Here is a 72,089-nt window from a genome sequence, read left to right as displayed (position 1 = left end):
CGTATGAAGGAATGATTACTGATGTCATTCTTTGGACTACCTTCTCTATGTTGTTCATTCGTTGCTCTGATTGTGAAGTTTCTTCCATATTGCTAACTCTTCTGACATTTGAGTTATTTATGGTATAAAATTGTTGAGCATTCGTAGCCATACTCTCGATCAAACTAGTTGCCTGCGAGATTGTCTTTTCAGTAAGTGAACCACCAACAACTGCATCAATCAAATTTCGTCGCTCTGGAAGTAATCCTTCATAGAAATATTGAATGATTAATGTTGGTGATATGTTGTGATGAGGTCAAGTCGCCACCAATTTCTCGTACCTATCCCAATATTCATAAAGAGACTCCACAGTAATTTGAAGAATACCACTTATCTCTTTACGAACAGATGTTGCCTTAAAAGCAGGAAAATACTTCTCTAAAGATAGATTTTTCATTTCAGTCCATGTTGTAATACTCCATGTGGAAAGGTAATATAACCATTATTCCGCTGAATCTATTAAAGAGAATATGAAAGCTTGTAGCACTTCCGTACCACTGTCTTCGGTACTTTGCCTAAGACTTGTCATCTTGTGTTGAAATTTTTGAAGACGGCGATTCGGATCTTCACCTGGAAGTCCTTTGAACTTTGGTATATGATGAAGTAGATTCGACTTCAGCTCCACCAGGTTAGTGATTGTAATACACAGTGGTTGGGAATCTATGCATGGAGATGTCAACTCTCGCAGCTTCTTCTCCTGAGGCGGAGGAGGTGGGTTTGCACCCTCTACCATCTCCTCTGAAACTTCTTGTTGCGTTTGCTGACGTGCTTGTAGTATTGTTCCTCTACGAGTTTGAATATCGCACCTTTGATAATCCCAATCTTTCGGTGCCAGAGATCAAGTACCTGAAACCAAAATTCTAGAAAACGAAAATTAAAAAACTAAAAAGAAAATCTAAAAATAAGAATAAAACTAATAACAATAACAAATAAAGCTACCGACTGCTCTCCAGCAGCGGCGCCAAAATTTGATGGCTGTCGTAAGTGCAATCAAATTAATAATCTTATTTCCACACAATTAACTGGTAATATAATGGAAGCAAGGATCGTTCCCACGAAGAGCAGTGGATTTTAGTTGTCAAAGTGTCACAAAGGGGGGTTTGTTTTAGATTTGAATAAAGTAAATAAAAACAATTGAAAATATTAAATTGTAAGCAATAGGGAGAGAGATGATCGAGGAATCCTTATTCGTTAATAAACTATCAATGAATTAATATATTCATCTATTCGTCATTAATCATAAACTATCACCAACCATAGAATAACAAGTACGCTTAACTATTCCCAAAAATCCTGAAAATCACTGGATAACAGGTACGCTTAGTTACCGTATTCTATTCGTCTGAACCACATTGAGGTACACTTACAAGATGTAATTCAATCGAATGCTTTAGTTTTTGTGAATTTAGGTTGATCATAGTAGTTAGACTCAGTACGCTCGGTCTACTTGCTAAGGCCGTGCTTACACGTGATCACTTTACAGAATCCCTCGGCAAGGTTTCATGTTTTCTACTTGTGTAAGAAATTATTCAACAATTACGGATATCCTAGCCCTTACTAGCAATAGATTAAATCAACAAATATATTCAGTTGGCCACCTAAACAATCTATCAACTAATCATAAGTATTTTCAATAGTAAACACAAACGATAATCATATGAAGAAATAAAAATAGATTCATATATTAAACCAAATCAAGTTTACAACTTTGACTTAATCCTCAATAAATAGGTGTTTATCTACTCATGGATGTAGAAGCATCCATGATATATATATATAAGAAAAGTTTAGAGATATCGTTACGATTAAAGAACCGCTCTGAAACCCTAACTTTTGCTCCATGTGTAGTTTCTTCCCCCAAAACCTTACAATTTCGTGACCTATTGATGATCTTTAATTCATGACCTAATACCTATTTATATAGGTTTACATTGCTTGGCCTTCAAGTATCTAGTTCTGTTCAAGAACCCGACCCGAAACTATAAAATAAAGACCTCAACCGTGAGTTTTGGCCTTCATGGTATGCATACCCGTACGCATACCTGCAAAGTATGGGAACTAAGTATGCGCACCCGTACGCATGCCTCAAAATCCAGCAGAAATTCACGGAACTAAGTATGGTACCCGTACGCATACCTCAAAATCTTCGGTATTCGATCAAGAGCTTGTTTTGCCCACAACTTCTTCATCCAAACTCGGAATGATCTCATTCTTTTTGAATTCTTTTCCTCTTTCAATTATCTTCAATATGATGATGAGAAATCCTTAATTTGAATGAGATAAGCTTGGTATTTGGCCCGTATCTTGATTTTGAGCGTTTTGCTCCTTTTCGTTCCACTTCTTCCGCTTCTCTTGGACTTGGGCACTTGGAATACTTCTCTTCCTAGCTATTTTTAGTACTTTATAGATCTTTTTTGGATGATTCACCTAATAGAGGCAGATAAGAGAAAACAAGAGTAATAATACGAAAATATGCAAGAATAATAGCTAAAACAAGTATGGAATGGACACTAAAATCATATGAATTATGCACTTATCATTAGACTTCACGGCGTTCATCAATTGAAGACGAAGAACTACTAAGGAGAGATTGTGGAACTTCATCAACAAAAGGTACAAGGAGACTAAAACTCATCTATCACTTGGAAAGTCTATTTCTACTCTATCTCCTATATTGAGACAAAAGTCGTAAAACTATATAGTATTCGACTATGCACATTTGAGATTTCGAGCTGAGTTTCACTCGCTCACATATTTCTCGAAATATGTGTTGGTAAGCTTTCGCTTCAACCAAGTTCATCTTATATGCTTGACGAATGTCAAAAGATGATCATGTGAAAATTGTTGAGTAACATCTTACATGGTTTATGTGATACAATCATTTGATGTAGACTTGGAATGTTTCGTTATGATTATTTCAATAACTTGAAAAGTGCTTTGATGCTAATAGTTCGTGAAAACATCTATTGTCATCCTCTAAGAAAGTTTCAATGATTGAAATAGAGTTTAGAACACTTAACCATCATTGGATTGTGAACATAGTATGCATTCTTGCATGTATGTGATCCATAACCGGAACTATAGTATGCATAAATGTATTCCTACCTGTTAGTTGTGAAATTCCGAGTACCTAAGTAACATACCCGTACGCGTACTGGCGAAGGTATTGGTCCGGAAATTTCTGCTGTGTTTGGAAGTATGCGTACCCGTTTGCATACTGGAGAACCCAAACTCAGACCGGCTACTTTAAGTATACGTCCCATTTTCGTACCTGGGTGGTTAAAGTTTTAAAATCAGGTTGTTCATGAACTAATACATTTATATAATAAGGAATGCATTCTTTGCAAACGATGGCTATATTATTCAAGAATTGATTCGAGTGAATCAAATCGATTTTGCTTCAATTATGTTCTTGTATACTTCTATGAGAATATAGCAATTGAACAACTCTTTTGTTAGAGCATAGCTCGGTTGAACCCGCCAAGCGTTGGTATGTCAAGTTTGGTTGTCATATTTTAGTGAATCAAAACTCAATTTAAGAGTTGTTTGATTATGTACTAGAGACAACTTCGTATAGGTTAGGCTAGAAAGATTAGGATAATGAGACATACAAGTATTACTCGAAGACCTGAAGAATGTGAAGACGTAACAAGCTACATCGACGACATCATCCTTCCTATTGAGGTTAGTAATATTTTGAATTGAACTGTTTCATTCCTAAACGTATCTTTCAAGTCGTGTTATATTGAAAACATAACTGCGAAGCTGTGAATGATTATACTCTAGTAGACATAGTGTTAATGAATTAGAATACGAAGTATAACGCTTATCTTTTGAACTTCGCATATAAGACATCGACATAATCGTATGAATGCTATTGTGATTATGTGTATGGGTATGGGTGAAGATTTTGTCATAGGAAACAATGTTTACATTCGTTTAAAGGAAGTACTTCATGAACTTGTTTTATGAATCGAAAGGGAAATCGCTAGGCTTATTGGTATTGTTATTCATTGCATATCTATGGATTACCAATATGTGTGAGTTAGTAGAACCGATCATAACTTGTTATGTATCTTGGTAAAACTAGTCACAATGCCTGACTTATGTATTGGTATGACTTTTATTAGTGTAAGCGATCCTAAGTAATCACCTAAGATGGTATGATCGATATTTGTAATTGGTGTAACCGATCCTAGTAATTGGTGTGTCCGATCACAAAAGAGTGTGTAATCAATCCTTGTAATTGGTGCAACCGATCCTGGTAACTGGTGTGACCGATCACAAGTAATACCATGAGAATATGGGAACCGGTCCTGGAAATTGATGTAACCGATCCTGGTAACTGATGTAACCGGTCCCAGTAACCATATTAAGGTAGAACCGTAAACCCATGATTAATGTATTGATATTTGATCAATCACATAGTTCTCGGAAATCAGATGAACCAGTTCTAAACTTCTTTGGAAGTGTGGTATAATCGATTCCAAGATTGTAAATATTATTAGAGCACTGCTTGGTCGAACCTGCATGCATTACTATCTCAAGCATGTTTGTCAATGTTAGTGATTAAAACTATAAGTCTTGATTTCTAGCCTATTTATAGATGTCTCGGACTAGGACATAGATAGTGTAGTTGACCTTAGATTTCACAGAGTTTATCATTTGAAGACGAAGAACTACTAAGGGGAGCTTGTGGAACTTCTTCGACAAAAGGTATGTGGAGACTTGAACTCATATATCACTTGAAAAGTCTATTTCTACTATCTCCTATATTGAGACATAAGTCGTGTTAAGATATAGTTTTCTCTATACACATTTGAGATTTCGAGCTGAGTATATCTCGCTTACATATTTCTCGAAATATGTGTTGGTAATCTATCGCTTCGACCAAGTTCATCTTATATCATGAGAAAATTACCGAGTAACATCTTACATGGTTTGTGTGATACAATCATTTGATGTAGGCTTGGAATGTTTCGATAATGATTATTTCAATATCTTGAAAATTGCTTTGATGCTAATAGTGTGTAAAAACGGCTATTGTCATTATAGAAGAATGTTTCAATGATTGAAATAAAGAGTTGAGAATGTAACCATGTTTGGATATAAGAATATATAGTGTGTTCGCACATTAGTGTATAAATCCATAAACCGGGAGCCAAGTGTATGCATATGTGTGTATACGAAATTAGTGAAGGAGACAGGTTAAGTATGCGTGCCCGTACACATACTGACGGAAGTTTTCGAACCGAAAATTTCTGCTGAGTTTGGTTTTGACAAACTCTTAACTAGTCACCTTAAGTATGCGTACCCGTACGCATACTGGCGGAAGTTTTCGAACCGAAAATTTCTGCTGAGTTTGGAAACTAAACAAACTCAAATCCGATTGCTTAAGTATGCATACCCGTACGCATACTTAAGCTGGTTACTTTGTCAAATCGTTCAGTTCATGGACTTAAACATTTAAATTATAAGGAATGCAATCTTTGCTAACCGTGGCTATAATGTTCATGATTGATTCAAGTGAATCAAACCGATTTGGTTTCAATTGTGTTTTCTATAGCAATTGAACAACTCTTTAACTAGTTTCATTTGAACTAGTTATGGCTGAGATGAATAAGGTTGATATGAGAGTAATCATATGGATAACCTCGGTTAACTATTTTTGAACCAACATGGTGTACACGTTTAGGTACGGTTACATAAACCTAAATGAGGGTACATTTCATTTGTGTGTAACAAGCTAAGTTCGATCTAACATCGAAAGATATTAGCTTGGTTGAATCAGGTTTTTCATCTAATGGTGAATATTGAATGCTTTGTTACCAAGGTAACTTGGATTGCAAACCTTGATTTGAAAACTATATAAAGGAGAACTCTAGCAACTGGGAAACCTAATCCTCACACCTCCTGTGTGTTACTAGTTGCATAACTAGAGTCAATTCTACTTTAACCTTAGGTTTTTTCTCAAGATCCTGTAGGTTAATGACTTGAAGAATTTATTGGGATTGTGAAGCCAGACCGGTACTACTTTCTTGTAGTTGTGTGATCTGATCTTGCTGTTTCTATCGTATAGAATACAATTGAAATAATTAGATCGAGATTTTATATCTCCGATAGGCAAGATAGAAAACTAATCACAAACATCTTCGTCTCATCGTTTTTGATTCCACAATAACTTGTTTCGCTAGTCGATTAAGTTTATTGTGAGGTGATTGATAATTCTAGGCTGTTCTTCGGGAATGTAAGTCTGGGTTACCAATTGGTTCATGTTAATCTTGATTTATCAAACGACGGAACAAAAACTCTTGGATATTTATGTGGGAGACAGATTTATTCAATCCTATAGACTTTTCTATGTGAGACAGATTTGTCTATCAATTCTTCGACTTTGGTCGTAGCAACTCTTGGTTGTGGGTGAGATCAACTAAGGGAATCAAGTGCCTAGTATCCGCTGGGATCAGAGACGTAAGGAGCGCAACTGTACCTTGAATCAGTGTGAGATTGATTAGGCTTCAACTACAGTCCAGTCCGAAGTTAATTGGTATTAGGCTAGTGTCTGTAGCGGCTTAATACAATGTGGTGTTCAATCTGGACTAGGTCCGGGTGTTTTTCTGCATTTGCGGTTTCCTCGTTAACAAAATTCTGGTGTCTGTGTTATTTCCTTTCCGCATTATATTTTGTTATATAATTGAAATATCACAGGTTGTGCGTTAAGATCAATCAATTAGAATATCCAACCTTGGGTTGTTGATTTACATTGATTGACACTTGAACATTGGTATTTGGTACTGTTTGTGGATGAAAACTGTTTCTGCTGATTTTGGTAATTTTGGGTGTGTGGATGAGAAACGAATCTAAACTCTAAACAATGCACTGCACGGGAGTAATTTTGATTCGAGAGATAAATCTGTACAATCCTGGCCTAAACCAAGATGTGGACGTTCCAGGCTTGCTTCGGTCACAAAGTGAAAGAGAAGGGTTGGTCTTAGGGAGGGAGGCGAAGAGAGTGTTGAGACCAGAATGGTTAATTCTGAAGATGTGGCTTGTTTTATGACTTGTATCAGAAAGTGGAACTAGCTTGCAGAGTGAAAAGCTATCAGTTCTTGGTGATTTCTGGATACTATGTTGTTGCCGACCAAAAACTTGTTGTTTGGTGGAAATAGGTGAAGCCTATTTATACAAGTCATATTGAAACATACCCTGGTCTCGTAGGAAGTGGGAACGATTGGGTGATGGAATAGTGGAGTAACGTATAACCGCCAAAAACCCATGCTTCCATGATGAAGGAAGTGGATCCGTTTACACCCGTTACTTCTTGTCGCCACTAATTGTCCCACTTCATGACACTTTCTTATAACGGGCGTATTGCACGCTGCACGCTGTAAACCGCCAGACCAATACCCTGATGAGTATTCCCCAGTTTGTGACATGTTTGATGTCTCGAGTGTTTTCGTGGAAAACATGTAGCACTTTTCTACGTGCGGCAAGTCAAAGTCAAGAGTCTTGTCGCAGGAAAATAGCATGTGATGCTATTAGGCACGTCTTGGCTGGTCGCCTAAAACTTTCCATAAGTCCATCAGTTCGGTGGCAAACTTGGATGGCTGAGATTGCATCTCATGAGGAAAGGTAGCCGTTGATTATGGATACCTTCTGTTGGCGCCTGGTAATGGCACAATGGCGTTTTGGTATATGCCAGTGGCGCAACGGCATGACTGGTATAGCTCGTGCATGCCAGTGGTACGGTGGTATAAGTGGCGCCTGGCGTAGCCATGGCCACGAGATTTAAGCGGCTGGTTGCCTAAAACTTGCCACAAGTCTGTCAGTTCGGTGGAGAATTTGGATGGCTGAGATTTCATCTCATGAGGAAGGATGGCCATTGATTATGGCCATATCTTGTTGTATAGCAAAGTGGCGTCTGGCGTAACCATGACATAGCGGCATGCCAGTGGCGTAACCGTGGCAGCTGTTTTGGCATATTGATGTTAGACCCAAATATGGCTCTGGCAATATTGGCCATGTTGGTAAGTTAAATTTAAGGCCTTAGGAGAATCACTTAACCTAGTTGGCGTGGCGACTTTAGATAAACTAGGGTTTGGTGTATCGAAACCTTAATTAGCATGTGCGCTACGGCACGGTGGCGTGGCTGAGATAGCTGGCGCATGACAGTGGCACGATGATGCAAGTAGCGGCTGGCGTAGCCATGGCCACTAGATTTTGGCACATTGGTGTTAGACCCGAAATGTGGCGTGGCAACATTGGCCATGTTGCCACATCAATCCAAATGCTATGGCGAACGTTACTTGGCTTGGTTGGCGTGGCAACTTTGCCTAAATTAGGGTTTGGCATGCCGAAACCCTAATTAGTGTGTGTGGCATGCGGACGCAGCATGGCGACACTTTTGTGCAAACGGTGTCATGGCTGTGCCAAAGGAACTATAACAAGGCCATGGTATGGAAACGGCCACAGGAGTAAGGATTGTCGTGGGTGGCTATGATATGGCGCCATTACTAGGGCTTCCTGGATCCCACACGGCTCGTAGCATGTTTTGGAATGTTGTCGCAAAGTGGCATGTTGGCATGCCGCCTATCTCATTAGCGCAACATGGCACGTTTGGCATATTGGCGCGGTTTTTGGAAAGCCAATTTTGCTTCGTGACTATCTGGCGCAGTTTCCCCTTTTTAACACTGTGGAAAATTTAGAGCAACCTGATTGGTCAGAAAAGAGGGCCGGCTAAGCACGGGCGTGGCTATACTTCTGGTGTGAGTGTGCCGGCTTTAGAGCGACCTGATTGGTCAATGGGAAATGTGGGCGACAAGTATGGTCCCAGCCACAACTTATGTGCGTGTGACGAGTTTAAGGCGACCTGATTGGTCGAGGAAAATAGGGTCGGTTTAGGATGGGGCGTGGACGTTGGCAAATGGCGCCGGCTGGATTAAGGCATGGCCACGCCTCTCTTTGTTGATGTTCCTATCCTGCGGCTCCTTGTTTTCTGATTCTGGGAAAGATTTTGCACCTACTAATCCATGGCAGATTAATCACCTAGTTTGCCTAGGCTTAATTTCGACAAGCAAGGTGTGATGTACTGCGCAAGGCGCAAAACCCTAACTTTTGCAAGTTAGTCGGGGTAATTGGTTGAATTCTATGTGTTGACGCAGAGTTCTTTTAAGTTCATTGCCAGAGAGCAGCATGCTTTCTTATTGAATACCTTATGCAAAGACCTCATCCTTGATACTTGGAAATTCGTGCTACTCTGCTGCGAGTGAGCACAAATCGTCATGCCATATCAACATTAAGGTTTCAGCCGGGGAACATAGCATAGAAAGCATTCAAATAAACTTATATTAAGTGAATATAGGCAAGGTGCCAAAATTTACAGAATATCTGGGATTTTTGCTACATGCATCATTCTGGGTAAATTTCATGAGAAAATATTGAGTTGATCAGTAAGTGTGCCAGTGAAGAGGTTGAACACTCATCACTTTTACATGGATTTGTCTCTTTGCAGAGTGACGGCCTATTAAATGCAGGGTTTTACAATTTTAGCCCTGAACTAAAAGCCACCATCAACATTAAGTCCCGCGCTTAGCACGTAACAGTGGCATTGTTGCGGGGTAAGCATGATATGGTGACAGACAAGAGTAAAATCGAAAGGGCAATACGTGAAGAGATTGTGAGGGAAATTCGACTAACCTTTGGCGGAAGGCACGAGGAATCCGTAATCCTTGTATTGGCGACTCTGCATAATTCTGGCTTGGCCATAGGGTATTGGCGTTGGCGCTGGAATTCTGTTTACTGATCGGCAGAAATGGCGCTGCGACTTGGTCCGCGAATTGGTGGATGGCGCTTGGCTTTAGTTCATGGAATGATGGAAAATGGCTTCAGTCCGCGGAATGGTGGAAACTGGCTTCAGTCTGTGGAATGGTGGAAACTGGCTTCAGTCAAACAATGAGGATGTAGCCGGCTAGGTCGCAGAATGGGCAGAGATAACGCATCTTTGATCATGGAGGCTGGAGTCATGGCGCTGCTTGCTAGGTTGTTGGGTTGGCGGAGATGGCGCTGCTTTGAGCGGTGAAGGTGGCGCTCCTTTGGCTATCTGACCGTTTTCTCCCGACCCTCATTAGGGTTCCAACGAGAGACTTCATATGGTTGAGGCTGATTTTTCGGTCACCGTGTAAACTCATTGTGTTTGCTCAGCATCCGTTTCTCTTTAGGGTTTCTACAGTATATATGCTGGTGCAATTAGGTTGTCCTTCTTAGTTCAAGACAATGACTTTCTCTGTTGAATTCATATTTCCTTCATCATGTCGAGCAGAAGCGAATCATCTTCGAGTCAGCTAGATTCTTCAGTCAAACGCAGGCGGGTTGCATCTAGAGTATGTCTCTAACCATCTCTTAATTTTCGAAATGATGAATCTTCTTTTCCCATAACATTCCTTCTCTCTTCTTTTCTCAGTGTAGACAAATACCTGATTCTGGTGACAACTCCCCCGTCCGGATCATCAGAGTTAAGAAGATCATGCCGGTACGTTTTTATTGACCAATAGATATTTGTTTGTTACCACCAGTGAGTGAGAAAGAGAGAGTTTCTTTTGTGCACAGATATTTATCTGGAACATGTGTGACCATTGTCGATAATGATGCTCTGACAACCCCCCTTCCTTCGAGTCCGAGCACACCAACCGCTGCAGATCTGGAAAATGCTGATTTGGGTATCTTTTGCCATGAATATCCCAATGCAGGTTTGTCATTCGAAATCCGCATGAAGTGTTTATCTTCTAGCTACCGAAAAGTTGGTAGATTCCTAGTGCGAAAGGAATTTGTGACTCTGTACACGAAAATATGGAGAAGATATGGTCATATTGCCACCAGGAACGTGGTGCAACATTGCTTGTCTGCATTGGTTACCACAGTGAACTGTCTCCTGCCCATGATTGTTGAAATGGTCACGGAATCAACTATTGAAAAGTGGGAAAACATGGTGTATACCTGTGAATCCCTTGAGTTCAACGTAAGTTGGCTGCGACATCGCCTTGACATTGTGAAGGTTGATAGAGTCGGTATCCTTGCCAACGTCGTTCCTGCCACAAAAGCCATTTTGGAAGAGGAGAAGGCTCTGACCGTGGAATCCCAAAATGTGGAAAAGGCAATCCAGGACTTGAAGAATATGACTAAAAGATATCAAATCAGGTTGAAGATGATGCTTTCAAGGAACTACAATCTATTGGATGGGCTTTTCTGAGTTATGTAGTTGCGAGACACCTGGTTTTTCTTCTGGGTCTCGAATGTTTTTTTTTTGTATTGGTTTTGGAGAAATAAGAGATTTTTCATTAATATACTACGATGAAATTTGATAACTAGGATGTGAAGGCAAACACGAAAAGATCTAACAATCTGTGTTTGGTACGATCCAACCTATAAGAAATGAGTCTGCGAAAAGGTAAAGCAAAACCAAAAATAGACTCAGTTAACGTTCCACAAGATTTTTGGTAAAACTCTCTATGGGTTTAATTTTAGCAAATGTTTAGAAGGGGCTTCTTCCACAATTTCTACTTGCTCTTCTGAAAATATGTCCTTATGTTATCAAGAAGAAGTTAAGTTAAGCCCTGTATTCACAATCAATGATTCAGACTCTGAGTTACTTCATAATGATAGAGAAGATATTGATTATGTGAATATAAAAATATCTCAGCTAAATGAACTAAGTAAAGAATTTCTCTCATGTGCAACCGAACTCACTCTTGCACTAAAAAGGGAAGGAAAGCTTCTTGAAGACTTATGTCATATGAAAGCTGAAAATGATCAACTCAATCTTGATCTTACCACCCTGAAAGCTTATCTAGACTCTTTCAAGATTGTATCCTCCTCAAAGATTCAATCTCTAGAAGCAAAGCTAAAAAAAGCATTGATCAAGAAAAGAGGACTAAGATCTTGAGAAAAACAACTACAGACGAATACAATGCCTTAAAGATCTCATATGATTCTGAGATAAAGACAGTTACAGAACATGTCAATAGGCTGAAAGATGAAATGCACTCATTAATGTCAGAAACTCAGTTGGATACATCTTCGGATGAACCAAATAATTCTAGTTTGATCCTTACTGCAAAAAGAAAGAAGAATGACTTTAAAAAATCTCGAAAGAAAGTTTCATCTTCTAAAAGTGAATTTCTCAGAGAATTCCAATATAAACAACTCACATCCGAGTTTTCAACATCATCATAAGCATCATCACAGACGATGCTTTCGTTGTGGAATCAAAGGTCATGTTGTTAAAGATTATCAACGACTATCTTGTTCAAACTCTGACAAAACCGGTTCTGGTCAAGGATGTAATTTGAAATCCTTTTCAAGAAAAATCTTACATAAGACGGATCTTCTTAGATCAAAGAACTCAGCCAAAGATATTCATCACAAAAAGAAAGAAGATCTAAAGACCATAAACTCTTGGAAGTGGATACAAAATAAGACTATGGAGCTAAACAGAAAGGAGTATGAAAAATTCTCAAGTTCATCAACACATAAGGTAATACCTAAATACCTTGATGATAGTCATTTCTATGATAAGTTTGGGCTGTCCACCAAAAAGAGTAAGATCCTTAAGAACACATAAGGTAATATGTTTCAACTATATACTTAGTATCTTGGGTGAATACACTGTCTCATGAAGTGCTCAAATAATTGTTTGATGAGTTCAATGTATATTGCTGAATAGTTCAAAAAACTTGAAAGATCTATGAAAATATTTATAGAAAGGCACTTTCTTAAGACCCTAATCATGTTAAAATGTCGGTTTTTCATATTAAAGGATTTCCATAATCGATGACCAAGTTTTTTTGAAATTATCGCTATATAAAAATTCGGTAATCTTTAAGAAAAATTCTTGTATTCTTCTGGAACAAAGAATTATGTATAATACAGATTATCATGCAAAACTTTCTGCAAGGGTTTCGGAAAGATGGGCTGAAAAGATAACATGTAATCCTTTTGGACTACATAATTTCAATGGAAACGGAACCACCTCTTGCATCAATGTGAAACACTCACCCTGTATGATCGATTACGAAAAGGAGTTTCACAAGATGGCACGAACTTGTGCTGAAACTAAGTTGGAGGTATTAATGTTGAAACGTACTCTTGAAAAATATTTACTTGTTCAAGCTCAGCTTCTCAAACAACAAGATTTGCTCTCCAAAAGAGTAAACGAAGAAGAACCCAACTTCCACAAGATTGAGGAATTATTCTTCAATCAAGGATCTCTTCAAGGAATTCAGAGAATTATTCCTATCAAGCGAAAGAGATCGCAAGATCATGAAGGGTTCTGATTTTAACAAAATAGACATCAGTTTTTGATTTCTTTCAATTATTGTGTAAGGTCTATTGCTGAATAAAACTATCTATTTTCTATGAATAAAATTATTATTTTATAATTTTTTTGTGATAGTTTTTCGATTACATAGCATATGCTTGAATGCTTTATTTTATTGCTATGTGTTATGGGATGTTTGATTTCAGTTCTTTTAACCTTAATATTCGATCTCATATGATGTGTGAACCCTTATGGTTTGTGTGGCTTTTTGATTTAGCGGGATTAAGTTCTATCCCATGTTGGTAGGATTTATCAAAGGATCATAAGGTGTTCCGATTGAAACTCATATGTGAAAAAGTCACAATATGTTGAATCTTTGTGTTTAACATAAAAGCATTATGTTTCGGGGTTTTCAACTTTTGCTATGCATTAGTTAAAACCGTTTCAACCTTTCTCTGGTAAAGGTTGCTTTTGTTGTTGTTCTTTTGTTCTTGTGAGAGGATGAAAACACAATGGGGGAGAGTTCTAACTTGAACTTGCGTTTAATGATATATCTTTCTGGGGAGAAGAGGATGCGAAATTTGAGGTAACGAATTTTCGTTAATCGTTTTCCTGTTTAAGAAAAGCTTGAGTTTATTGCATATATATTTTGCCTTTGCTTAACAAAATTAGGTACAATTGATGTTGATTCCATTATGTGTGTGTGTGATTCAATTATTTTCGGTTAAGAAAAACTGGTTTGGTATCTTTCTTTATTTAGTATCAATTGTTTTATACTTAACGAAATCTCGGTGCAATTGCGGTGCTTTCATGTCTATATTTATTTCAATTGCTTCCGGTTAAGAAAAATAATTGTGCAAGTCAATTTATTTGGTTTTTATGTATTGTTTATGGCTTAAAAAAATACGGGATCATTTGTTTAGTCCAATTCGGTTCCTGATAAGAGAAACTAAGTTAATTCTGATCTTAGTTAGACTTATCAAAAGTAAAGGATTCAGTTATTCAAGTCTAATCGAATGCCTTGACAAGAAATGCTAGTTAACTAACCTAGTACTTGTCTTGTTTAAAAGTGAAAGGTCTAAGTTATTATCTGAATAATTAGTGTCTGATGAGAAAAATAAAGTTAATTCTGATCTTTATTTTGGTCTTATCGAAATAATCGATTGTATTTATGCAATCGGTTTAGCAAGGGAACTAAGTTTCTTAATCAATTTGTTAAACTATTAGGGAAAATTACTTCGGGAAATTGTTTCCTTGATAACATATGAAAACCAAATTACTTGTAGTTTCGGTTTTGATATTGGTTATCTAAAGTGGTATGTGAAACCTTCGTGCTTAACTCTTATAGGTTGTACAACTCTTTTAGATTGTAAGATGCTTTCGGTTTTGGTATTTGCTCGTACCTTTGTCATTTTGTGACAAAAAGTGGGAGAAATATATGGAGTAAACAAGTGATTTGTAATCACTAAGGAAAGGACAATTGTGTTTAAACGTTATATCTAACGAAAGAGTAAAGCATTGACTAAGGGGGAGAAACATATCATATGATGATTGTAGTTATTTGGACTACAAAAGAGAAATAACAAAGATGTGCGGACTGAAAATCTACCTATCTTACCCTTAGAGGGAGTATTAACTTTGTTATTTAAATATCTTCAGCGGCATTTATGGATTGAATATATACAAGGTATTGTGCCGTTGAAACTTGGAATCAAGCGTATGTATAATGAATTTTTGTAATTTGTTTATCCATATGATTGTAAGAGTTTTGTCACTAAAATTGACAAAGGGGGAGATTGTTAGAGCATATCTCGGTTGAACCCACCAAGCGTTGGTATGTCAAGTTTGGTTGTCATATTTTAGTGAATCAAATCTCAATTTAAGAGTCGCTTGATTATGTTTTAGAGACAACTTCATATAGGTTAGGCTAGAAAGATTAGGATAATGAGACATACAAGTATTACTCGAAGACTTGAAGAATGTGAAGAAGTAACAAGCTACATCGACGACATTATCCTTCCTCTTGAGGTTAGTAATATTTTGACTTGAACTGTTTCATTCCCAACGTATCTTTCAAGTCGTACTATATTGAAAACATAACTGCGAAGCTGTGAATGATTATACTCTAGTAGACATAGTGTTAAGGAATTAGAATACGAAGTATAACGCTTATCTTTTGAACTTCGTATATAAGACAACGACATAATCGTATGAATGTTATTGTGATTATGTGTATGGGTATGGGTGAAAATTTCGTCCTAGGAAACAATGTTTACATTCGTTTAAAGGAAGTACATTCATGAACTTGTTTTATGAATCAAAAGGGAAATCACTAGGCTTATTGTTATTGTTATTCATTGCATATCTATGGATTACCAATATGTGTGAGTTAGTATAACCGATCATAACTTGTTATGTATCTTGATAAAACTAGTCACAATGCCTGACTTATGTATTGGTATGACTTTTATTAGTGTAACCGATCCTAAAGTAATCACCTAAGATGGTATGATTGATATTTGTAATTGGTATAACTGATCCTAGTAATTGGGTGACCGATCACAAAAGAGTGTGTAATCGATCCTTGTAATTGGTGTAACCGGTCCTAGTAATTGGTGTAACCGAACCTGGCAACTGGTGTGACCAATCACAAGTAATACCATGAAAATATGGTAACCGGTCCCGGTAATTGATGTAACCGATCCCGGTAATTGATGTAACCGATCCTGGTAACTGATGTAACCGGTCCCAGTAACGATATTAAGGTAGAAACGATCCTTGTGTTTGGTAGAACCGTAAACCCATGATTAGTGTATTTATATTTGATCAATCACATAGTTCTTGGAAATCAGATGAACCAGTTCTAAACTTGTTTGGAAGTGTGGTATAATCGGTTCCAAGATTGTAAATATGAAAAAGGATTTACAAAGAAATAAGATGTCGACATACTTTGAACATGTTCAGTAACTCTTATCTTTTTTTGTTCAAAGATATTCCTTAATAACTAAAGGAGATCCCGGACAAAAATAAGTTGAGAATCTTTTAATTAAGGTTGTTAATTTTATATGCTTTTAATTACCAGCAATTAAAATGCATATCTCTGGTGGAGCCGTCTATTCGGAGAGGAAAGTACCCTAATTATGTGAAATCTCTTACGACCGCTCGTTTAAAGACTTCCGTGGGATCAAGAAGCTCTACGAGTACCATTGGTGGGAAACTATATAATTGCAGTATTATTAGTTTTAGATTTGATTTGATTGACTAACGGTTGTTGAACTTTGATTGCACCTAGTTTGTTTATTCTTGAGAATCTTCTCTTCTGATATAAGATTCACTCAAACTAGATCGAAGTGTCGACGGGATCTTTAGAACTGTTTGTAGATCTAAAGACATCTTGTGATAATCCATTATTAACAGACTCCGTTCTGTGCATGATTGATCTTAAGAGATTCAAGTTGTGGTGTGCAGGTGTTTATTGAAGATTTAAGAAGATTTGAAGACAAAGAAGATTTCTTATTTGGGTTCATAATCTTTGGTGTGCACAAAACTTGATCGGCTGGGATCCAACTATAATCGGTTTATCTTTGATAGATTGGATTGATTAGTTGCGTAGATCGGCATCAATATTTAGTATCTTGGTAGATCCTATTATTGATTGCATAGTCTAAACACAATTACTTTGGTAGTTGTTAATTAGATTGATCTAGAACCCGAAAAAAGAGTTTATTGGATTAAACAGAAGAGCCTTTGTCTAGATCATATCACTGAGATTGAATAGAGTTGTTGCCGAACAAATTTGTTGTTCCTTTACTGTTTGGAATACGAACCAAAGGAATTGTTCCAGTGCGTGCACTTATTGAATGTCGGAAGCGCAAGGATACTGAAGAAACTAGGTGAACTATAGGTTTAGTTGCTTGGTCTCAACTATACGAAGTTGGTGTGATTTTATATAGCGGCTTAATTCTGAGAGTATTCAATTCTGGACTAGGTCCCGGGGTTTTTCAGCATTTGCGGTTTCCTCGTTAACAAAATCTTGCTGTGTCATTTACTTTTTGTTTTCCGCAATTATAATTGTTATTATTATAATTTAAAGTAAATTACACAAACGTTAACTTCGTATTACTTGATAGTGATCCTATAGAGTTTGGTTAAGTCTGAACTTGATATAAATCTCTCATCTCTTTTCCATCATCTAAAACTGTATATAACTGGGAAGCACGCCTAGATGAACAGTTGGATGAACTTTCTGATGAAAGTGATACAGAAGAGGGACAAGATGTTGATGAGGAAGTCTCACAGTACATCAAGAATATCGATCATCTCCTAAAAAAAGAAAAGTCAACATCCTGCTTGGCTGAATTTCTGACTCTTCCCTGTCTTGAAAATAGGCAAGTGAGAAAACTCTTTAAGGGATATGAATGTGGTTATAGTTTTCTATAATATATTCTTAAAGATCGAGAGGAAGATTTGTGTTCAAAATGTGATGAACTTCGTCAAAATCTCTTTATGTTGAAAAAAAGACTTGCAGAAACCGAAGCAATATATGACTCTCAACAAAATTGTTTAAATGATAGAGAAAAGGTTTTTCTCACCCGAGAGAAACAATTGGAGACTAATCTTAGTGCTTCTCTTGAGAAGGTTAAATCTTTGGAAGAGAACTTGAAAAAATTCAATTCTAGCTCTACAAAATTGTCTTCTATGTTAGGAGCATGTAAAGAACATCGTAATACACGTGGTCTGGGCTATAAAGGTATAGACGCTCCAAGTACTGGTAAGATAAACTTTGTTCTTACTAATAACCGTCTTCAAGCTGAAGATTTCACCGGCAGTAAAAGTGAAAAACTCTCTCCAGCAGCAGATGTCTCGAGAAACCAAGAATCTCATCCCTTTAGGACTGGTCAGTTGAGAATGGTTAAAAACATTCCTGTCAACTACTATTATTGAGGAAAGAAAGGTCACATTGAAATAAGATGTCATCTTCGTTTATGGAATGACAAACTTCATAACATTCTTGTCTGGATGTCTAAAAAAGTAATCAAACCCGCTTCTCAGTGTACTGTTAGAAATTCATCTCACGATCAAGAAAAGTGTTGTGATGGGCCAATTCCTGATTATGAATATAACACAACTTCTACTTACAACTATAAAAAGAACAATGTTATATGGATGACTGATAACTCTGAAAGGTTTGTAAAGACAAAAAGGTTTCGAAGGAAGAATAAAACTTCAAACTCCTTTATTTTCTTCAAATATGATATTGCTCCTAAAATAAGTGTTCCCGATTATATTCACATCAATAATCGTGTTTCGGAACTCAAGACCAGTATCAACAGTCTCAAGCGCGAGATCAAGAAAGCGAAAAAAGCAGCTGGTTCAGGTAACTCCTGTCATTCTCTTGTTAATTCTTTTGAAGTTTCACATAAGGCTTCTATTTTGTGTCAAGAAAGTGAAAAAGAAAATATCAATACCTTTGATGAGCTTCATGTTCATCATATTACAACTTGATCATTTCCTCGTGTGTATCCTATGTAAGACCATGAGATGATACACATAACTCTCAAGAAGATGCTTATTTCTTGACAAATGGTACGTGTTGTACCTTTTTGTTTTGATCTTGATCCTCCTTTCTGAGCCTTGCTCCGGACAGTTGTCGTGCCTTGTCCGTCTGATGTTATGTTTAAAGCTTTAGTTTGTTCTTCCTCAATGACAGTTGATTTCCAAATTTGTGTTGCACTCCTTGTGAACCAAAGCTTCATGTCATGAGTTCAAAACTTGTTTTTGTTCTGACAAAACATGTTCCTAAACGTTTGCTCATCTGATTCCCTGGTTTTCGATTTATGGGTCATAACCATGAATTTTGTGCACCCGACCCGTTACCAGACAGTTACAAGTAACCCTAGGGTTTCCTTGTAAAAATCACTTAAATATATATATGAAGGATTTCTTTTGATATATACTTGTTCGGTAACGTCAAGACTCTCTTGGATTTTTTTTGGTGTGCACAATGGAAGGATGCAATGAGGAAGACAAGTTTGATGATGGTAAAGTTTTTGAACTTCACGAAGAATCCATCTCCATAATTTGCTTTCAAGCAATTGATCATGAAAAAGATATTCCAGTTCAAATGTCTCTTCAATTGGATGGAAATCTTCTTCAATATTTTGAGGTCGTTTGTGAACAACTTGAAATTGCATCAAAGAACCTTGCGTTTCTGTAAAACGAGCTAAATAAAGCATCTGATGAACTCGCCCTTGTCTGTTATTTGGTTGCTGATCGTGTCTAAGTTTTTTAGTTGTTTTGTTCTTTTGATTATTGTCTAGGAAACTTCTTATGAGAATTTATTCTTGTGTTTTTTAAGAAGGGTAACTAGGGTTTGGAATAGCCATTATTGTGAGTACACATAGCATTGCCAACGTTTTCATCTTGCAATATTTTTAGATTTATTTATTTAAATTCTAAGTTATTTGGAAGATGATTTTTGCAGTATTAATCTTTATGGATTTATATGTTGCAAATTGTTATGGGATATGTTGTTTACATCCATGAACATTGACTGTCCCATATATGCTCAAAAGTTAACTCTATTGTATGTTGGTATGAAAATATTGATAAAAGATAGAATGAACTTTTGACTACAAAAGTTAAGCCTATTATGTCTTTATGCAAATATTGATGGAACATGATGAACTTTTGTTTATAAAGATTAAGTCTATTATATGTCATTGTGCAAATAGTGATGAAAAATAGAATGAATCTTTGATTATTCCGCAGTATTGGTCTTTCCCCTGATCCACATCTTTGTGTATGTACTGTGCGGCTCCATAAGTTTTCTTATGTGAGCATTTTCGATTAAATTAATCATGGGTTCTCTTGTGGTTAATTTAATTGAGTTTTTGGATACAAATTCATGTTTCATGTGATTTGTTAATGTCCAAAAAAATCCTTCTTTTCTTGTAAAAGCAAGGTCGTTCTTGTTGTTCTTTCGGGAATGGCATTTTATGGGGGAGAGTTCTTAATTGAACTTGTGCTTAATTGCCAAATCTTTGTGTGGAGTGCGGCTGTGGAATATTGTAGGAGTTTTCTTGTATCTTTATAAAATCCTTGATGAATATACTAAGTTTCGACTATGTGAAATCATCGAAACAAGTTGGTATGTTGTTCTCTTTTGGTCATGAAGTATCTCTATGAAAATTTCATGAGGATCCCACTAGTTTTCGTACCTTTCCCAATTTATATTGACAAAAAAGGGGGAGAATTAATGTGTAGTTCACACTACAAATACATATGGTTTACGGATCATTATGTAAGGGGGAGTAGTTTTCAATATGAGATGAAGTATTGACTGAGGGGGAGTGATACATATCACCATAATATTGTTGTCAAAGTTGTGATACAATTGGACTTTGATGCTATGTAATAATACTATGACATTGTATAACAATGATTGAGAGCAACTGTTTTCTCATTGGTATAGCTACGGATCTTCAACAACTGATGCTGAGTTGAACACATTTAAAATCATTAGAGTACTTGGAAGTGACGAAGATTTTGAGTAATGTTGAAGAACCAAGGAGATCAAGCATTTGGATGAGAAGTTACAAAGTTTATTTATTTTGTAATCCATACATATTGATAGTTTTGTCACTAAAATTGACAAAGGGGGAGATTGTTAGAGCACTGCTCGGTCGAACTCGCAAGCATTGTTATCTCAAGCTTGTTTGTCAATGTTGGATACAATTTGTTTTCCAGAACTATCCCATGTTATTGTTATTGTCGCTGGCATTGATATTTGCAGTTGGAGCATTTCCATACTTCAGTTTTCAAACAAGGGAGATTTATGCAAAATACTGATGTTCTTGTTGCAACCCGGGAGTAAAAAAAAAACAAAAAACCATATCCAGCAATCATAAGAAGCCGCTACTTCCATAACAACAATTGGTTTTGAGTAGTGGCCCTTATACCGGCCTTTCCAAGCATAAGGACATCCATGCCATATTCAATGCATCCAATCAAGGCTACCTAGCATTTCGGGAAAGCTACTCTTCGCATTATCATATAGTAGTTATTCGACACATCTTGCATTGGTTGTCGTAGAAAATATGGACAAAAATGGTTGACTACAGATTCCCAAAGCATACTGAGCGTATGTTGTTGAGTTTTCCATACGGGTGTACTCGTCACAGGCATCCGCTGGCATACCATAACCTAGAATGTTTAGGGATCCAGTGACCTTTTATTCAGGACTACGTTGTCGTACATTTCTTACATCAAATTAATAGTTGATTTTAAGATTTACCCGATAAAGCTTTCCAATAAGCCTAATAACCAAGTGCTACCGCATAAGGAAGGGACATTGAAAATTTTCATCGGAGTCTGTTGATAAGATAATCACACATCATTTGTTGATGTCATTCCTCTCGGAATAACCATGTATATCTTCTTTCCAGCATTGTTCTTGGTTCTGGAGCTCGCGATATTTACCACGTGTATAATTGTATCATGTTGTTGGTGATCATTCTCTTATCGTCTGAATCTTCATCCAATTGGTCCAACTGTTTCATCCGTGCTTATTGTCGTCGGAGAAAAATTATCATATCTAAGTATGTTTTCTCATTTTTCAAATTAGGATCCATAAAGGAAAAGAAAATCTTGATAGAACCAACTGAAAACTAGTAATGAATTGAAGAAATTAGACGAACTTTTGTCAAAATAGAAAATAGATAAAAATTGTATGTATTTATTGGTGGATGAGATGAGATTCATATAGATAGGATGGACGTATAGCCGGTGCATAATAGTTAAACAATATAGACTTTATCATCTAGAATTGGGAGGATTGGCTCTAGCTGATCCCAGGCTCGGCTCAGTTTGAATTGAGGCTCGTATCAACTGCGGGCGGTCGACTCGAGCACCATGGATAAAATATTTTGCAATTGTCCAAAATTGCGTTTACCCATCCATATGGACCATGAAATACATAATTTTACTGGTGTCTCCACTGAACTTGCTCTTACCATATCTTGTCTGATAATTTGAATGCTGCTACGCGATACCAATTATAATAACCCCATGAATTTTAAGTTGGCACCCCTTCCTAAATTATTGTTTGATAACCATTTCATTTCTAATGGATGTGAGTTAAGTTACGTTTTCACGGGCACTTTCATTTGGTTGTGCGTTTGAAGCATTAAATCAATCTACCTCATAGATCGCTGTGATTTTGCTCTTCTTTCAAATGGACTAAAACATATTATTTTCCCCTAGTGATTTGATTTTGTTTGGTTCAATTTGATATCCATTATTGAGAATTATTAGAGATTCTAAACTAAATTATTGGTCCTAGCCAGAATCAAAAGTACCTAGCTGCTAGACCGCCTGTTGAGGTCCTTATAGAACCAGTTTATGGAATCTTTTTGGTGACATTTTTGTCTCTTATTTTAATCTGAGCAACATTCTATTTGCTGGTTTACCGTCAATTACCCAAAGGACTGCTAGGATGCTGTTCATTGGTACATGCATCCCAGTTGGTGGAACCCCAATCCAGTAGGAATGATTTATTCCATTGAAATCGAGTAAGAGACTAAGAGGTTCAGCTCATGGCTTCGTAGAACACGTATACATAGAAAATTGCATTGTACATTTATTTTCTAAAGAGTGGTTCAGTAAGAGTCATATACAAGTACTCCATAGACTAGACCTTGCCCCATAAAAATTTAGAATTTGTAAGGTCCAAGTTAATTAGATATTTTACCTTTTGAAAGATACGGTACATGATGAATATGCTGATATCTTTCTTTCACGATCAGGAGAAAAATATATAATCCAGTAATTAATTGACTATCACTTAAGAGTGACAGTGTACTTGTTAATTCAAGTTTAATTAACTGCAACCGCTAATCTCTCTTAATTTATTGATTAACTAATCACTACACAATACTTATCATGCTTTAATTAAACAAAGCAAGAAACGTGTATCACGCCAATGTGCTATGGTTTCCCGTATTCGGAATCTTAACAACAACAGACACTAATACGGCAATATTTGGCGGAGCCTTCCATAGGCCTCATAAGTAGTTCATTGTTAATGTCGAACAAAATTAAGGGTGCACACGGTACGGTTCGGCTCGGTTCTTGACGAGACTGAGTACCTGTACCTCCCTAGCCTCGGTTCCAAAATTTTGGACCGGTACCTGTACCTTGTACCTCGGTTCCGGTTTCATTCGGTACCAGGTACGGTACCGGTTTCAATTGGTTCTTTTCCAGACAAAAATATGTCTTTTTCTCTGACAATCTAAGTACATGTTTTTTACCTGTTTTTCAATATATTAAGTAATAACTCATACTTATAACAAAGCAACAATTAATAAGTAGCTATATTACTAGCAAACGAAACAAACAAAGTCTTGAAAACCTGAGTAGCAGTAGGCAGTAGCAGTGTAGCACACAAACTGACAATCTCACAATCACACACACTAAAGTCTGGGAAATCCGAAAAACAACAATTAGCAGTAGGCAGTAGCCACAGACACACACACTAAGTCTTGAAAATGAGAAAATCTGAAAAAAGAACAACTAGCAGTGCAGCTAGTGATGCAGTAGTCTTGAATCTTGAACTTCTAATCCATATCAGCATCACTTGTGGTGTCATCAGCGTTGATAGGACCAAGTAACGCTGCCAAACAAATAATAGTAGTTAGGAACTCAATATCATCTCAGCTTGCATCACAACTCATTTAACCCATCAACATACATAACAACTCTTCATTAGACTCAATTCATTAATCAGCTAAACATCCTAGAATGATCAACATCCAGAAGACCAAACTTCAATTCATAATTAAGATGAGAACTACAAAACCACCACCAAAACAAATTAACACCCTAATTTCTAACACCCTAATTTCTCAAATTAACTACACACATCAAGATACACATTACCAGATCAATAACAAAACATGAACCCTGAATTAAGACAAGTACTAGCTTGTTATTAGCAATTCAGCTAAACTTTCAATCCAAAGATTTTGCAGCTCATACTCAAAATCAAGATAACATCTGGATCTTCTCAACATCATTCAACTGATCAATTCTCATCCAAAAAAATCCAAAAACAAAACCCTAACCCTAAAATCACAAATTCAGTAACATAAAACAGAGCATAGCATCACAATTCAATGAAACACACATCAATTAGATAAGATCTCAATCTTTCAAACATTAAACAACAAAACTAAAGCAAAACCCAGATTTTATTTAACACCCTAATTTCATGAACAAAAGTAATGAAAAATCAAAAGAAAAGATTAAGAAGATAGAATTCTTACCAAATCCAAGCCAAATCAATCAACTCTTGCAAATCTGATGAACAAGTCTTAATTACAAATCTGAAAAACCAAAAGATTAAAGGTAGAATTATTAGATTCAGATTCTCAGAAGATTCAGAATTATTACAAATCTCAATTACAAAACCCTAGGTTCAGTTCGCTTACCCTTTGAATCAACACTTGAGATTCAAAGTAGGTTCAGTTCGCTTACAAATCTTAATTACTTACCGTTTGAATCAACACTTACCCTTTGAATCAACACTTGTAATGGAGAAGAGAAGATTGTCGCTCGTCTCTGTTAATCAACATTTGTAATGGAGAAGATATTCGCTCGTCCCTTCTCAGACAGAGAGGAGACGGAAAAAAAAAGAAGAAGAAAATGAGAAGAGAAACGGAAACCCTATAATGTTCGCTTATATACCCCCTCTAATCTAACGACTAATACTGATCCCTTATCCCCTAAATCTAACGGCTCTAATCATTCGGCACATTCGGTCCGGTACGGCACGGTACTTGTACAAGACCTTGTACCTGTACCCCCAGACCTCGGTTCCTATTTTTTGGACCGGTACCTGTACCTTGTACCTCGGTTCGGTCCAAAACCAGGTACGGTTCCACCGGTTCCGGTTCAGTCCATCGGTCCGGCTCGATTCCTGTGCACCCTTAAACAAAATTATTAACCCATGAAAAATCTTTCCTGGGACTGATATCAAGATTCGTACTGACAGACATCATTAATTCATGATATTCACAATATCAAGATTCGTACTGATTTCCCAAACAAAATTGTTTGGGAATGATTTTCCCATTTGTGCCCGCAGTAAAAGGGTTCTACTAATTGAGCCCATTTAAGTTTCCCGTTCCAACTTAAGCCTGCATCCAACTGTAATTTTAATATATACAACATAAAGCAAACAATAAAGAGAAAGCAGCATTCGGAGGTAACAGCTACCAGCAACTACATGTGAGGAGAGTAAGCTCAATTGTACAAACACTGGGAACATGATACATTCATTCAAGACTTACTAATTAACCAAATGTAGGGACGGACGGACATCATTCAAGATCTTTCTTAACTTGTGTGAAATATTTAAAAAATGTGTGTGTGTTTTTTTTCTATTCAGGCTTCAGCTAGACAAAAGAAAATGTGGTGGTGAATCACCTGTTTCCTCTTTGGTGAATTTAGATTTTTGTCTGCTACCAGATTTCATAGTTGATTATTAGTTTACACAAAAATATACGAAAAGGATATACGTCCCACTAAAAAGAAAACCACAGAAATAACCAAACTAACCCCATTAATCATAATCATACTATATGGTGGGGTTGAGTAGTGTCAACATCATTCATTAAAAAGCTTAATTAGTGACTACTGAGTAGTAGAAGGTTCTTGGATCAGTCTTGGTGTATGCATGTATACCTAAGGTGCCACTTTAAAATCAATTTAGATATTGTCTCCCAAGTATGAATATGTCCACGCATTAAGGGAAGTTTTAGACTCTTGAGCATAACATTTTTTTAAAAAATAAATAAAAGAGAAAAAAGCAGATTGATTCCCCTTACTTATATAATCCATCTTTAGATTAGAGGAAGATATGTATACAAGTAATACTTTTCAATTACCAGAGGATTTCATTAAGAATTTCCTTGCAATTAACCTTGACTAAAGTCGACTTCTTAATCTAGAAAAAGAAGCTAACTTTACAGCCCTAAAATCACAATCCACTGGGAAGAAAAAAGAGATACTAATAGTACCCTATCTCTAATACAAACCTTAGATTACACTCAACTCAAATATGATTGAGCATTTTCTTATTGTCTTTTACTCCCTCCGTTATTTTTTAATAGGCCAATTTTTTTTTCTAAGAAATTAAGGAAATTAAGAGAACTAATTATTAAAAGTGGTCATCTAGACACTTGTCAATAAAAGAAGTGAATTGAAATGGTTCCCATGATACTTGTCAGCCAAAGAAATAAGTGAAATGGTCCACATAACACTTGTCATCAAAAGAAGTTAAAAGAAAAGTGGTCCCAGAAAATTAAAATAACATTTAACTTTCCGAATTAGGAATCTGGTTTATTTTTTTGAAATATTTATTTATAGAAAATGTCATATTAAAAAATAACGAGGAGTACTTTTTATACAAATCTTGAATACATTAATCTATCTAAATGAAGGAAATGGAGATTGGGAAGCAAAGAATCATTTTTACAAGAACTCTCGTGTTCATATTCATCCAAAATTTATATTAAAATAAATTTAAGTAGCTAAAATTTGACACTTAAAGATTTTTCTTTTAATGTACAAGAATATGGTTATGCAGCTAGTACTGTAAATCCCATAAGAATGGTTCCTCAAGCCGGAAGGTAAACTCAGCTCCAGCTGGCATCCATGATGTTGAGCGAGAAAACCGGTCAATTAGCGTCGAAGAATCAGAAACATGATCCTCGTTAAATAAGTCCGGTAAGTCGAACAATGTGTCGTCATCCTCCAGAAATTGAGAAATGGAGGATGATTCTTGTGTATCATTTGATAACGTTGTAGTAGTCGGGGACGAGTGAGAAAATTGTATTGGATCGTCTTGGTTTGGCTTTGCTTCATCGGCTGCTGCTTCATTTATTGGCTCAAACAACAACGCTGCTTTCAGAGCAGCGTCTTGGATATCCTTAGGCAACGCACTTTTGGCTCGAGGAAGTTCTGAAGCTAACTCTGGGAAATTGAGAACTGCTGATTTTCCTTTAATGGCTAAAGCAGCAACATCGTGAGCTCGAGCTGCCATTTCCGGTGTACGAAATGTGCCGAGCCAAATTCTTGACTTCTTTCTCGGTTCACGAATCTCAGATACCCATTTCCCCCAACTTCTCATTCTCACACCTCTATAACTTGGGTGTTTGCTACTCCCATTTGCAGTACTATTGTCAGTTTGAATAGCTGCTTTCTTGGTGATCTTCCTGGACTGGTTTTTCGTATGTGCGTCAAACTTGGTTGATTTAACCTTTTTGGCCTCGACGAATCTCATCGAAGTCTCTGTAGTGGTGGTGATGGTGGTGGTAGAGGAGGAGGAATGTTGATGTCCTTCCATGGTTTTTTTGAAAGGGAGAAGACCTGGAAGAGAAGGTTTGTGATGATGAGTAGGTAGGAGAGATTGTGCGAGTGAAAGATTAAATAGGACAAGCTTTTATAGTTCTTTAGTAAACCAGAATATAATAAAACCAAAAAAAATATGAAAAGAATTATAAAGAAATAAAGTGGACCTTGGAGAAAAAATAAATTAATAATTACTAAAGTGATTCACCAGTAATAGATTGTTATTTTATTTTTAATATTTGTTGAGTAGCTAAAGCAAGACTGTGAGTAATGATGTAATCCGGTAGTGTATTAGTTAGTTCTTAATACGGTAAGCAGTCTAAATCAAGACTATCAACCATGAGGATTCATAATCACAAAAAAAGGCTTACCTTTTTCTATTTTTATGATATTATTATTATTAAACTTAACCATGATTGGATATAGCACAATATGCAAATATGCGTTCGGAGGTGTGCGTACTGGTTGGTTAGTTGAAAGTCCGAGAACATAGTATGCATACCCATATGCGTACCGGCGTAAGTTCAAGTCCGGGAATTCAACTGAGTTTGGAGGTATGCATACCCGTTCGCATACTGGCGAACCCAAACCAAGTCCGGCCACTTAGGTATGCGTACCCATTTGCATACTTGAGTAGGTTATGTTCTAAAATCGGTTTGTTCATGAACTAATACATTTATATATAATAAGGAATGCAATTTTTTGCAAACCGTGGCTATAATGTTTATGAATTTATTCGAGTAAATCAAAATCCAATTGTGTCTTGTTTACTTATATGAGAATATAAACAATTGAACAACTCTAGAACTAGTTTCATTTGAGTCATTTGAAATAGTTGTGTTAATATGAACAAGGTTGATATGAAAGTGTTCATATGGATAACTTCTGTTAACTATTGTTGAGCCAACAAGGTGTACACGTTTAGGTACGGTTACCCATATTTAAATGAAGTCACTTTTCATTTGTGTGTAACAAGCTAATTTCGATATAACGGTTGAAAGATATTAGCTTGAGCCTAATCACGTTTACATATAACGGTGAATATTGAATACTTTGTTACCAAGGTAACATTGATTGCAAACCCTAATTTGAAGACTATATAAGGGAGAACTTTAGCAACTGGGAAACCTAATCCTCACACCTCCTGTGTGATACTAGTTGCGACTAGAGTGGATTTTCCTTTAACTTAGGTTTTTCTAAAACCATTATAGGTTAACGATTTAAAGACTTCATTGGGATTGTGAAGCCAGACCCAACTATTTTCTCTGTAGTTGTGTGTTCTGATCTTGTTGTATTATATCGTATTGAATACTATCTCCTCTAAGATTTGTTCGAGATTTAATCTCCGATAGGCAAGATGAAAAGTAGTGACAAACATCTTCGTCTCATCGTTTGTGATTCCACAATATCTTGTTTCGCTACTATAAGGCAGATAGAAATTCTGGCATCAACAGCTTGGAGAATACCCATATGTGTCTGGATTTTAGAAGCTTGGAACACAGTAGGAGTGCCAAGATATTTTTCTCCTAAGTCCCTGCTTTGGATTTCTAAAATATTGGCCAAAAGAGCTTTTCTATGCTCAATAATCTTCCAACTAAATAAAATACCAGATTTTTCAAAGTTTATTTCTAGCCCGGAAGCCAGGTAGTACTTTTGAAGATAGTCTTTAATGGCTTGAAAATTTTGAAAACTATCTTTTGAAAAAAGGAGAGAATCATGAGCAAACAAAAGATGTGTCATTTCAGGAGCATCTTTACAAACTTTGATACCTTCTAAAATCCCCTTCTTTTGAATACTATCAATGTAAGAGGATAAAGCTTCAGAGAAAATGATGTAAACATAAGTAGAGAGAGAATCTCCATGTCTCAGCCCTCTTTCAGGTTGGAAGAACCCAGTTGGGCTACCATTAAGAAGGACAAAGTAGGAGACAGTAGAAACACACTAGTTTATGAGTTTAACCCAGTGGTTAGGGAGACCCATTTTAGTTAAAACCTTTTCTAGAAAATCCTATTCAAGCTTATCATAAGCCTTGGACATATCAAGTTTGATGACAGCTATGCCTTCAACTTTGTCATTGTGATTGACATCATATATGGCCTCATTGGCGAGCAGAATATTATCAGAAATACTCCTCTTAGGAATAAAGGCACTTTGATTTTGGGAAATTATATTGTTCATAAAGAGTTTAAGTCTATTAGCCATGGTTTTAGAAATAATTTTGTAAATAAAGTTACAGATCCCTATTGGTATGTATTGAGAAACAAGACCTTAGCAATATGCCCAGTTCTGAAGCAGGTTTGTGTCATATAAATGACAGCATCTCCCCCAGTATCCCAGTGTTTTTGGTAAAAAAAAGACTTGTGAAGCCATCAGGTCCAGGAGCTTTTTTTTCCACCATTTGGAAAACAACATTCTTAATTTCCTCTGGAGAAAGAGGCATATTTAAGACTGTGTTATCCTCAGCAGAGAACTTAATAGGGAGATCAACAAGAATTTCATCCTGGAACTGCTGAGGATGGGAAGAATAGAGGTTATTGAAATAGTCTATGAAATAAGTTCCAATACTATCTCTATCAGTTACAATAGTATTCAAGGAATTCTTAATCTAGCTAATGGCGTTTCTTTTCCTCCTAAAGAGAGTTACTCTATGGAAATAGAGTGAATTTCTGTCACCTTCCATGAGCCAAACCTCCCTAGATTTATCTTCCAAATATAAATCTTCTAAGTTGTAAAGGTACTCAAGTCTGGTTTTGAGTCTAGAAGTATTACTGGTATCAGTAGGGTTAGAGATTTGGAGCTCAACTAAATCTTTCCTAATGGTAGATATATTAGTTTGAATATTACCAAAAGAAGACTTATTCCAATCTCTTAGACCTTTCTTAGTACTTAACAATTTAGCTTTAAGTTGTAAGAAGGGGAACCTCAATCCTCTCTTAGACCACATTGACAGACCAAGAATTAACAATAATGTCTCTGCAAGTAGGATCCTCAATCCACATAGCCATAAAATTGAAAAGGTCTAGGTATACAAATATCCTCATAATTAAAACCTATATGGATTGGGCAATGATCAAATGAGTCCCTGGGGAGATCGTTAACACAAAGTTTAGGACAAAGATCTTCAACAGTTTGGTTTATAAGACATCTATCTATTCTTTCAAGAATTAAATCAGGACCTTGTTGCATATTCACATAGCAGAAGTTTCTAAGGTTAAACACATAGCAGAAGTTTCTAGTCTTTCAAGACCAAGTAAACCTAGGTCCATAAAAACCAGGATCATGCAAGTTAAACACATAACAGAAGTTTCTAAGGTTTTCAAAATCAGGATCGTCAACTTCTAGGCCACCATGTTTGTCTTCAGTCCCTAAGAGAGCATTAAAATCTCTTATAAAGAAAACAGGTTCATCTAAGGGAGCATTAGATAGCTGGCATTGTTGTTCCCAGAAAGCTTGTCTCAAACTACTATTAGGTTCACCATACATAAAATGAATATGACAAGTCTTAAAGTGAATGATGTCAGTAAATGTAACATAGATACCCCTCATAAAACAATGTTGAGATAAATTTCCTTCTTCCAAGCAAGGGCAAGGCCACCACTTCTACCAACACCAGGGATATTGAAGGTACAAGGGAATCCCATGTTTTTTAATTTTCTAGTAACCATATCTTTGTTCATTTTGGTTTCAGAGAGAAAAGTTATGTCAGGGTTGACATTCCTACATAGCAGACTAAGTTCCTTATTAGCAGATTTTTTTCCAAAACCTCTAATGTTCCAAGCAATCAGATTGATGTTATTGACAGGGAATTGGTTTATAGTATTATTAGAAGTATCAACTAAAGGTTTTGGGTGATGTTGATTTACCTGAGTGGTAGAGTCAGACCCACCACCAAGAGAAGCATTGGTATCATCACCACTATGAGAAGCATTTTGTAAAGAATCGAGACTAGAAGTAGCAGCATTGAGATGAGAATTATTGCGGACACCATTGTTGTTTGGGGAATTGTCAGCAGGTATTGAGCAGGTTGGAAGAACCCAGTTGAGCAGGAATTATCAGCAGGTATTGAGCAGGTATTGGGGAATTGTCACCATTGTAGCTCCCATAATAATTAATCACAGGTTGGGTATTGAGAGAAAAGGTAGAAAGATCGATAGCAGGTAAATCCCCCAATTTGGTAATTGGAGGACACAATTGAGCATAATCAGGTTCAGTGGTATCATGTTCTTCAGGAATAACCACTATACTTGCCAAACTAGAATTAGCTCTTGTACGTTTCCTCAAATCAGCCCTGAGGTTAATCTTTCTTTTGAGATTTGCTAAAGCATCATGCTCAGTTGAATTAAGAGCTCCTTTAGTGATAATGAGGTTGTTATTTGGGACAGTAACAGTCTTGAACCTTCTTGAAGAGTTGGTAGCACGAATCAGACCACTAGGAGTTGGCTCAGAACCAGAAATAGAAGCTTCAACAGTAACATTTTAAGTAGTAACCTGTTTAAAAATGATTGGTAAATCATTATCCAGCTAAGTCGATTGTTGTTGAACAGGACCAACATCAAAGATCTTCAGAGTAGTGGATCTGTTTACAAAGTGACCCATCTGAAAAGTGTTTGATAAACCTATATGAGTAGTATTTTTCATTCTCTGATCAATATCCTTAGCTTTTATTTTGTTGCACATTGTGATAGTAGGTGATTCAATTTGAGTTTCTGGCATGGTCTCAGTTTGTTGCATGATGGTATCTGTCATAGCAGTAGAGGAAGAATCTACTTGCTTGTTTACCGTTGGAGGTGGCATCATTAGCCTTGAGACAGCGGGGAGAACGTACTTGCTGCTAGAGGCTGCAATTTCTTTAATTTTTTTCTGCTTCAATTTCCAAGCTGGACAGTTTTGATCTTTATGATCAAGAACACGGCATGAAGTGCAGAAGTACCTTGGAACTTTGATATATCTATATTCAATCAGAAATGGTTGAGTTCTGCCACTGGTAAAGAGGGGAATGCCTACTGGTAATGCTTTCTGCACTGGAATTCTGAGACACACCTTGACATTCTTCGTTAGTGGATGTTTACCAAAAGGATCTTGAGCTTCAATGAGTTCACCCATTTTGAGAGTAAGTTTCTGAAGATCTTCAAATTCTGTACATTCATTTGGAATGGTGCATAATATAAACCACATCATCTCTTCATCCAAATGGAGTTGATGATTTGTTGGCCATCCTTCAGTTGGAACCACTTTTAGCACCATTAGATAACCGCAAACAAACCAAGGTCTTTGAGAATTGATTCTGTTGAAATCATCTTCAGCTAAGAAATGGATAAGAACTTTGTTTCTCAATCCGCTAAAAGTTGTGACAGTAGGAGGTTGAGCTAAAGGCCAATTATTGCATATGTAGAAACGGATTGAGGATGTAGGAACCAATGTTTCACAGCATAAGTATCCTACCATACACCATTTCCAATTACTATCAGATTCATCTAGAACAACCTTTTGTCAATGAACACTGGTTCAGCAAGTGAGGATGGTAAAGTTAATTTCTCAGCCATTTGAGCAGACAGGGTTTGAATATCTTGGTCTAATTTTTGAGGGTTTTCTGAAGAGTTTGAGAAATCCATCAGGTAAGATAATTGGATATATATGAATATAGTTTGATTGAGATCAGTGTTGCAGATAACTACTATAAATTACAGTTATAGAGAAAGGATTCTCTTGTTTGTACTGTACTGATATTGATCACAGACAATGTGGATGGAGAAAAGGAAAGAGTGTTTTGTTTGTTTATATGTTTGAACCTTAAAAAAGGAATGAGAAGGCTGTTGACTAAAATTTGAACAGTTTTCAGGAGAAAATTGGTGTAAGGTAGTTGTTGTGATACTGCAAAGACTGTATTAGGGAGGTGATTTATCATTCAAGATGTCACTTTCGTATCCATGCTTTATGGGCACCTTCAGATTTGAGATATTCACGTGAGTTTGGTTAAAAGGGAGCCAAGTAAGGACAAACCCACTAATACATTTTAGGTTTTCCTGGGATGGAAGAGAATGGTATATAAACTTGACGCAGTTTGGGGTTGGTGGGTATTTAATATGTTTGTCTTTTTTTAGACTGACGTAGGTATGATGGTACAAACTGCCAAAGATAATAATGGTAGTAAAAATGTAGGCTGGGAAATAAATATGGGAATGGAGGGAAAGGTTATGTTGTAATTGATGGTTTTGAAAGGTTTGTTGTAGATCGATTGAAGGAATAGGTTTGGTAGTAAAGCTGGTAACCCATCTGGCAGACATGCCCCAGACCGCAATGGTGCCTCTCAACTGATGCTGCATTCTTCTAATCTGCATAAAACATAAAATTTTAATTAGACCCCAAAAAGAAACATCAAAGTTTGGTGACTTTCCAAGACCCCCCTTAATGGCAGTTCCACAAGGAGTAATGGTAATAGTAAAGATTAGGTGTTTAAAATAGGTCTTGATATGGTAATTATGATTGTTAGGGTGAAGGGAATACGCATGGTTTTGAATGGGCGTAGTAAACAAAGCGACATGACGGTTAACCAAGCGCCATAAATGGGAATTAATAGGCGCAATTGGGTCTTTAAAAGGTTGTTTAACCAAGAGATTATCATAGACCAGGTAATTTTCTTCTAAGTGTTTCACAGAAAAGGAAAGGTTTAACTGAGAGGGTAGACATTTAGATAATGGCTGATCCATCTGGTCAGAATCCTTCAAACGCCGGTGAGGAAGAGCTTCCCGTTGAACCACCATTATCCCCTGAATATGCGCAAGCCAAGCTTCTTGTTCAGTTATTAAGCACTGAAGAATTACGAAGATTGAGGGTTGATGTTCAGTCTAAAATTGATCATCGCATTCGTGAACGGATTCGTCAGAGGGAAAAGGAAGAAAGGGCTCGACAGAGAGAATAAGAGAGGATTGAAGATCTGTATGATGCATGCAGACCAAAATACTTTGCAAGGCGAGAAAGAAAAGATGAAGAGTGGGCATAGAAGAATGCCAAAACACCAAAACATGGGAGTGCAACAGAAGGCGATTCTGAGGCTTCGGATGGTTTCGAGTATGAAGTGGAGGAGGTCGATACCAGTGATCTAGACTCAGATGCTGCAGCAGAAACGGAAATGATGGAGGAGTATCATGAGAGAAAGGTACGGAGCAGATTTGAGTATGAACTTGCCAATCCCAAGATCTTTGCACGGACCATGAATGAAGGCGAGCCAAGAAGAATGGATGCAGAGATGCTGGAGGCCAAGTCTGATGAGGATACTGAAGAGGAAGAGGATAACATTGAAGAGTCTTCATCATCCAGTGGTACTTCTCCCGCTCCATCAGATAGCGATGACAGTGAGCGTTATGAGGAGGAGGGATGGGATACTGATGAAGAAGATTTTTGGTAATCTCTTCAAAATTATCCGAACAAGCTAGATTTTCAGGCTGCGCATAGATCTTGAAAACGAACAACAAGTTTTTAACAAGATAACTTTTCTGGTAATTTTTCTTATTCCTACCCTTTTTGGTGCTGGTACAGATGGTGGTAAGCTTCTTCTTTGGTTTGTTGTGATTTCGTTTGTTTTTTTTTCTTTTTGGTGATGATGTTGATGTGAAAAGGTGATGGTGTTCATGGGAATTTCTTGGTTTAAAGTTAAAAAGTTTGATGGGGTTGTGGATTTTTTGGGTTTGTTATGATGTTTGGTAGCAACTAGGATTGGAGAGTTGGTGTTTTGGGATACATGGTTAATATGTTGATATTTTAGAACTTTAATCTTTTGAGAGTTTGATGGAGAAATTTGGTTGTAATGCTGAGTGAAGATTGGGAAATTCTCTATGTAGAACTTAATGAACTGTATTCTCTTTATTTCAATGATGTTTATGTAATGTTTGCAGTTATTTATGTTGAAACTGTTTTCACTTGGCAATGATTTTCTATCTGAAGTTGTAATAAGAAGTAACAGGGATCTGTAGATCATATAACTACTAGAGAGAATCACTAGGAGAAGAAATGATTGATGAATATTAGTAGAATTAAATCTCAGATGGAGATTTTCAGAGAACATGAAACAAAGAATTGGGTGCATACGTCAGGATGACGCTGCAGAACTAGATGAATGATTGAATTCTCTAGGACCGACTTTAATGGAAGAGTTAAAAGGAGAGGAATGAAAACAAATTAGTTTTAGGTTTCAATATTTAATAGGTTAAGGGTATTTTAGTATTTTTCTTATGAATTATAGGTCCCCTTATCTTCATTGTAGGATATTTGAATCCGTAGGAGCCCTCAGAACTTTTTTCTTGGAACCCCTATAATAGGTTTCAAAAAATATGGATCTTACTGTCAGGCATCATGTCTTAACATCCATGTCTTTATTTTCCTATATCCGCCATCATCGGGAAATATCCATACATATCAGATGATACGAGTCATACGAGGCTGATATTATCGGAATCGGCCGATGCATACGATACGGCAAATACACAAAACCATGTAAGCATTATGATCAAACAACTTTACCATCACGTTACTATGTTAGGATGACATGCATAATTCTTTGACGGTCTATTATAATCCCATAGCTTATCTTTTAGTTATCTCTAGGGAGTTTCTGGTTGATCACTTTTTTTTCTTTAGGATTTTTGTTTTCTTATATTATGTTATTAATGCTTCTGATTTATCATTGTAATTAAAAATTACCGTTTTAAAAGCAAGACCCTCGTTACAAGTCATCGAGAGTCGAGAGAATCTATTTAAATCCCAAGTTGTAAGAAGTGTGTCGTTCCCAGAGTATCTAACGACTAACACCCTCTTTGACGACGATCGATACATTTAAGAAAAATGTATTCTTATGACCCTGGAAATTATTGATTTTGTTTTTTGGTCCCAGGATTATTTAATCAAATTTGCAAATGATTCTGGTGGCCCTGAAATATTATAACCGATGTGCATATTGCCTGCACATAAAATCAATGTGCATATTACCTGCAGACTATAAAATATGAAGAAAATTTAAAAAATTATGTACAAAAATCAGTGTGTATATTTCTTGCACATAAAATTAGTGTGCATATTGTCTGCACACTACAAAATATGAAGAAAATTTAAAAAATTATTTAGAGAATAAAAAATTTCGTGAAATGAAAATTTGATAGTTGTATTTACGCTCGTTGTGTAGCTCTTTCAAAAAGCTTCCAAATATATAAAATTTGTCGAATTCTTACGTATGATTTGTGAGACATGTTATGTTTAAGTTCGTATGACGATTATACCCTTAAAGGATATAATTTATCATTTGATAACATCATCAAACATCTTTATTCAAATGACCCTCCTTCTTTTTTAAGGGTCATTTCAATAAAAATGGGTTAGTTTTTTTTAAAATTGAGTTTTAAGCCAAAGACCATTTGAGTAACAGAGAGTGAGGGAGGGTCAAACACTTAATTCTAATCAATGTTGTTTCCTTTTTAAATACAAGTGTAACCCCTGTCAATTGTTTTTATTTTTACGGAAAATGGGTCATTTGTCCAAATATTTTTAAATCACGGTTCAAATGGACGAGTAAAAAATAGTTTGGGTGAAATGGCCAAAAAAAAATAGTAAGGATGAAACTGGTTTCATCCTAGCTTAAATTTAAAAAATAGCAAGGATGAAACTGGATACATCATGTGTAAATTAAAAATAAGAAAAAATATTTGAAAATGAGCAAGATGAAATTGGTTACATCCTGCATATTTTTACATTTTTGTCCATTTAAACAGTATCAAAATCTAACTGTCCATTTCACCCAAAAATTATTGATTTTGGTCTTTTTAACCAATTTTGTGTTATTTTTAGTCCGCCTTTTTTGCCTTTTTCTTTTTTAATCAACTGCTCTGCCCCTATAGTTGCATGGTACAATTCATGCGTGATATTTTAGAAAGTCAACTAGTCTGTACAAAACAACGTTAGTTCATTCTGTTCCGTTAGTTAATATTCTGTTTGGCCTTCTTGTTAGAGAGCTAAAAGAGCTAAAGAAATGACTTCCATGTTACACGAGTTTTGTGAAGGTAACATGGAATTTATTATTCTCCAAGAACTGAATAAAGATTCTTATAACAATAAAATATTTTAATTAAGAAATTTAGAAAGCGAGATAAATAGTTCATGTAGGTGGAGTATTTGATCTCCTTTAGAATGCGGAATTTAGTCCACAACGAGGTGTAATTTCATTGTGGAAAATCCTTCAAACAAACATCGTCAATAACAACTAGAGTTTCTTCAATGGTTCATGTATTTGTTTCACATCTGTCAACATTGTCTAGAATTTTTCTTGGTGAAAAATCCATATTACAAATATATAAATTCATAAACATTAGGATCATTTCCATTCCAAATCCATCTTAATCTCTTAGTTTCGTCACTGTCAACTGATAACCGGTTTTTTTCTTTTTTGAATATTTACATTCCAATTTATTTCACTAATATAAAAATGATTAGGATGTCTTTCCAAAACCAGACACGTCGTCTACGCTCTGCATGCTGGTTTAACAAGTTAGCGTCAGAAAAGCATTTAAGGAAAGTGGATGTTTATCCTACGTGGATTTAGATATATCCTCACACATTCCATTGAAAAAATATATAGAATTAATTAAGAATTAAAACAAAATATTTCATAATTGGCCGACTAGGATTAATATTTTCTATGTAGAAGACCAACGGTTGGTCCGACACAACAAGAAAGAAAACAAAAACAAAAACTGGAGGGAAGGCAGTCTGTCGTGTTCCGAAACATCGACAAATAGAGTGCCATTTGGAGTTCTCTTTTAGGGACTTCTTTTATCAACAGAGAGCACACAAGAACTTGGACATTTTGGGCGAATGGATGCCTTACTTTTTTAAAGGTGTTATTTGCACTTTGATTCTCTAATTTGTTGTATTCTATCGTTTTTTTTTTCTTTTTTGGAATTTGAGTTCTTTTAGAGGTTTGAAGTTGACTCAACTAAAGAAAAAGAAAGTAGTTCGTTGCAATACAAAATGAACAAGGAAGTGAAATATTATAAGTAAAGAGGAATCAAAGACCAAGTGAAACTCGTTTAAGTCCAAGATTGTATACCTCTATCTCGAAGAGAACGAAATGACGATACCAACCGAGAAAGAATAAGGTTATTTCGACGTCGGAAGAAGAAGTTATAAGTAAAACGAGAAAATTTGGATGAAAAAAATCAGAATAAAAATATTCTCGTCTAAAACATGAACGAGAAAGTTCATGATTGAACCGTACTGTCACAAAAGCCCAAGTCTATTGAAATTTATTATTTCTATAGAAACTGTCTACTAGAGACTGTCTCTTGGTCCGTAGGTCATGGCACAAGGTTAAAAACTAACTCTTTTAGCATAATATCTCACTGATGGCTTGGGCCCCTGGAAGGAGGCCTTCTTCTCCTTTTACCTAAGTTGCGCAAGAAAAGCTCACAGGCAATCCCAGGGAACAATAAAGCTTCATAAGATCTTTTGGTCCAGATGCAGGTAGTCTGCATCTTCACAGACATGTCTATTTTCTGTCTGAGACGGTGTCCAGATTGTTACATGTTTCATGTGGGTCGGAACTTGCCCGACAAGGAATTTTACTACCTTGGGAGCGTTATAATTACAGTCGTCGTTCATCGAGGCTACGACCCCCCCCCCCCCACCCACCCAACACACACTCACACACCACCCCTAAGTTTTTAAATACAAATAACAAACCACACCTCTTTGTACAGTGATTTAACTATCGTTGGGAAAGGATATATGCGCTGCAAAGTATATATCTAAACATAAAATAGTAAAGCATTGATTGGGGGTGGGGTTGAGGGGGAACACATTTATCTTTGTTCCAATTCTTGTATTCTCCATATATAAGAGTTTTGTCACTAAAATTGAGAAGGAGGGAGATTGTTAGAGCATCGGCAGGTAGAAACCAACAAGCGTTGGTATGTCAATTTTGGTTATTATATTTTAGTTCTAAAACTCGAAGCTGCTTGGTACGATTACAAGAGTCAACTTCGTCAGGTTAGAATAAGAACATATAAATGTTAAAACTTGCTCTTGTTCCTCCGAATAACCTGAAGACCTATCGGCATCAACAAATATATCATCCTTCCGATCGAGGTTAGTAATACACACTTGACTTGTGCCATTTTTATCTACGTTTCTTTCAAGTCGGTTTGTATTGAAAATAGAATATACGAAGTTTGTTTATGTCTCTCTAGTATTGGTGACTTGATCATTTTATTATGATTAATGTGTCAAGGAATGATATAATAATTGTTTCATACAAACTTTGGTATATAGAGTTACGAAGTATAATTTATCTATTGGACTTTGTAGATTCGACATAACACTATTTGGAAATTCATTATTAGTTAATGTTTTGAACTTTCGAGTTGATTCCATACCTCGAAAAATTTGTTTTCAGGAATTAGACTTGCGAAACTTATTTTGTAGTTGAAAATGAGTCGAAGGATCTATTCTAGGAATGATCCATTAAACAAGGATCTTACTAGTTGCGATCCTAAGGATCTCTAGTAGGACCGATCACTTTCCAAGGATATCTACTAGGACAGGTCCCAAGGATCTCTATTAGGACTGATCCTATGGATCTCTAAAAGAACCTATCCTTAGTTAACCAATATTGAGTCTTCGATTTGTCAATTATTTTGGGTTTGCATGAAAATGTATTTGGTTAAAAAGGAAAGTTCACAGAATGTCGACATAGTGTACTGAACATGTGCTAATAAACTCTTATTACTTAATGTTCAAGTGTTTACTTGACATTCAAGGAGAGATCCCAAAACCGGAATATTCTAGTATCTTTTAGATATTCAGAATTAATTATACGCTTTCCATATCACAGAAGATAAACATATCCATTTTTGCTATATTAGTAAATTATATTGTGTATGCTAGCTAATATAGTTGTCACCCAAGGGAGATTTCGATATATATGTTGGATAACAGTTGGAAAATAACAAAATCGAAAATAAACATTCATTGCATATATGTAGGATTTTTCAGATTTGATAATTCCTTGTTGTTCAAAAAAGCTTTGTCTTTACACTATAATAGTAAAGCTTGTGTTCTTACAAACTAATCACAGAACATACTGCCTAACCATTTGTGTGGGAATCCCACTAATAAGTATTGTTTGCAATGCTCATTGGAGATAATAATATCCTAATTAGGTGAAATCTCTTGTGTGGCCTTCGTTTAAAGTCTTTGTGGAATAAAGAAGCTTTTACTAGTACCGTTGGCGGGAAACTAAACGAATTATTATTTTTAGTTTTCCGATTATTGATTTGATCGACTAACGATGAAGCTGACCCTTGATAAGTCTAGTTAGTTTATTCTGTGATCCTTCTCTTCGGATATATGTTCACTCGAATTAGTTCAAGGATATAAGTTCACTCGAATTAATTCAAGGATCGGCAATTTCAGATGTTCTTGATTGATTCAAGATCTGAAGATTGGACTAATGATCATTCATTGTTAACAGACTTTGTTCTGTGTATGATCGATTATTAGTGGGAATCAAGTTGTTTGTGCAAGTACTTTGAATATTGAAGACTAGAAGATTTTCTTTTTAGTATCTGATCTTTATGATACTTCATGCACACTTGATTGACTGGGATCCGACAAGTTATTTATCTTGAATAGACTTTAAATTTATTGTATATATCGAAAATTTATCTGGTTATTTCTCTTTGAGATCTGATTTAATAATTTATAAATTAAGATTGATTATTTCGATAGTCTTAATCTTAGTTGATTTGCGAATCGAAAAAGGAGTGCATATTAATTAAACAGAAGAACCTTTGTACTCAATTTACCTCTAATTTATTTCCTGAGATTGATAGAGATGTTACTGAGACAAGTGAATCCATTAATTTTTCGGATCGATCCAAAGGATTGAGTTCCTGAAGTCTTAACAACCTGTGAAGCAACTTGCGACACTGGATTCTATCTTGGGATTCATGTGCGTAAACCAGATTGGTTTTGGGCGGATGGATACTGAAGGAACTTAGTAACTATGTATTGTTTACTTGGTCTTAACTATATGAAGTTCCGATAGTCAATTTGTATAGCGGCTTAATTCTGAAAGTATTCAAAAGTAGACTAGGTCACAGGTTTTTTTACCTTGTAATTTTCCTCATTAACAAAATCTTGTGTGTTGTGCGATTTATTTTACTTCAACATTATATTGCCTTGTCTTTATAATAAAAGTAAATACACTTGTATGTTAGTCAACACTTGGTTTGATTTTATAGATTGGTTCGGTTTTGAACTTACTTTATATACCAAGTTGTTGATGGTGGTTTTTAGCTTAGGGTTAAAATCGTAAAACCATACATATGACATGACGTCACTATTACCACTAGCGCATTTATTGAATCAATCAGCATGCCTACGTAATAATTACCAGGGTACCTTTTTTTTTATACATGTGTCGTGTTCCACGGCAGAATCCTTAGTATTGACCGACATCATCTTCGTACATACCAAACCCTAATTCTCATGCCACCGTGCCAATGGAAAACCATGTCATCCACGTCTCCGCGCCAAGGCATGCCAACCGTGCCAGACGCACCACCGTGCCAATGGAAAACCATGCCAGCCACGTCTCCGCGCCAAGGCATGCCAACCATGCCAGCCGCACCACTGTGCCAATGCCATGCCATGCCAGCCACATCACCGCGCCAAGGCATGCCAACCATGCCAGCCACGTTTACCGCCAAGGCATGCCATCCATGCTGGCCGCACCTTGCGCCAATGGCATGCCAAACCCTTGGCCCTAGCCATGCTGGCCGCACCATGCGCCAATGGCATGCCAAACTCTTGGCCCTACCATGCCAAGCCGTCCAAACCCTTGGCCCCATCATGCCAAGCCAACCGCACCTTGCCTTGGCCCTACCGTGCCAATCCGTCCAAACCCTTGGCCCCACTATGCCAAGCCAACTGCACCTTGCCTTGGCCCTAGCCATGCTGGTCGTACCATGCGCCAATGGCATGCAAAACCCTTAGCTCTAGCCATGCTGGCCGCACCATGCGTCAATGGCATGTGAAACCCTTGTCCCTAGCCATGCTGGCCGCACTTTGCGCCAATGGCATGCCAAACCCTTGGCCCTACCATGCCAAGCCGTCCAAACCCCTGGCTCCACTATGCCAAGCCATCCGCACCATTCTACCTTGGCCCCATTATGCCAAGCCATCTGCACCATTCTTCCTTGGCCCCACTATGCCAAGCCGTCCGCACCATTCTGCCTTGGCCCCACTATGCCAAGCCATCCGCACCATTCTTCCTTGGCCCCACTATGCCAAGCCGTCCGCACCATTATGCCTTGGCCCCACTATGCCAAGCCGTCCGCACCATTCTGCCTTGGCCCCACCATGCCAAGCCGTCCAAACCCTTGGCCCCACTATGCCAAGCCGTCCGCGCCATTTGCCTTGTCCCTACCATGCCGGCCTTCCCTATGCGGCTACCAAAACGAAGGCGTGCGACGATCAACGACCACCCTTCAATCCTAGATGCAAATCCTAGCCGTCCAAGGCCGCCAGACAACGCATGGTAAACTTTGGCCCAAAACCCTAGTTTTGGCCACGCCAAACCGCGCCAAGGCATGCCATGCCACATGTGCCAATGGCATGCCAACCACCTTTCCGCACCATACCATGCCAGCCTTCCTTATGCGACTACCAAAACGAAGGCGTGCGACGATCAATGGCCACCCTTCAATCCTAGATGCAAATCCTAGCCATCCAAGGTTGCCAAACAACGCACGGTAACCTTTGGCCCCAAACCCAGTCTTGGCCACGCCAAACCGTGCCAAGGAATGCCATGCCACATGAACCAATGACATGCCAACCACCTTGCCGAGCCACGCCATACCGGCCTTCCCTATGCGGATGCCAAAACGAAGGCCTGCAACGATCAACGACCACCTTTTCATCTAAGATGCGGATCTTAGCCGTCCAAGGTTACCAGCTAACGCATGACAACTTTTGGCCCTAGTTTGGTCGCGCCTAAACAAAGCCAAAACCCTAACTTTTGGCCGCGCCTAAACCAGGCCATATTAAAGCCATACCGAGCATGCTTTCATGCCACTGGCTACCAAACGAAGGGTTGCAATAATCAACGACTACCTTTCCTCTTAAGATGCAAAATCTCGACCTTCGAAGGTCACCGAGCCGGCAAGTCTCCCAAGCTCGACTTGCCAGACGACAAAAACATGCTACATGTTTTCCACGAAAACACCCGAGACATCAACGCATATCACAAACTGGGGGATGCTCATTGGGTATTGGTTTGGCGGTTTACAGCGTGCGTGGTATACTACGCCCGTTATAAGAAAGTGTCATAAGGATGAGGCGGTTAGTAAATACATGGAGTAATGGTGAAACGCTTTCTTTTATGGAACGTCAATTCCAGGCGTTACCGGTTACTACCTTCTCCAATTTAATCACCCTTTTTCCATTTCTTAATGAGACCAGAGTACGTTTCACTTCGACTTGTTTAAATAGGTATTACCTATTTCCACCGAACAACAAGTTCAGGTCAGGAGCATACAACACTCAGAAAATATTTGCTAGATTTCCATCTGTAAGCTTCCCACTTTCTGATACAAGTCGCGAAACAACTACTCTTCCAGAATCAATTATTCTGGTCCCAACACTCTCTTCGCTTCCCTCCCCAAAACCAACCCTTCTCCTTTACTTTGTGACCGAAGCAAATCCGGAACGACCATTTCTTGGTTTAGGCCGGATTTGTACAGATTGATCTCTCGAATCTAAAGTACTCCCTTGCAGTACATTGTTTGGGGTTTAAACTCGTTTCTCACCCACACACCCGAAATTACCAAAATCAACAGAAATCGTTTTCACCCTCAAACACAAGTGTACATCTTTTTTAGGCAATCTCCTTGATAGTTTGTATATGTATTAGATTATGCAAGGTGTGTCTGTAGTAGGATGATATCGAAAATATTATGGTGTACTTGGTACCCTCGTCATTTCATATAAGTTATATCTTAAGAGCAGTGGAATGGAAGAAATGCTAGAGTGCATGCTTCTGGTAGACCAATAACAAAAAAAAAATACGAGATCATGGTGGCTGTCATAAAAAGTATTTGTCTATGGAGCTCATGTGAAGATATTTTCGACGGAGTTTCTATTAACCAAATTCTACATCATTGTAATTTTAATTTCAACCATTATTTTTCATCGGTTGATTCTCCAAGTGGTAGACGATGGTGTTATACGTCTCGATTTGTGCTCATTTTTTGTAGAATTTTCGACTTTCATAAGAAGAACGTATTGTCGAAGTATTGGCTTAAAATTCATTTTCGTATGGACTCTAATAAAAATTGATGAGAATCTTGTAAGATAGTGTCTATATAAGATTGGTCATGAATCATCCCTCAATAAAATGCTCAAAAGTTGGCTAGAATAAAGATATATTTGTGAAATATATATGAAATCATGATGGACTGTTTCGTGGTTTATGCATGATGTGTTGTGCACAATACATTTTTTGACAGGTTTTCCTAGTGTATTGTGATATGCTCTTGCTTTGATGTGATTTTTACAAACCTGTGTTGCGTATTGTGGTATTCCAGTATGGCAGCACAAGACATGACGCTACCGTGTTGTGCTTGTATTTCAACAATTGTGATGTGACATAAACGTGATGGAAATACACACTTTATTCCCATAAATTGTTGCACGCTAAAATGTTAGTTTAAGTATATTACAATGGATGAGCGTTAAGTACTAGTGCGATCACGTGGCATAACAAAAAAGTGCGATTTTTCAAGGTTAATTTTTTCGCGTTTTGGTATGGGGAAGGATTTTTCTTCTCCATCGCAGAGATCAAATCAGAGACTTAGAAAGGAATTATCAGTCATGGTCACAGGATTGAACAATTGGATTGCAGATTTTCCAAGATTCATCACTTCTGCTTCTTCAATTGGAGCATATGGTGTTAAGGTTTTTCTTCAAATCAGAGATCTAGTAAAGAGGTTGGAGAGGAATCAACTGGAATCAAATCACACAAAATAGGGCATGAAATGAATTGGTCTTCTCTGTTTACAATATTGGAATATTCAGTTGAAGATTGCTCTTTAGATTTTCAAACTTCGGTGGTGATGGAAGGGAACAAAGGAGTAGACCTATCCTCAAAGAACTTTGAAGACCAGACCAATGAGTGTGAACATCTGGTGATAGGCTTCTTTGCTGGTTGCAGATTATCATATCATGTGGTTTAAGAAGCTGTAACCAGGATTTGGAAACTCAAATCAGAGGTAAGAATTCCAATTCATTGGGATAATACTTTCGTTTTCAATTTTGTGAATGAGGAAGATAGAAGAGTTGTTATAGAACATGGATCTTTCCATATTGGTAAAAAATTGTTCATTGTTAGACATTGGACCCTCTAATGGAGCAGTCCATTGCAGAGATGAAGACAATACTTGTTTGGATTTTGATTTAAAATGTACATCTTCATCTCTGGAACAAACTAGGCTTCAGCTCTATAACTAGTTTTCTTGGAAACCCTTTGATGATTGATGAATGTACGAAGAACAAAACTAGACTTACATATGCTAGGGTGTGTGTTGAGATTAGTTTTGATTGCTCATTTCCTAGTATGATTCCTCTTTGGATCGGTAGTGTTCATGTTATGGAATTGCCTGTGGAATATCAATGGAAGCCATCTAAAAGCATCAAGTGTTGCTCTTTTGGACACAAAGATAGTTCTTGCTCAGTTAAAGGAGTAAAGAAGAAAGCTCACTGGACGCCTAAAAAAACCAACAACTTTCTAAGTCAGTGGTAATGGGAAATGGTAAGGTAATGGATATTGTAAATCCTATTAACAATATAAACACTTCGGTTGAGGAGAATATTATATTAGTGTGGAGAACGGAGCCAGAGATTGTGATGAAGTGTTAGAAGTTACAAGTCCATCCAAGAATGCTCAATCCAAATTGAGTAATGAGAAACAAGATGTGGAGGTGGCTTGTGAACAACCTTTACAAGTATTTGTAGAAGGTTGTGTGAGTGGGAGTAGTGGTGGAGTTATGGAGTTGCTGGTTACACCTCCAAAATGGACCCATGTTAGTAGAAAAAAGAAAAATTCCGGAAGTAAGGATGATAAACTAAAACCAAAGCAAGATGCCATTTGTGACTTGAACCCCTATGACTTGCTAGGTACAAATTTGGGAATGTCAAACTCATAAGATGCTAGGATTGAAGAAGCAAGAATATAAGAGAACCATGATCATAAGAGCACTCAATCTAGTTCAGTGGTCAATGATTTTTCAACTCCAATATCGGCGACTGTTTCAGTTCAGAAGGAGAACACTGAGGTTGGTCTTATATTGCAAATGGACTTGAGTCGAGTTACAATCCGAAAAATAAGAAGAAAAATCTTATAAGAAAGGATTTAGTTTTGTCTTCCAATTCAGTTTCTGCTATTAGTGAGGCCGAAATAGATTCCAAAATCGCTTTTACCCAGTTATTTGGCATCTATGATCATCCTATGATGAGATCTATGTGTAGAAATTTATTGAAGAGTTGTGCTAAATCAGAGATACTGTTAGAGCATTGCTCGTTCGAACTCGCAAGCGTTGCTATCTCAAGATTGTTTGTCCAGTTTAGTTGATCAAAACTATAAGTCTTGATTTCTACTCTACTTATAGCTATGCCTCGGATTAGGATAGAATGTGTAGTTGAGCTTTAGACTTCACGTCGTTCATAGATTGAAGACGAAGATATACTGAGGAGATCTTGGAGTAACTTCATCAACATAACATATATGGATACTAAAACTTATCTATCACTCAGAAGTCTATTTTATTCTATCTCCTAATGAGACTAAGTCGTATGGCTATATAGACTTTTATATTATACACATTTGATATTTCGAGCCGAGGTTATCTCGCTTATCTATTTATCGAAATACGAGTTGAAAGCTTTTTGCTTTAGCTACGTTCATCATTATTCTTGACGAGTTTAGTTGGAAACAATTTATTTGTTGGAAACTAAATAATAAGTCAAAAGATGATCATGTGAAAATTGCCTTGAAACATCTTACATGATTTGTGTGAGACAATCATTTGATATCGACTCGGAAAGTTTCATATTGATCATTCGATCACTTGAAAATTACTTATAAGCTAATGGTTTGTGTGAGATAGCCATTGTCGTCTTCTAAGGATATTTCAATGATTGAAATGGGAGGTTAGAACAATTAAGCTTTGTCTGGATAACAACACAGTATGCTTACCAGTATGCAAACTGTTGTGGTATGATTCAGGTCCGGAAACCTTGTTTGCATACCAGTATGTGAACAATTTTAACTGTTAAAGTCCGGGAACCATGTTTGCGTACCAGTATGCTAACGGTTCTACCTGAGTTAGGTCCGGGACTGCTGTTTGTGTACCCGTTTGCATACAGCTGGACAAGACCAAAATCCGGAAACTATAGTTTGCATACCAGTTTGCAAACTTAGTTGGTTAAGTTCTAAAATTGGTTAAGTATGATTCTCATACTCATGAACAAATACATGTATGAATTAAGGAATGTAATCTTTGCAAACCGTGGCTTAATGTTCATAAATTGATTTCGGTACAAGTATTTTGTACAACTACGAATCAGTCTGATTTTGTTTCAATTGGTTCATATATATTTTTATGAGATAGTGAACAATTGAACAACTCTATGTGAAACACAATTAGATTCATTTAATTATCTTTCATGATTGATTGATCATCATATTTGATCAAGAAGTGTTAGATGAATGTAGTTAAGACAAAATGTTCATATGTCTAACTTCGGTTAACTGTTATTGAGCCAACTCAATGTACTCGTTTAGGTACGGTTATCCATATCTAAATGAAGGTATATTTCATTTGTGTGCAACAAGCTAAGACCATCTAACAGTGGGGAGATATTTCTTTGGTTTTAAGCAGACTTAGCTTGAATCTTAAATCAGGATTTCATCTAATGGTGAATATTGAATGCTTTGTTACTAAGCTATCTTTGCGTTGATTCTAAGCAAACCCTGATTTGAAAGACTATATAAAGGAGAACTCTAGCAACTGGAAAACATAATCCCGGCACTTTCCCGTATCCTAGTTGCGACTAGAGTCGATTCTCCTTTAACCCGGGTTTTTCCAAAACCGTATTAGGTTAACGACTTGAAGACTTCATTTGGGATTCGTAAAGCCAGATCCAACTATTTTCTATGTAGTTGCGTATTCTGATCTTACTTGTTCTATCATATTGAGTACTATCTTCTCTAAGATTTGCTCGAGATTTACCTCCGATAGGTAAGATATAAAAAGTAATCACAAAGCTTTCGTCTCATTCTTTGTGATTCCACAATAACTTCTTCTACTACCATATAATTAAGTTATTGTGAGGCGATTGATATTTCTAGGATGTTCTTCGGGAATATAAGACCAGATTATCAATTGGTTCCTGTTCACCTTGATTTATCAAAAGACGGAACAAAAAATTCATAAGTAATTCTGCGGGAGACAGATTTATCTATCAAAATAGACTTATCTGTGGGAGACAGATTTGTTTATAGGTCTTCGACTTTGGGTCGTAGCAACTCTTAGTTATGGGTGAGATCAGCTAAGGGAATCAAGTGGGTAGAGTACTGCTGGGATTCATAGGCGTAAGGAATGCGACTGTACCTTAATCGGTATGAGACTTGGTTAGGGCTCAACTACATTCCAGTCCGAAGTTAACTTGTAGTAAGCTAGTATCTGTAGCGGCTTAATACAGTTTGGTTTTCAAAAATGGACTAGGTACCGGGGGTTTTCTGCATTTGCGGTTTCCTCCTTAACAAAACTTCAGGTGTTGTGTTATTTTTTTTCCGCATTATATTTGTTTATATAATTGAAATATCACAGGTTCAATCAATTGGTAAATCCTCCCTTGTTTGTTAAATAGAAATTGATTGACGCATGGACATTGGTTTTTGTCTTTTTCATACCGTCCAAGTTATTCTCATACCAATCAGTTCACGGATTCCATCCTGTTGATTTGCTGATTGATTTGAGAAAGAGATATAACTCTTGGATATCTTTCCTTGATTGAGTCTGAGTCTAGTTGATTCTCTTGGAATTATATTGGAGTTAGTCCATACAGATTGCCGAACGAAATATTGGGTGTGGTTATTAGACCCCCGCTTTTTCAAATAGATATGCCCCTGATTGAGGATACTGATGGTATGAGAGATTTCGACTCCGACTATGATGAGCAAATTGATGCAGTCAAATGCTCGTTTCAAGATGAAAATGTGGATTTTTAGAAGAGTGCTCTCTCTGGTGCTTTGTTTTTGATGGTTTTTAGGCTGTTCTTGGTAGAGCTTGTGTTTTGACCTTCTTTTTTGGAGGTTGTGAGTTGCTCCTCAGTGAGTTTGTTTTCTTTTCTTTTCTCTTTTTTTTTTCTCTCCTTTTCTTTTTTCCAACTTTGGTGTCACTCTTGATGATATCTTTGTTTTTAATAAATTTGTTCTTTTCACATCAACAATAAATATATATATATGTCAGACGATCCATCTCTCAAGTTCTTTTTATTTGTTTTTTTTTTCTTGGAGAAAAGAAGTGATTAAGGAGCATTTTTCAAGTTGTTACCGTTGAAGTTATAATAAAGCATGGTTTTTCTTACCGTTGAAAGTTATAACAAAACATGGATTTTCAAATGAAAAATAAACATAGCTCAGTGAAAACGATTGCTTTGCATATGGTCAAATTGAGTGTGATAGACGGTATAAGTTTGGTTCATGTTCCTTGATTGAAGGACACTTTCTTTTTCTCCAAATCGTGCAAGTGTTTATAACGTGAAACGAGTACGTCATATCTGGATGCATACTGAACGATACCAAAGTGAAAGCCGACCAACTATCTGCTCGACCTAATTTCGACACTTACGCTGACAATACAAATAAGATATGCCCATGCGTATCGTAGTTAATGTCAAAGCCATAAAAAGTGAAACCAGGATAGACTGAATTAATCAATCCGATCCCATTTCCAACAATCCTTGGAATCTTTTTCCGAACGTGATTTTAAAATGCATCACTAGTCGCTGTAAATGTAGTGCTTAGATTCCTTGAATTTTCTATTTGATCCGGGGGTCTAATTTGGACGTATCCCAAAGACTAATGAGGATTGGGATGTTTTAAGGGTCCAAATCAATTCTCCTCCCCTAACATCTCGGAGTCATTCCACGCAAGAAAACATAAATTTCACGTGAGCAATTCACGCCTTTTGATCGAATGGTGTAGAATTAACGATGAATTTATAGGTGAAGTGTGTTTTTCATTATCAAAGAAACAGGAAATGTGGACTAGTATAATAATAATAATGTCTTGCTTGGAACATAGGGGGACTTTCTTGAGTTGTCCTAATTTTGTTTTAATTTATGATGTGTGATTTGAGAGGACCACTGTACCTTAAAGAAGCTTTTTGCGAAAACAGACGATAAAAACTCACATGAGAATTTGGATCCGTTCTATTTCCAAGTGTGAACAAATTCCCGGAGTAATTTTGTGTGGTAGATCAGAAATTAACTTCAGTTGTTTTATTACTAGAATGACAAGACAAGCTTAAGCTCAACAACATCGTACATCAATTGGGTGTTTTGCTTTATTAAGCTTTGATTCTTTCTCGACCTACCAGTAGTATATCAAACATTACAAAAATTAATAATATACCTAAAGGTTAATTACTAGAATGTCATTTGCTACTTAGGTCCGTGCCCATGCCATGGTGGTGACTAACTTCTTCGATCCAGCCAGTTAGATCATACTTTCTCCACTGGGTAAGGGGTACTAATGTACAATTGCGTCACTATACCGCGTTCTCTTTGGATCGCATTGCTGATTATTCGTAACGAACTCCATTCAAACTAGTTAATCATTGAAATGGAGTGAGTATATCTCATATCAGTCTATCTATGTGGAAGAAATAAATATCATGTACACGACAGTAAGTAAGTTATGCGGCATTGAAGATGACACGCATGGTAAGTATGAGATAAGAGTAATGAACCACACAGGTGTACCCCCTACACGCATCTATAGTCCCCCATCTTGTGGTGGGAACGCATCTTACCCTTCAATAGGGGCAGATCCCTTTTTAGCGTTTTCTTATTCCATTTTTGTGCTCTGGGCTTCATTCTTTTTTTAATTTTTTTTATTAGGATAAAACCGGACTCATGCTCCTATCCAAATCCAGCCAGTTGGACTGACCCAACTGTCAGATCTAATTCCGCCAAACCCCTCTATACAACTAATATAAATACAAACCTTTATTGTGGTGATTGAACCCTAATTTCTTTCTTACTGGAGTTGATGGATACCACTGAGCTATGTTCTTGGACCCGGATAGGGAGTTTATTGTTGGACAGATACCTTAAAATGAGGCACGTTACTAGAGGATGGTAGAACACAAACAGGACCCGAGCAAAAGATGAGGAGAGGAAACAGGAAGAAAGCGCTATACGCGTTCAAGGGAGCGTCGTATAAGAGAACTGAGTGTCGGAAGCAAGAAGAGATGGACCCAAAAGAACGGTATTTTGGAGAATGTTGAGTCGGTCTCGTACAAAAACAGATTTGAATAATGTTCTACTTGTTAAATTAGTTTGCAGAATATTGTGTGAATCTGACTCTTTGTGTACTACAATTCTAAAACATAAGTACTTTCCATTTGGTGATCCTCTTCATACTGCTAATGAGAATGGCTCGTGGATTTGGAAAGCGATATATGCAGGTTCAGAGATTGTTAGGGAGCATTATTGTTGGGAGGTTGGAGATGGCAGGAGCATCTCCATCTGGGATGATAGGTGAATCCCTGGTAGGAATGAGTTGGTCTCGTCTAGATTCAAATATATGGTTATGCGAACTGTAGATTAACTAATTATTCATGAAACATGTACTTGGAATGTGGATCTGTTGAGTGTGTTATTTGATAATGAAACTGTTAGAGATATTTGCAAAATCAGGATTCCAAAAGGGAGGGGATAGTATGAACCCCCTCTCGTCATGGTCTTTTTCCCCTGTAAAGACAGCTTATAGAGTCATCAATAGTGCTAGCCATAATCTAAATTATGTGGCTGAACAAAAGCAGTTCCCATGGATCAGATTTTGGAAGGCATCTCCTCTCCAAAAAAATTACATTTCATGTGGAAATGTGTCCAAGATTTCCTCCATGTAAGGGAAAGACTTGCTAGGCATGTAATCAAAATTAGCGTTGCTTGTCCTCTTTGTAATAATGATACCAAATCTGTTGAACATTTGTTACTAAATTGTAAAATCAGTAAGCATATATGAAATGCAGTAGATCATAATAACCTTGCAAGAATTATTGGTAGGGAGTCTCTTAAGAATTGGATTGTAAGATGGTTTACAAATAATAATGTGCAGGAATGTATGATAATTGTTGCAGGGTATACCTTATGGAATATCTGGAAATCCAGATGTTCATTAGTATTTGATAACTTGCAGGTGCAGATTTCCGGTGTTTTCAGAATTGTGAAGAAACAAATGTCGGATTGGAATGAACACTTGAGTAAACAAAGAACTGTTAGCATGAATGCAACAACAACTAGAAAATCAATCAGCTGGACTCCACCTATCTCAGACTTTACACAAATTAATTTTGATGTTGGTTTCTCTAAAGACGATATTACTATGGGTTCTGGTCTAATTCAGACTAATGGTGCAGGTACATTCCTTGGAGCATGCTGTATCCCTGGAGTAGCAGAAGATTAGGAGCAAGCTGAGGCTATAACGGCATTTGAGGCAATCAAGCGGGCGAAAACAGAAAACATTCATAAGTTGCATCTAGAAGGCGATTTTCTGAATGTAGTCTTGGCTATAAATGGTAGTGTATGGTCCCTTAGATGGACAAATAATTCCATTATCATGAATTTCAAGGAATTATTAAGTAGTTTTTCTAGTTGGGTGTGTGTCTATGTGCCAAGAGACACGAATGAAGTAGCTCATTCCTTAGCTAAAGAAGCTAGGCTTAGTAGTACTTGTATTAATTGGGAGATTGACTCTTATTTGTGGGTGAAAATAGAAATAGTTTTGAGAGCCTAGTCCTAACCACAACACACCCAATTTCCCAAAAGAAGAGAGAGAAAGATAGAGAGAGGCCCCTTCTATTGTATTTCTTTTCTTTATTTATAGATAATCTCGAAACTTCTAATTTCCATGACATCATGTCACATGTCTCTTCTTCTTTTTTTTTCCGAAAAAGAGGCATGCCTCAATTGTATTGATAATAATAATCCGATTTAAAATCGCAACCAGGGAATTTCCAGCAATTACAAGTATCTCAAGCAGACAACAAACACAATCACAATCAGGCCACTCAACATCATAGTTACAAAACTTAAACTGGAGCAGAATCGTAACCATTTCAACCAACTTCCTAAGAAACAAAAAAAGTTTAAATGGCCTAGTTTGGATTAAAAGTAAAACATCCAACCAGTATAACAAACCTACAATCTATAGAAGTGTTAGGATACAAAGATCCAACCATTTCTCAAGGTTTTTTCTATAAACATGTCTCCTAAACCTCTTTATTTACCCTAGTTGCAATTCCCCCTATTATGACCCGAAATAAAAGACTTTCACATCACAAGTATCATTTGATAAACTAACAACATGTTTGTTTTTTTCTTTATATAGGTAGGGGGTTCTACATAGAGGTATATCTCTACCTCTATATAAAATCACTAGATAGTGCTTCTTAAATTTTTGTTTGTTTCACCACTATCTAATAACTCTACCTTGCGTAACCAATTTTTTATTTTTCTCATTTTACCCATATGAGATTTTAAAAATCCATGAAGATTCATTCCAACCAAACATCTTTAAAATTTCAAAAATACAAAAATTTGAAATAATAATATAACCATCTCTACTGAATCAAAAAAAAAAAAAAAGATTCATCATAGTAAAACTAATATCAAAATTATAAACAATATTCAATGGAGTTTAAATGGAAACAAACCCAAATTATTAAACCTTAGAGTTGACAAGCTTACAAAATAAAGATCAAGAGGATACTTTATTGGAACAAAGTGAAGAACAAGAAACAAATCGAAAGCTTACACATTTGATGGAAATCGATGAAGCTTTCTCCTTTTCCTATGGAGAAAGGAGCATTTTTCAGTCGTGGAAGAGAACGAGAGCATATGGAAGGTTTTGTTATGGGGATAAAAGTTATGAATTTTCGTATGTGGTTAAGGACTCATTCGACACCTTAAATAGAGGTTTGGCCCAAAAATAACATCTGGTTGGTGTTATTTCATTCCTCTACATAGATAGAGATTTGGCTCTATTTTAGTAGAGGTAGTAGAACAAACAAACATCACTAAAAGTGGGATCCACCACTATATATATATAGGTATCTAGAGATTAGCCTCTAAATAGAGGAAAAAACAAACGTGTTGTAAGTGATTAATATTAGTTAGCAGTGGATGTTATTATTGCTTGTTGGCGAGTTATTATTATTTATTTATTTTCTAATGAATGGAGTTTTTAAGAAAATTCCAATTTCCAAGGCCCAACACTATGGTGTACAATTTTCCTTCCCATCCTCTAAATATAGGGAAATTTCCCTACATTTAAAACTGGATCAGATCTGATCCAGGTAGTAAGGAAAGAAAATGGCATGGAAGCTCAATTTCCGTATAAAATTCTGCTTTACAGAAACTGAGTATTCGTTTGTCAGTTGAAACGTATACTCAGCATCCGTGGCTTTTTACACTAAAACTTTACTTTTTCACTTTTTTTTACTAAAACTCTTTTTTTACGCGTTGTATCTCCTTTTTTTACTATAAATTATCTTTTTTTATCTATACAAATATATTCCAACGGAAAAAAATTGGGAGATAAGAAAACGGATACTCAATATCCGTTTGGCACTATTTACACGGAAATTCAATTACCGTGCAGTGTAAAGAAGGATAAAACAAACCATAATGAGGTTGCCTTGTGACCATATCCCTTCTCTACAAATAGGGGATAGGGAAGAGAAATGGTATGCCATTGTGCTTGGCCTAAAACAAACTCAAACTTCTGATCTCAAGTGGGAGATTAGGCTCTTGAATACTTGGGCTTGTCCCTATCAGTTAATAAGCTTAATTGTACAGTTCTTTTGGCTTTTCTGTAAGGGTGAAATACAGATGTATCCCTATTTTTCTTCATCACATACAGATGTAATCCCGTCTTTTTGGAATTTACAAATGTAATCCTGTTGTACTCCTGTTTTGACCGTTTTTCCAAAAAAAAAAACGACTAACGGAAAGTTAACTTACATATCGGCAGTTAAGTCATGTGAAAAAGACCTTTTAGCCTTTAAATCGCCTAATTAGTTGATAACCTATTTAACTCGTTTAAACGGCCGATTTCAGTGTTCACCGAGCTACTACTTATTGTGAATAAACCATTGTCGCGATTTCTTCTGGATTTTTAGATTTACAATTAAAACCCAGAATTAATCTAGTCAAAATGTAATTAAACTAAAAATCAAATCTTTGGAGAATAGTCTGTACGCATAAAGAGAAGGAGAAAAAATGAACATTAATTGAATTGGTAGATTTTCCGTTCATGTGTATTACAATGTTCAGAGACTGAGTAAATGAACACCGATCAGGTCAACTAATCACCAAAGTCAGTATACCACAAAGCAGCAGCACCAACATCATTTCAGCCGACTGCGATATCTCTTTTGCCTCCATTTACATCTGCAATCTCAGTCAGGATCAGTTTTTTAAAAAGAACCCATTATAGGTTCAAAAGAATAACCACCACTAGCTTCAATTCCTTCAGCCATCAGAACACTCGAACTTTGAATACAACAACACCTTTCTTCTTCACAGAACTTTCACAATTCCGGCCACAAATACTTAACTCCCAAATTGCATCTGTAATCCATTCTACCACAGCACTAATTGCCATAGATAACCAACGTCAATTACCAACAAATCCCATCCATCTCCTTTAACATCTCAAATCAAACCAATTTCCCTCATTTTAGTCCATCTGTTGCCATACTGTTAAATAGACAACCACCATTAAGCACCACCAGAACTATGCCGCCATCAACTTCTAGACACCAAATGAAACTCGACCAGCAGACCCCATCAACTTCTAAACATCTCAAAAAATAATTCAATCGACATAGATCGACAATAACATCAACAATATCATGACAACAACCACGAAATTGAAAATCTACACACATTTAATTCCAACAGCTACATCGACATCAGCCACCATTTTCAAATTCTCTTTAACCCATTTCCTCCACTGATAATTCGAGTTTGAAACAAACTCAATCTTTTTAAATCCTTACGACTTCTAGAACTACTTAAATCATCATCAAATCGTGGAAGCGGCATCACTTTATGAACTAATTGCACCGCCACCATTATCAGATCTCCAACATACTACAACTACTCAAATCTCGAATCAATCGTCGAAATTGAAATTCCTACCAAAGCTACTAATAAATCACCATGAACAATCACTAAATAATCAGGACTTAATTAAATCCTTTCAATTTCTATCTCGTGGCCAAAGTGGCTGTGTCATGTGTGAAGAAGATGAAAATAAGATGCTAGTTTTTTATAAGATGATAGGGTTTATAAATGTGTTTTACCGACACCGTTGACCGTTTTCGAGATAGCCACAGTTACTCGATAGATCGATTTTCTTTGTGACACTTAGCGACTTTCTTATCCATCGTATTAAGACCACTGATTCTTTTCGGGAGTTGTCAGATGAGATCTTATTAGCCTTACACCTGTCACAGAAGATGCAAACACATGTAACATCCAGTTAGGGTAGAAAAGTAATCTCATAATTCAAGTTATCATCTAGGTCAACAATAAATTGAGTAAAATAACGAGAAATTGACTAAATTAACGGATTTGGATGGAAAAGTAAAAACAAGCCTATATTTGTAAAAGTGAAAAAATCAGGATACATTTGTGTATCAGATATAATAATAGGGGTACATCTGTTTATAACCCTTCCTGTAATTGAGTATTTGTTTCCATCTCCAGCACAAGTGACAGTCTGTCTCAGCAAAATCGCACTAAATTCAGTGTTAGAACTAGCACCAAATGTTAGAACTATACGGTACATCAAACACTAGCGCTAATAGCTAACGCTGCGCTGAAACTGACCGTCACACTGTCTCTATGTGGCAGCTTATACTAAGAAGAAGAAGAATAAGGAACCGGGAATACTCTGTTCTATTTCATTTGCAAACTTGCTTGCTAGTGCTTGTACCAAATGACCGGGTATAGTTGCAATTGCAAGTCTTTTTTTGATAAGAAGACATTTATTTATATATAAGCTGAAGTTTGCAAAATATACAAGATAAGAGTTAATCCAAGATTAACTATTTCTAAGATGTTTGAAATTACATTTCCATTTTCATTTTCCGTAGAGAAATAACTGATTTTCCTAGATCTTACTTCTTTAGCTAATTTGTCTTCGAAATTAACATAGGTTCTAGATTTATACATAAAGGAAACTGAAACACAATGCATAAGAGAAAATTTGCATCTATTGATGCTTGTCTGAGACTTCCAAGGTTGGTTTTCAGGATCTGCTTCACCTTTCAAAATTTTCATCAAGATTTGACAATCACTAATTATGCAGCAATTTTGTAGCTTTAGTTCCTTCATCCACCTTGCTTCAGCTTCTAAGGGGCTGGAAACCCAGCTGCATCCTGCTCGACAATGCTTGGTTGCAATTACAAGTCCAGCAACCAAGCTTGGTTTAGAATTGGTTTATCACTTTATTGGGTCTACAAAGGCTAACTGAAGCCCATAAATAACGAGATAACAAGATAAAAACATCACTTTCTTTTCTTTCATATAATTGATCTCATTGCATTACAAGCAAGGGGCACCATCAAGGGGAACAACACATCTCAGAATCAACTAAGAACAAATAAGAGAATCTGAACTGCAAATATCAAACTTACATATTAACGACTTCCATACTAAGTTACCGTTTCTCTAGGCGAATCGCTTTTCCAGATGCCCTAAGAAAGAGAACTATTAGTAGTTAACCATGGACCTATACGTTGCGCCAGGTTTCCATCCTACAGGGATAACATTTTTAGCAACTAAGGTGTTGTTGGAATACTGAGATCTCAAACGAATGGAAAATGGTGCATGTAGTTCTCTCCCGGGATCAATTTTCCAATCTGCACCCCACGATTGTTGCAGTGACAACCATTCCTCGTTACTATCATTTGTTAATGACTCTTCAATGATTTCTACACTGGCAAGATCACCATCCCCTTCTTCGAATTGGATAACAACGGCGAAGTAGTTAGGATTTGAACCCGCATCAACATGAAAAGCTATTGTCTTCCCTGGATAATCACATGCAACTCTACAAAAGAACCAAAAAGAGTGAACAATTAGTACCATTGAATAACTACAAATTTAGGATAAATGTTTCACTAGGAAATTCTTGTACCGAGCATAACGAATTTCTATAACTCCTGCATCACGTAAATGTTCCTCTTGGCCAGGAATTGCCATGGCACCAAATGCAGTCCCACTAAGATCAAAGTGTGCAGATCCAACAGCACAAGTCCCACCAGGGCAATAATCTGTGATTACTACTGTCACCGGTTTCTTCGAACAGGAAGGGTGTTTTGTACATTTAACCTACATATTTTATTCACTAGTATAAATCAAATCCCTGCTATTGGACTCCATCGGGCACCGCCAACAGATGGAGCACTGAGATACTAAATAAACTGTTAACAAATTAAGCAGATTTACCCTACCTTATAACATCTTCCACAGCCTTTACCGGACTTATAGAGAGAAGGTCCAATTCCCGTAACCAATGAAGAGAATGGGTCTTGCGATACCGTCCCTCCATACCCACATGCTCCACCTGCATATAGAGGCGAAGTCCATTGTTAAATGGTAAAAGGATAACTTTTCGCGGTTAAACAGTTTTGCGAGAAGATAATGCGAATCTCAAATTAGTGTTCTAAAGTGAATAAATTCTTAGGCAGGCTCTTTTCATTTTTGAAAGACAGGGCGCTCATTAGTTCTTTCTCTTTGAGTAATATATAATAATTATATCATCGATAACTCACCATTGCTACCGGCACCATATGGACTGCCGTACCAAGTAGCACCGGCAGAAGCCCAATGTGGTTGAACACCTGACAGTAAGCTCAAATGTTTTTTTAAATTCAAACCTAAACATAACTTAGGAACATGGAATAAAGAAGTAATAAAGAAGATGACTACTAAGAGAAAATGGGAAGTAGCCATTGATTTTTTCTCTGCAGCTACAAAAAAGACTTGGGAAAATTTAATCTCTTCTCACTTAACGACTAGTAGTAGCACAGTAGGTGGTAAGCTTAGCTAGCTAGTTAAACCCTCTTGTTTTTTTGGTCGTTTACAACTTCCCAACGTCCCTACTATATATAGTTGAAAAAGGACGTGCACAATTGCCTTTTACATACGTCACCAATGTTTATTATTCCGTTTCCAATTGCCCTCTCATTATGGTCAGTTATTCAGTTGCATGGCTACAGGGTCACAATTCAGAAATAAGTTATACCAACCGGCCTGCGCTTACGACACACGTTAAAACTTAAAACTGACCTGTGTGTTAGATTTGCACCGGCCTTCTCAAACTGATGTTCACTTTCGCCAATATACCATTTCCACATTTTTGTTATCACTTCTTCTTCTTTTTTTATCCATAAAGCAACCAGTTCATTGATAAAAAAAAACGGGGTACAAAATATTATACCACCGACCACCCTAACAGCAACAACAAGAATACCGCCTCCAATTTACACTTGATCAAATGAAAACTGTTGGAATTCACGGAATACCAACAACAGAAAGAACATAGCTGCCTCTTTATTGTTGAGGACACGAGGATTCCTTTCTCTCCATAGACTCCAACGCGTTATTGTTTTCTTATAGCTATTTGGTTTACAGAATTGCAAAGAATGGTGAGCAAAAATATATTTGAGAGACTGTCCAATGAAAAAAATTACTGTGTCGTCATATTATTAGGTTGGACCTGTTTATACTGGCTAACCCGATACAGTATTGTCATGACATACAACTTCTTCCATTTAATTCACTCAATGACACTCATATTCGGTTACTGTCTGTTCATCTATTTTGGTCGTATATCGTTGAACTACCATCCAGTATCTCCTCCATCGAAATAAGGTCGTTCCAGCTGATACTTGTTTTCTCGTAAAAACCAATTAAGACGGTTAAATAAGTATGGCCCTCATGCAGTACTGACTTTAACTAATCAAAGACTGACTTAATTCCAACAGTTTTGACTTCATATATAGATGCAATGAGATTAGGAGTAGTTGGCATTTAAGTAGCCGACGACACTGTACATATATCACGGTTGTTTAACCTGCTCGTAAGCAAATTAGGAATTGTCATTATTTTAAGGGCAAATGGACCAAACCATGATCGGGACCTCAACTTACTCGTGACGCAACAGACCGATCAGAAAAACAAAATCACTGACACAACCAAATGGATTGTGCGTCGTATTTTTTGCATGGCCTGCAGAAAACAAGCATTTAGTTGTTTTTTTTTTTGTCATTAAAGAAACTTCGCCAGTTATGTGGACCAAAAAGGTTTGGTATTATGATCGTAAAGAATTTCATCACCATGGATCCTGCCGTTGATGGTGGTTAGTGGTCGTTCAATTTTTTTTTTTTTTTGAAACTCCCCCGGATTGCGCAACGTTTTGTAGCCCTTCAATTTCTCAACAACGGCTTTGATTGAAATCTTTTGTGGATGTCACGGAATTTGGATTAGATTTTCAACTGTAAAGAAATACTTTTAGGTTTTGGACTTACGTATTCTGATATGAGATATAAATATATACGCTGAGGAAGAAAGCTTACCAACTATTTAGTTTTCAATTTCTGTCATCCACCTTTTTTGATTTCATTGTCTTGTTCATTTTTATGCGGTTTCGAAAATATAAAGTTGAAAACTTTAACATCAAAATCTATCTAAACAAAATTAAAAATGAATTTGATTGATCATTATACAACTATGTGGACGGTATTAGCTTCTAAATTTTGCGTCTTCAGTTTCTACTAGTCAACTAAAAACACTGCAATTAAATTCTTTTAGCAAATCATGCTAGAATTAGGGAACCAATAGGTAAATGTCCCTCCATTGTTTTTTGTACCAGAGTTTACTAGACCATAATCGGTTTGTAATTGCTTCGCAATCAATAGACTAGTACAGTCGTTTGTAATTGCATCCTAATCAATAAACTTGCTCCTGTGAATCATGACAAGACAAATGTGTTGGGAAAATTGGTATCCCGAGCGCAGCGGAACACATGATCATAAAAGGCAATTGGTGATTTGAACCAAACACGGGAGAAATATTAAGAGAGACAAAAGATAAAGAAGCAAACAACCACAACACAAGATATAAGTGGTTCACCTTCACCGGCTATATCCACAGCCAACACCACCAGAAAAACTTGTATTAGATCAAAGACCATTACATGTTTTTTCCGCAATCCAAGACAAGAACCAAAAAGTTAATAAGACATACCCGAGAACACCATTGAAGAAATCATAGAATCAATTCTCTAACTATTCTTAAACCAGCCTCATGTCTTCTCTTCTACACCTTCTTCATAGCTGCTAGTAACAGAGGAGAAACATGGAAACACTAGAAACTAGGCTTAGGGCAAAGTCTCGAACCCTAAACACTAGAACACCAAAATTCTCTATATACAAGTTTTTCTCTCACAATCATATTAACCTTCACGGTAGCACACGATCCTCCCTGACAAAGAGACCAAAATCCTAAGCACAAGGATTTACCACTCTTCTAGGTTGGATTGTCTTCTAGCCTACAATTCTAGTTATATATATATATATATAGACAAACAAACTTGTCCCTTAAGAAAATTACTTTGGAAACAAGTTTCCCTAATTTCGCCCCTAAATTCCTAAACTTTAGGAATAAGTTGGCACAAGACAAAGTTTGACCAAAAGTCAACTTTACACCACCGACTAACAAAATAACCATCTATTTCTACACTGCAAATTAGTCTTTGATATTTGGTCTTACTTTCTTGATAGTTTTGAAATTAAATGGGTGTTAGCTAAAAATGTTAGATCAAATTTATGGGAATGGGGTGATAAGAGCCGGAAAAAAGCTAAATGCAGAAAAAAGAAAATTTGGAGTATTTTGCCCTTCGCAATCTGGTGGTGTGCCTGGAACGAAAGAAATGCGAGAATCTATAATCATGTGACGAAGGATTTGAACTAACTGATAGCGGATATCAAATGTTTGATGTTTAATTGAGGTATGAAGACTGATTTATTCGCTGGTTTTGATTGTTGGAGAAAATGAGTTATTTAATACATGATTTTTTGGTCTTTGTGTGGTTTGATGTCATGACCTAAGGGTCTAAGGATACTCACTCACTTTTGAGTGAATGAAATGGAACCTTTAGTCCCACATTGTTGAAAAACTAAAGAGGTGCTCCACTATATTACCATGTTCTCATGGATATGTTGTAAAACAATGTGGGTGGAGCGGGTGGAGCGGGTGGGGTGAAAAATACATGTTTCGACCCATGCCCAAGCGCGTGTACCAAGCACCAAGTCCGTGTCTACTTGAAATTATTTTTTGCAAGTTTTTAACTTGATAAATAATTTATTTAAGAGTTTTATTTATGGAAAAATTCCTTTTTTGTGTTTAATTGTTTTACAAGAAACAAAACTCGTTTTATAAGAAAAAACCTAAACCTAACTTGATTTGCAAGTTAATTTTCCTATAAATACAACTCGAAAATCTCTTTTCAAAACAGACAAGCAGCGGCCATCTCTAGGCGTAAAATACATGTTTCGACCCATGCCCATGCGCGTGTACCAAGCACCAAGTCCGTGTCTACTTGAAATTATTTTTTGCAAGTTTTTAACTTGATAAATAATTTATTTAAGAGTTTTATTTATGGAAAAATTCCTTTTTTGTGTTTAATTGTTATACAAGAAACAAAACTCGTTTTATAAGAAAAAACCTGAACCTAACTTGATTTGCAAGTTAATTTTCCAATAAATACAACTCGAAAATCTCTTTTCAAAACACACAAGCAGCGGCCATCTCTAGGCGTAAAATACATGTTTCGACCCATGCCCATGCGCGTGTACCAAGCACCAAGTCCGTGTCTACTTGAAATTATTTTTTGCAAGTTTTTAACTTGATAAATAATTTATTTAAGAGTTTTATTTATGGAAAAATTCCTTTTTTGTGTTTAATTGTTTTACAAGAAACAAAACTCGTTTATAAGAAAAAACCTAAACCTAACTTGATTTGCAAGTTAATTTTCCTATAAATACAACTCGAAAATCTCTTTTCAAAACACACAAGCAGCGACCATCTCTAGGCGAAAAATACATGTTTCGACCCATGCCCATGCGCGTGTACCAAGCACCAAGTCCGTGTCTACTTGAAATTATATTTTGCAAGTTTTTAACTTGATAAATAATTTATTTAAGAGTTTTATTTATGGAAAAATTCCTTTTTTGTGTTTAATTGTTTTACAAGAAATAAAACTCGTTTTATAAGAAAAAACCTAAACCTAACTTGATTTGCAAGTTAATTTTCCTATAAATACAACTCGAAAATCTCTTTTCAAAACACACAAGCAGCGACCATCTCTAGGTCTACTTTTCTTCATCTTCTTGCTTTTATTTTCGTGCGGCGTTTTACTTCCATCCCCGTTGTTGAATTTAAGAGTGGGTAACTGGTATCGTGCTAATACAAGTTATATCGGGCAGTCTTATCTTGGACACATGTTTCGACCCATGCCCATGCGAGTGTACCAAGCACCAAGTCCGTGTCTACTTGAAATTATTTTTTGCAAGTTTTTAACTTGATAAATAATTTATTTAAGAGTTTTATTTATGGAAAAAATTCCTTTTTTGTGTTTAATTGTTTTACAAGAAACAAAACTCGTTTTATAAGAAAAAACCTAAACCTAACTTGATTTGCAAGTTAATTTTCCTATAAATACAACTCGAAAATCTCTTTTCAAAACACACAAGCAGCGACCATCTCTAGGTCTACTTTTCTTCATCTTCTTGATTTTATTTTCGTGCGGCGTTTTACTTCCATCCCCATTGCTGAGTTTAAGAGTGGGTAACTTGTATTGTGCTAATACAAGTTATATCGGGCAGTCTTATCCTGGACACATGTTTAGACCCATGCCCATGCGCGTGTACCATGCACCAAGTCCGTGTCTACTTGAAATTATTTTTTGCAAGTTTTTAACTTGATAAATAATTTATTTAAGAGTTTTATTTATGGAAAAAATTCCTTTTTTGTGTTTAATTGTTTTACAAGAAACAAAACTCGTTTTATAAGAAAAAACCTAAACCTAACTTGATTTGCAAGTTAATTTTCCTATAAATACAACTCGAAAATCTCTTTTCAAAACACACAAGCAACGACCATCTCTAGGTCTACTTTTCTTCATCTTCTTGCTTTTATTTTCGTGCGGCGTTTTACTTCCATCCCCGTTGCTGAGTTTAAGAGTGGGTAACTTGTATTGTGCTAATACAAGTTATATCGGACAGTCTTATCCTGGACACATGTTTCGACCCATGCCCATGCGCGTGTACCAAGCACCAAGTCCGTGTCTACTTGAAATTATTTTTTGCAAGTTTTTGACTAGATAAATAATTTATTTAAGAGTTTTATTTATGGAAAAAATTCCTTTTTTGTGTTTAATTGTTTTACAAGAAACAAAACTCGTTTTATAAGAAAAAACCTAAACCTAACTTGATTTGCAAGTTAATTTTCCTATAAATACAACTCGAAAATCTCTTTTCAAAACACACAAGCAGCGACCATCTCTAGGTCTATTTTTCTTCATCTTCTTGCTTTTATTTTCGTGCGGCGTTTTACTTCCATCCCCGTTGCTGATTTTAAGAGTGGGTAACTTGTATTGTGCTGATACAAGTTATATCGGGCAGTCTTATCCTGGACACATGTTTCGACCCGTGCCATGCGCGTGTACCAAGCACCAAGTCCGTGTCTACTTGAAATTATTTTTTGCAAGTTTTTAACTTGATAAATAATTTATTTAAGAGTTTTATTTATGGAAAAATTCCTTTTTTGTGTTTAATTGTTTTACAAGAAACAAAACTCGTTTTATAAGAAAAAACCTAAACCTAACTTGATTTGCAAGTTAATTTTCCTATAAATACAACTCGAAAATCTCTTTTCAAAACACACAAGCAGCGACCATCTCTAGGTCTACTTTTCTTCATCTTCTTGCTTTTATTTTCTTACTTCCATCCCCGTTGCTGAGTTTAAGAGTGGGTAACTTGTATTGTGCTAATACAACTTATATCGGGCAGTCTTATCCTGGACACATGTTTCGACCCATGCCCATGCGCGTGTACCAAGCACCAAGTCCGTGTCTACTTGAAATTATTTTTTGCAAGTTTTTAACTTAATAAATAATTTATTCAGAGTTTTATTTATGGAAAAAATTCCTTTTTTGTGTTTAATTGTTTTACAAGAAACAAAACTCGTTTTATAAGAAAAAACCTAAACCTAACTTGATTTGCAAGTTAATTTTCCTATAAATACAACTCGAAAATCTCTTTTCAAAACACACAAGCAGCGACCATCTCTAGGTTTACTTTTCTTCATCTTTTTGCTTTTATTTTCTTACTTCCATCCCCGTTGCTGAGTTTAAGAGTGGGTAACTTGTATTGTGCTAATACAAGTTATATCGGGCAGTCTTATCCTGGACACATGTTTCGACCCATGCCCATGCGCGTGTACCAAGCACCAAGTCCGTGTCTAATTGAAATTATTTTTTGCAAGTTTTTAACTTGATAAATAATTTATTTAGAGTTTTATTTATGGAAAAAATCCCTTTTTTGTGTTTAATTGTTTTACAAGAAACAAAACTCGTTTTATAAGAAAAAACCTAAACCTAACTTGATTTGCAAGTTAATTTTCCTATAAATACAACTCGAAAATCTCTTTTCAAAACACACAAGCAGCGACCATCTCTAGGTCTACTTTTCTTCATCTTCTTGCTTTTATTTTCGTGCGGCGTTTTACTTCCATCACCGTTGCTGAGTTTAAGAGTGGGTAACTTGTATTGTGCTAATACAAGTTATATCGGGCAGTCTTATCCTGGACACATGTTTCGACCCATGCCCATGCGCGTGTACCAAGCACCAAGTCCATGTCTACTTGAAATTATTTTTTGCAAGTTTTTAACTTGATAAATAATTGATTTAAGAGTTTTATTCATGGAAAAAATTCCTTTTTTGTGTTTAATTGTTTTACAAGAAACAAAACTCGTTTTATAAGAAAAAACCTAAACCTAACTTGATTTGCAAGTTAATTTTCCTATAAATACAACTCGAAAATCTCTTTTCAAAACACACAAGCAGCGACCATCTCTAGGCGAAAAATACATGTTTCAACCCATGCACATGTGCGTGTACCAAGCACCAAGTCCGTGTCTACTTGAAATTATTTTTTGCAAGTTTTTAACTTGATAAATAATTTATTTAAGAGTTTTATTTATGGAAAAATTCCTTTTTTGTGTTTAATTGTTTTACAAGAAACAAAACTCGTTTTATAAGAAAAAACCTAAACCTAACTTGATTTGCAAGTTAATTTTCCTATAAATACAACTCGAAAATCTCTTTTCAAAATACATGTTTCGACTCATGCCCATACGCGTGTACCAAGCACCAAGTCCGTGTCTACTTGAAATTATTTTTTGCAAGTTTTTAACTTGATAAATAATTTATTTAAGAGTTTTATTTATGGAAAAATTCCTTTTTTGTTTTTAATTATTTTACAAGAAACAAAACTCGTTTTATAAGAAAAAAACCTAAACCTAACTTGATTTGCAAGTTAATTTTCATATAAATACAACTCGAAAATCTCTTTTCAAAATACATGTTTCGACCCATGCCCATGCGCGTGTACCAAGCACCAAGTCCGTGTCTACTTGAAATTATTTTTTGCAAGTTTTTAACTTGATAAATAATTTATTTAAGAGTTTTATTTATGGAAAAATTCCTTTTTTGTGTTTAATTGTTTTACAAGAAACAAAACTCGTTTTATAAGAAAAAACCTAAACCTAACTTGATTTGCAAGTTAACTTTCCTATAAATACAACTCGAAAATCTCTTTTCAAAATACATGTTTCGACCCATGCCCATCCGCGTGTACCAAGCACCAAGTCCGTGTCTACTTGAAATTATTTTTTGCAAGTTTTTAACTTGATAAATAATTTATTTAAGAGTTTTATTTATGGAAAAATTCCTTTTTTGTGTTTAATTGTTTTACAAGAAACAAAACTCGAAAAATACATGTTTCGACCCATGCCCATGCGCGTGTACCAAGCACCAAGTCCGTGTCTACTTGAAATTATTTTTTGCAAGTTTTTAACTTGATAAATAATTTATTTAAGAGTTTTATTTATGGAAAAATTCCTTTTTTGTGTTTAATTGTTTTACAAACAAAACTCGTTTTAAAAGAAAAAACCTAAACCTAACTTGATTTGCAAGTTAATTTTCCTATAAATACAACTCAAAAAATACATGTTTGGACCCATGTCCATGCGCGTGTACCAAGCACCAAGTCCGTGTCTACCTGAAATTATTTTTTGCAAGTTTTTAACTTGATAAATAATTTATTTAAGAGTTTTATTTATGGAAAAATTCATTTTTTGTGTTTAATTGTTTTACAAGAAACAAAACTCGTTTTATAAGAAAAAACCTAAACCTAACTTGATTTGCAAGTTAATTTTCCTATAAATACAACTCGAAAATCTATTTTCAAAACACACAAGCAGCGACCATCTCTAGGAGAAAAATACATGTTTCGACCCATGCCCATGCGCGTGTACCAAGCACCAAGTCCGTGTCTACTTGAAATTATTTTTTGCAAGTTTTTAACTTGATAAATAATTTATTTAAGAGTTTTATTTATGGAAAAATTCCTTTTTTGTGTTTAATTGTTTTACAAGAAACAAAACTCGTTTTATAAGAAAAAACCTAAACCTAACTTGATTTGCAAGTTAATTTTCCTATAAATACAACTCGAAAATCTCTTTTTAAAATACATGTTTCGACCCATGCCTATGCGCGTGTACCAAGCACCAAGTCCGTGTCTACTTGAAATTATTTTTTGCAAGTTTTTAACTTGATAGATAATTTATTTAAGAGTTTTATTTATGGAAAAATTCCTTTTTTGTGTTTAATTGTTTTATAAGAAACAAAACTCGTTTTACAAGAAAAAACCTAAACCTAACTTGATTTGCAAGTTAATTTTCCGATAAATACAACTCGAAAATCTCTTTTAAAAAATACATGTTTCGACCCATGCCCATGCGCATGTACCAAGCACCAAGTCCGTGTCTACTTGAAATTATTTTTTGCAAGTTTTTAACTTGATAAATAATTTATTTAAGAGTTTTATTTATGCAAAAATTCTTTTTTTGTGTTTAATTGTTTTACAAGAAACAAAACTCGTTTTATAAGAAAAAACCTAAATCTAACTTGATTTGCAAGTTAATTTTCTTATAAATACAACTCGAAAATCTCTTTTTAAAAATACATGTTTCGACCCATGCCCATGCGCGTGTACCAAGCACCAAGTCCGTGTCTACTTGAAATTATTTTTTGCAAGTTTTTAACTTGATAAATAATTTATTTAAGAGTTTTATTTATGGAAAAATTCCTTTTTTGTGTTTAATTGTTTTACAAGAAACAGAATTCGTTTTATAAGAAAAAACCTAAACCTAACTTGATTTGCAAGTTAATTTTCCTATAAATACAACTCGAAAATCTCTTTTCAAAAATACATGTTTCGACTCATGCCCATGCGCGTGTACCATGCACCAAGTCCGTGTCTACTTGAAAATATTTTTTGCAAGTTTTTAACTTGATAAATAATGTATTTAAGAGTTTTATTTATGAGAAAATTCCTTTTTTGTGTTTAATTGTTTTACAAGAAACAAAACTCGTTTTACAAGAAAAAACCTAAACCTAACTTGATTTGCAAGTTAATTTTCCTATAAATACAACTCGAAAATCTCTTTTTTCAAAAACATGTTTCGACCCATGCCCATGAGTGTGTACCAAGCACCAAGTCCGTGTCTACGTCAAATTATTTTTTGCAAGTTTTTAACTTGATAAATAATTTATTTAAGAGTTATTTATGGAATAATTCCTTTTTTGTGTTTAATTGTTTTACAAGAAACAAAACTCGTTTTATAAGAAAAAACCTAAACCTAACTTGATTTGCAAGTTAATTTTCCTATAAATACAACTCGAGAATCTGTTTTCAAAAATACATGTTTCGACCCATGCCCATGCGCGTGTACCAAGCACCAAGTCCGTGTCTACTTGAAATTATTTTTTGCAAGTGTTTAACTTGATAAATAATTTATTTACGAGTTTTATTTATGGAAAAATTTCTTTTTTGTGTTTAATTGTTTAATAAGAAACAAAACTCGTTTTACAAGAAAAAACCTAAACCTAACTTGATTTGCAAGTTAATTTTCCTATAAATACAACTCGAAAATCTCTTTTTAAAAATACATGTTTCGACTCATGCCCATGCGCGTGTACCATGCACCAAGTCCGTGTCTACTTGAAAATATTTTTTGCAAGTTTTTAACTTGATAAATAATGTATTTAAGAGTTTTATTTATGAGAAAATTCCTTTTTTGTGTTTAATTGTTTTACAAGACACAAAACTCGTTTTACAAGAAAAAACCTAAACCTAACTTGATTTGCAAGTTAATTTTCCTATAAATACAACTCGAAAATCTCTTTTTTCAAAAACATGTTTCGACCCATGCCCATGCGCGTGTACCAAGCACCAAGTCCGTGTCTACTTGAAATTATTTTTTGCAAGTTTCTAACTTGATAAATAATTTATTTAAGAGTTTTATTTATGCAAAAATTCATTTTTTGTGTTTAATCGTTATACAAGAAACAAAACTCGTTTTATAAAAAAAAACCTAAATCTAACTTGATTTGCAAGTTAATTTTCCTATAAATACAACTCGAAAATCTCTTTTTAAAAATACATGTTTCGACCCATGCCCATGGGCGTGTACCAAGCACCAAGTCCGTGTCTACTTGAAATTATTTTTTGCAAGTTTTTAACTTGATAAATAATTTATTTAAGAGTTTTATTTATGGAAAAATTCCTTTTTTGTGTTTAATTGTTTTACAAGAAACAAAACTCGTTTTATAAGAAAAAACCTAAACCTAACTTGATTTGCAAGTTAATTTTCCTATAAATACAACTCGAAAATCTCTTTTCAAAAATACATGTTTCGACCCATGCCCATGCGCGTGTACCAAGCACCAAGTCCGTGTCTACTTGAAATTATTTTTTGCAAGTTTCTAACTTGATAAATAATTTATTTAAGAGTTTTATTTATGGAAAAATTCCTTTTTTGTGTTTAATTGTTTTACAAGAAAGAAAACTCGTTTTATAAGAAAAAACCTAAACCTAACTTGATTTGCAAGTTAATTTTCCTATAAATACAACTCGAAAATCTCTTTTCAAAAATACATGTTTCGACACATGCCCATGCGCGTGTACCAAGCACCAAGTCCGTGTCTACTTGAAATTATTTTTTGCAAGTTTTTAACTTGATAGATAATTTATTTAAGAGTTTTATTTATGGAAAAATTCCTTTTTTGTGTTTAATTGATTTACAAGAAACAAAACTCTTTTTACAAGAAAAAACCTAAACCTAACTTCATTTGCAAGTTAATTTTCCTATAAATACAACTCGAAAATCTCTTTTAAAAAATACATGTTTCGACCCATGCCCATGCGCGTGTACCAAGCACCAAGTCCGTGTCTACTTGAAATTATTTTTTGCAAGTTTTTAACTTGATAAATAATTTATTTACGAGTTTTATTTATGGAAAAATTCCTTTTTTGTGTTTAATTGTTTTACAAGAAACAAAACTCGTTTTATAAGAAAAAACCTAAACCTAACTTGATTTGCAAGTTAATTTTCCTATAAATACAACTGGAAAATCTCTTTTCAAAAATACATGTTTCGACCCATGTCCATGCGCGTGTACCATGCACCAAGTCCGTGTCTACTTGAAATTATTTTTTGCAAGTTTTTAACTTGATAAAATAATTTATTTAAGAGTTTTATTTATGGAAAAATTCCTTTTTTGTGTTTAAT

General features: G+C 36.0%; 2 protein-coding genes across 2 annotated transcripts; both read right to left on the bottom strand.

Moving 5' to 3' along the window:
* Window positions 1–26,764: 26,764 nt before the first annotated feature.
* On the bottom strand, window positions 26,765–27,821 carry LOC113292628 (ethylene-responsive transcription factor ERF039-like). The gene has a single exon (XM_026541510.1). The coding sequence runs from the start codon at window positions 27,756–27,758 to the stop codon at window positions 27,000–27,002; it is 759 nt and encodes a 252-aa protein (XP_026397295.1). The 5' UTR covers window positions 27,759–27,821; the 3' UTR covers window positions 26,765–26,999.
* A 30,837-nt stretch (window positions 27,822–58,658) lies between these two features.
* LOC113292626 (expansin-B15-like) lies at window positions 58,659–60,252 on the bottom strand. Its single transcript, XM_026541508.1, has 4 exons — window positions 59,944–60,252; window positions 59,623–59,735; window positions 59,307–59,500; window positions 58,659–59,219 (listed from the first exon to the last, which is right to left on the bottom strand). The coding sequence occupies exons 1-4, from the start codon at window positions 60,122–60,124 to the stop codon at window positions 58,880–58,882; spliced, it is 828 nt and encodes a 275-aa protein (XP_026397293.1). The 5' UTR covers window positions 60,125–60,252; the 3' UTR covers window positions 58,659–58,879.
* Between the last annotated feature and the right edge of the window lie 11,837 nt (window positions 60,253–72,089).

This window comes from Papaver somniferum, chromosome 7 (genome assembly GCF_003573695.1).
Source record: "Papaver somniferum cultivar HN1 chromosome 7, ASM357369v1, whole genome shotgun sequence".
NCBI lineage: Eukaryota > Viridiplantae > Streptophyta > Magnoliopsida > Ranunculales > Papaveraceae > Papaver > Papaver somniferum.
This window is presented reverse-complemented; position numbering and strand designations above follow the sequence as displayed.

Bases quoted from the DNA above. Each gene is read 5' to 3' on its own strand.
- LOC113292628 (XM_026541510.1), bottom strand. From the start codon at position 27,758: ATGGAAGGACATCAACATTCCTCCTCCTCTACCACCACCATCACCACC.
- LOC113292626 (XM_026541508.1), bottom strand. From the start codon at position 60,124: ATGGCTACTTCCCATTTTCTCTTAGTAGTCATCTTCTTTATTACTTCT. The intron at 59,501-59,622 runs GTAGGGTAAATC...TAAAATATGTAG, and splicing joins GCTGTGGAAGATGTTATAAG to GTTAAATGTACAAAACACCC. The intron at 59,220-59,306 runs GTACAAGAATTT...GTTCTTTTGTAG, and splicing joins ATAGAAATTCGTTATGCTCG to AGTTGCATGTGATTATCCAG.